We start from the raw sequence: 65,666 nt of genomic DNA on the forward strand, positions 1-65,666 counted from the left end.
TATCTATCCTGTAATTTTATGTTGGTTATTTATCCATGCAAAAAGCTTCTCTCCTGTCCTATGGCTGCTAAGTTTCATTAAAAGCCTTTAGTGGGAGATTCTTTGTAAAGCCTTTTGGATTTCCCAAGCTTATTCTATCTGTCAGATCACTCTTATTCACCTGTTTATTGGTTCCTCCAAAGAACTCCAAGACATTTGTAGGATAGAACTTCCCTTCCAGGTACCATGTTGACTCTTCCCAAGTAAGTCACATTTATGCATATGCCCAATATTTTTTATTAATTTGTCCATACAAACATCTGTATTACACTTCCATAGTTCCCTGGATCCTGGCTAAAGTCTTTTGAAAAACTGGTGTTATGTTTGTTCCTCTCTGTGTTGGAAAGACTGGTAAAGCTGGAAGCTTTACCACACAAGTGACCCATGGAGCAGTTGTTAAGAGATTGTCTTGTTTTTACAGCCCATATAAATGGTCAGAGCTCAGCCAAACTGCTTAGTTCAGGCACCAGAGGTCTTAATTGCAATGGTTACTATTGCTACCTGCATTGTAACTTTATTTACAAGCACCTTACAACATCCAAAACTGTAAAACTCAGTGCTCTGCCCAGGCACTGCCAGCTTACACCCTGAAATATTGAAATTTTGTGAAAGCAGACAATGAAGAGTTTGTTCAAGAAAACTGCAGGTCAACCAACAAATAAATAAGACAAAGGCCCTGGGGACAAGCACTTCAGCTTGGGACATTTACAACATCACCATTTCAGTTAACAAGCCCAAGTGATCCTGGTGAGCAGGGCAGGAAACCTTCCTGCAGCCATCTCAGTGTGCATGCAGAGGGCAGCCACCGAGCCCATAACACCCTACTGTTCTACATTGGTTTCTAGCCCAGATGCTCAAAACAGTGTTCTTGAAAATGATGTGGTTTCTCTTCAAAAATGAGTTTTTTTTTTCTAGGGGGGGGTTTATACCTCCTGCTGTCATTCATTCCCCTTTTTATGACTCTGCTTCCAACACCCTCATGTTCTTTCCACTTCTGCCAAATGTTTTCCAGGACCCCAACTCCCTGCCCCACCTTGTCCATCCCCAAACCTAAACTACCTCAGCCATTTACTTTAGTTCTTTCTGATTAGTTCATCTCCTCAGGGTAGATACTCTTTTCCCTTGGGTTCTCAACATTTTAATAGCTGACTCTTAACATTTCTTTAATTCGTTTTCTTTTATGTGCATTAGTGATGAAAGGTCAGGCCATTATCACTATTTTACACATGACAGTGAATCACAGCAAATCTGAGTTATTTACTGAGTTTCACAGAGAAAATCTGTAAGGGAGTAAAAACCTGAACCCATGTCTCCCAGGTCCAAAGGAAATGCTCTTACTTTGGACCAGTCCTCCTCTCTCAGGTGGTGACTCCATTGTGGAAGTGGTGATGGCATGTGACAGAAAGAAATGAATTATTCTGAATTCACATACCTCACCCTGGTCAGTGTTCAGACCTCTGTAAGGGTCATATCCCAGATCTTTTCAAGCATACACAAAGGCAGGAAAAACAGAGCAGTTGCAGCCCCATCCTGAGATAAACCACTATCGGCACTCTATAGCTCAGCTAAATGAAGGCATTCAAAAGAAATATATTTGCCAGCAGAGCAGGGCAGTGATTTCATGTAAAATGAGTCTCAGCAGTGGGTAAGCCCAGCAGCTCTGGCAGCACCAGCCTGTTTGTGTTAATGATGACAGCTGCACAGGAGAACTGGGAAAGTTTTAAACTTTGCATGTTTCCAACTCATCTAGTTGCCCTTTTCAGGAGTGCTGTCCAACTGGAATGGCCTGAGGCTTTGTCTTACCCCTCCCTGAAAATGGAAAGGCAGCTGGTATATTCCACACTGTGTACCAATGGCCTGTAAAAATTAATGTTATCCAGCTGCCCATGAACCGGACGACTTTATAGAGCTGGAGTCACACTCTGGCACTGGTGCATTTGCCTAGTGCCTATGAAATGAAAGGAAGATGGGTCTCAGCCTCAGGACTCCACTCCTGCTCATGGGTCCCATGCCTAGGGACCACTTGTCGTGCAAGCATTCCCAGACAGATCAGGGAACAAAGTGTCAGACTTCCCTAGATTATTCACATGAGCCAAACAAGCAGGATTTGGCCTGAATACAGGAATCAGTCAGTTGTTATCCACTGCTAAAATATAGTGGATAATTGAAGATGAAAGGCAGCCGTAAATGAACAGCAGACCAGAATATTACACTATTCAACAACACCAGCAATGAGCAGCACATGGAAAAGTACATTCCTATTCATGTGAAATGAAAGGATAAACTTTGATAAACAGGACATCATTGTCAAATTATGAGTCAGATAAAGTGTTCTCTTCCACACAGACAAGAGTGAATGTTGTCACCCACAGAAGAGGCTATGCCAGGAACTGACTCCTCTTGCCTGGAAACAGAGGTAGAGCTGAAAGCTGGGAAGAAGGGAAAGGGGAAGAAGCTGTGAAGAGTACTGTTTGCTGCTCCTGCTGCTAGATGAGAAGGAGAGGACAGCAAGATAGCTGCTGCTGCTGCTAGGAAAGGCACCCTCCTTCACACACCCCAGCTCCTCCACAGAAGCAATGGAGAAAGAGCTGGCCCTCCAGAGATCTAGCACGCAATAATCAGGTGGCAGGGCCAAGGAGTCTGCCAACTCCAAGGCAACTGCTCTGTCTTGAAATACAACCAGCCCTGGTCTAACTCAGTGTTCAGACAAGATGAGGAATATATCCTGGCCTTGGTTTTTCATCTCACCAACAGAGAGCCAGAGCCAGCATTAAATGCTGGGGGATCCCCACCTCTTCATTTGACTACTCACACACTGGATGTCTTACCCTGTTCTTGAACACCAGGGACCTCATGCAATCATTGCAGCCACTTGCCCTTACAGCACATCCAGAAGCAGAGAAATACCTCCTGACACCCTGTGATGACATCCCTGTGCTGCTCCATGGCACAGAGCACCTGCTCAAAACCACCATCATGCCACATGTGCGTGTCCCAGTTGGACAGCTCTAGAGACCAGCCCTGCCAGGTCTTGCACAACCCTGGCTACAGACCAGCTGGTCTGAACAGGAAAAGAGAAGTGTCAGTCTAATTTACTATGAATGACACAGCCAATAGTGTGAGGCAGTTTTGGCTCAAAGCCTTGGGTGTGCTCATTCCTGCACCACCCCCAAAGAGCTGAAAGAATAAAGTATGACTCCTTCCCTGCTCACCACTTGTTGCAGAGTGGGGGGAAACACGGCAGACCTGTGGCCAGATCAGCTTGCTTCTCCCTCAGTCCAGCTCAACTCCAGGAACACTGCAGGAGAAATGAAATAGCCTGAGGTTCTTTGTGATCTTCACCACTTGCCTGCTCATCTCTGTGCCCCATCTCTCCTGTCCCTTTGTCTCTGGGTGAGATGGGAAACCAGAGGCTCCCATGCTGGGTGGGAACATTGCACATCCTAGTGCAGCTGCACTGTGGCTGGTCCAGTTGAGCACATACTACAGAGATGATTCAGGTGCAACAGACTCAGCACAATCTGTGTCTTTTCCTTTTTTAAACATTATCATCCAGTTTCCAAGAACAGACCAATAGCTTTCATAAGCCCTCCAAATATTCACCTTTTAAAATACCCTCCTTCTTTCTGGAGAAATTACTTTTATGTCTATTTTTAAAGTACACGGGAGTTGTGGTTCTCCATGCGGTTTTACAGTTTACGGTCCCACACATTCCGCAAACTGTGAAATACGGATGTTACCCTAGCGGAAAAATTTCACTATAAAAAAAATTCATGGAGTTTCCTGTTTTCACATGGGGCTTCAGTATTTTCTCTTTTAAAAAATATCATCCCTATGGAAGAATAAGTGTCCATCAAAATGCAACGGAAAACAATAACCTCTGTTAAGAAAGCCATAGAGTTATTCAGAAGTCCCTGTTACTCTTTTCATTTACTGTTCTGTACCTTTCCATAGAAGGTTATTTTTCACTACAAACTGTCTGGTTTCAACCTCATTACATCTCATTTTCCACTGAGATAGAATGGAGTAACACCAGTACAGAACAGAGTACACTGTCCAGGAGTGCTTTGGGACACTGGCACACACAGGCCACGGGGGGCAAAGAGATCACCCTGAAGGCACTGGGATCCTGGAGTATACACTAGTGTGACAGTGACTTCACAGAGTGGGGTTGATAAGAGGGACCACATCAGTCCCTGAGAAAGGAATCAGCAGGACACTCAGTGTACATGGGGCATGGGACCCACAGTCCATGCTGCATAGGGTCATACTAGCAGAGGGACTGAAACATCTTACCCCTTCCTCAGGAAATCTCCCCTAGTTAGTACTAGCTGGAAGAGCCTCTGAGAGGCAAAGGGAAAAAAGAGCCACAGGGGAGTCACCTGGAACCTGAGGTCTCGTAGGCTGTCTGCAGGGCTGATGCAACTTAGATACCACTCCTCACTCAAGGCTTAAAGTGCTTAACAGCAAACCGTCTTTCTACTTAACTGCTACCTTCTATCCTTCACACGTGTATAAAAGAGTGATATTTTGACTCATGGCAGCACCAGGATGGTTCTCCATAGCCACTCTGTAAGAGAGCATTTTGTGCAAGATGAGGACTGCTCCAACAGCCCAAAGAGATATAGGAACAGTCTGCCCACTGTCTGTGGTGAGAGTTTGCTGCCTCTTCCCTTTTCCTCCTTGAAAGCAAGATCCTAGATTACAGTAATGACAATAACTACAGTAATACCCACACTGTGTCTTCAGAGGCCTGCCCTTTTTTCTAGCTGTACAAATGGGTCTGTTGATAGATATTACTGCTTCACGCAGGCTTTACTTCCCTTGTATCAGTAAATCACCATGTCTGCAGCAAAGCTACAAGTATTTGTCTCACGGTACTTCACATACAGTCATGATCCAAGCACTCACAGCAGCCTTTTTCACTCTATTTTAATTTCAGCAACACAGGGATACATGTACAAAGTTATGGCCTTGCTTATCACATACTTACCCGTAATGCTTGTCACATAATGCTTGTCACATAACACTATTAGCATTTTCAGTGTAACTCTTAGGGGAAGGCCACCAGCTGGGCAAGAAATCTTTTCCAGAACTTTCTGCACCTGGAAGGAAGAATATCTTCAAATTTCTACAAAATTCTGTGAAAGGGATTCTTTTGTCACAGAAAGAATTGTTGTTCTTTTCCTGTCATTTCTATCATCCCAGAGAAATTTGCCAAGTCAGAAAATCCAGTACTGCCGATGGAGATCATCCTAGTTCATTTCATAGAATCACAGAACCACAGAATGGTTTGGGTTGGAAGGGACCTGAGAGATCATCCACTTCCAATCCCCCTTGCTCCAAGACCCATCCAGCCTGGCCTTGAGCACTGCCAGAGATGGGGCAGCCACAGTTTCTCTGGGCACCCTGTGCCAGGGCCTCAGCACCGCTGCAGGGAAGAACTTCTTCCTAATATCTAATCTAAACCCCCCCTCTGTCAGCTTGAAGCCATTCCCCCTTGTCCTGTCACTACATGCGCTTAATAAAAAGTCCAAAAATGTCAAGACTTTCAACCTGGAATAAGTTAAAATCTGCAAATAACATGAGGTTGCCTGCAGTACCTCAAGAGACCTAGGAGCCACACTGGAATATCTTCCTTCCCTACACAGAAGCCTTGGAAATTTAGCTATGGGGAGACAGAAGTTCAGAGACTTATTACAGCCACACAGGCAGGCAGCACAGAGATGTCAACTGAGCCATTTATATTTTTATTTACTTCTCTCTTTCTCTTTTTTTCAATTTTGGAAGTATTCTCTGCATTCTCTCTGAATTTCTCTGCTTTCCCATACTGGCTTAGAGGCTGACTGCACGTAGGGACAGGCATTTTTCTGCAGGTTCATCTGTATACACACAGGCTACCATGGGCAGGCTGAGAGGGCTGTGGTGCATGAGCTGGTAATAGATTTCTCCACACACAAGGCCTCCAACAAGCTCTTCTCCTTGGGCTGTGAAACAACACAGCTCCACATCCCAGAACTCAAACTCCATTCACTTCCTACTCCCCCTCTATATTCCTCTTTTTTTTTTTCCCTTTTTCTTAACTGAATGGCCATAAACTTCACCAACAGATTCCATACGGGTTATGTTACACCACCACCTGACTCCAAATCAATTACAGTCCAAAGGGATAGGGTTGCAGAGAGTCTGCAAAGCCCAGCCCTGGGGTTTCCATGAGACACAGAGAAACTACAGTGCTAAGAACAGAGCCTGGAGATCCAGCTGAAAGAACTGAGTGATTTCACGATGAAAGCATGGGACTAGAGGGCAGGAGACCCAGGCCTGTGTCTTAGCCCTGCTGCAGAGAGCCTGTGTGAGACTGATCTCTATTTCATGACTCAATATATAACCCCTTGCACATCAGAGTCCCCATCGTTGGGGCTTCTCAGTGCTATCATACCCCCGATGCTTCATGATAAAGATGCAGAATGCTTTCTGGAAGAGTAAGGCACTGCGAGGGTCTGAGATTCTGTTTCAATACAATACCAGAGATTTTCACTGTAGCTCTAAGAAATATGAGCATGCTGATCAGTAAGAACTACCAGAATAAACCATACTCTTCACTGACATCTGTCATTAGGAGGGAAATCACAGTAAGATGAGGCTGGAAGGAACTTAATTCACTAGATTCTGTTTCCTGCTATTACAAGCATATAGTCCTTTTCTTAAGTTGGACCCATTTGTTTGTCAGGTGGGCCTTACTAGGCTGAACTTAAGGCATAACATAACGAAGCAAACAACACTTTCTCTACAAGCAACAGCTGTGAAAGATACAGCCAGAGGCATAAGCAATGAGGTAGGTTGTGGCTATCATAGATATCATGAATGACGCCCCTCCACCATCAACAGAGGATGGAAAGCTGTGCTCCACACCAGGGAAAAGGCACACACAGAGCACATCGGGCATGTGGCTTTGTCATTTATATATGGTAAAGGCTGAACACAAAGATTGTTTGCCTCCTCTCCTTCATATCTTCTCAAGACTGGAAACGGGATAGAAAAGATTGTGCTTCTCACAACCCTGGTAAATACAATGCACAGCACAGCACCATGCAGTTCAATGTTGAGATATCAAAGTTATCTCTGACAGAGAAGCAGAAACTATCTAGCCAAGGCAGAGCCCTTCTACATTCAAGCCACCTCACTGAAAGGGCACTGTGTTCTGCAGCAAAGAGAAAATATTTTGAAGGCTGCTGCCAAACAGGGAGAAATAAATAGCTGCTTTGCAGTGTCTGAAGACATGCGCATGTCCTACACGCGTTGTTTGGGCAAGGATACTTCTAATACAGAAACAGCGCCTTTTAAAAAGTGGTCAAGAGAAGTCACACTGTGCAGCAGCTGTGAACAACCTGAATCACTGCTGAAGACTGCTGCCTGTCAGCTCAGGTCTGCAGCCTTTGGGGCTCACTTGTTTTCTGTCATTGTCAGCAGAAGCTGGAACATTTCTAATGAAATGAAGTTCAGCTCCTTACCACTGAAGTCCTCTTCAGCTGCTACAGCTTAAGGTTGAGACTCACAGCTCTTCATCCTTCATTTACCTCCCTGAATTGAGAAACACAACAATTACCAGGCACTGTCATAAGAAAGAAATGGATACAGAGCCTGGTGAAACATGCTGCGTACCTGCATGTCCCGGTGGGGCACAGCCTGAAGCCCTGGCTCAGTTTCTAACTGAACACAGCTTGGAAGATTATTAAAGAATGGATAAAGAAAGAAAGAAGTGAAGATATCTGGATAAACTAGTGGAAGATGCTGTTGCTAAGCACCTGTTTGATAAGTTAAATAAAGAAACACAACACATCACCCAAAAACCTGAAGCAAAATTTCTCTCTGGCATAACTGTACTAAATCAATCAAATTACATGAGGAGTGAACTTAGTTTAACACACCTCTGCACAGCAGCCACCCAGGATCTGCCCTTCCCAGTTTTAGCACTGTTTCTCCAAAAGAATTGCAATGTAGACCAGGGAGTTCACCAGAAAGTCAGCCTTTGTAGATTTGAAGTTATGGGGAGGGAGGGGATGGGGGTTACTGTTCCTCTCCTGCCTAACCTGCCTTGAACTTCTCTGCTGCAGGAAAACAGAGATCAGCACATATGTTAGCGCCTTTCAGTGCATTCATACTAACATAAGCACAGAAGAAAAAATTCTTCACTCGCCAGCTTTTGATACAACCTGGAAAACAAACAGCTTGGAAGAATTCCTCTTTCCTCAGCAGTGAAAATCGTGGTAAAGCACCATCTTGATAGTTCCCAAAGAGATTCACTTACAAAGATCAGTATAGGGGAGGCTTGTTTGGTCTCCCGAGATGTATCTCATCCTCTGACAATTCACTGAGACCTTTGCTGTATCTAGCTATATGTGTATAATTATCTGCTCTGATACCTGAGCTTCTATGCAACAGTCTTACTCCAAGTAATCCAAACTATCCCCAAGGCATGGCACACACAGAATGGTCAGGGGAGAGAGGGGAGGAGGGGCAGCGGACTTCCCTGGTTTGCTGCTGGAAATCAGCATTTTAGGGCCTTGTAGTCATTTCCTTGCTAGTGTGAGGAAACTTTTTGTACATTTATATAAAATAGGAGGCCAGAAGTGCACACCCCCATCTTACTTCCTAATATATTATGTTCTCCCCTGCCGAGTCCTGGGACTTAGTCTGGATTTGGTAACTGAAGTAATATAAATGTTAGCTAAGAAGTATTCCAGCAATATGGTTCCAATTTAAGCTTGTTTTGAAGTCTAAAGGACTAATATGTCTCAGAGATTCTTCACTGGATATTTAGCTCTAACGTAATTTGTACAGGAGTGCACACTGCTCTCTAGAAGCCCTTCTGCAACGCTCCAGAAAACAGGTTCCTTCCCAAGCAGGACGCAGAACAATCAGGAGTCCTGGCTCTTGCTGACAACTCACTTGCTTCTCCTGAATTTTGGGGCTTTGCTTGGGAAATGGTGTCATATTTGCCAGGTCTTGCAGATAAATGAAGGTGCAGCGGCACTGCATATTGCCACTGGTTTCACTCCCCTCTTCCTCTTGCTTTTCAGGGATGAAGCAAGCCACCTCTGAAGGAAGCCATGCTCTGCAAGCTGTTTGCACTTTACTTCAATAACATGCTTCTTGCAATGCTGGCTTTATTTGTGTAGACATGCATTCTCAAGGTTTGCCTGCCCCCTTTTCCTCCCTCACACCCCTATGGAGCCCCTGCCTGAATCCAAGTAATGAGCTAACCCATGGAACTCATTGCCCTTTATCTTGCTGGGGAACGTGCACCTTTTGAACTGCCATCTGCAGATTGTGTTGATGCACTGACTTGTTAACTGTGCCATACTGTGAAGGAAATGGCATGATTTAGATCAAGTGCTCTGGACGGCTGTTCATAAGAAACACTTGAGCCAAGCTGTTACTGCTCAGGATGTGCCCTGGGGAGAGGGGTTTCGTTTCGGGTCATGCTCTTGCCTTGTATGAGGGCAGGCGCAAAGTACTGAAATCACAGTCCTTCCCTGAAGCTGAGGGGAGGGGGGAGGAGAAACATTATGAAACCATAGAAGCGAAGCTGCCAAATTAACTTCTCACCCTTTCAATCACACTCCAGAGGATAAAAGCCTAACATTTCTGCCTCAGAAATAGGCTCAGCTTACACCAAACAAGTTATTTCTCTAATTTATCAGACTTGCCAGCTATCATTCTAATTATTGGAAACCTCAGACTTTTTATGAAGTCAGAAGTACAGCATTATTTGCATGGTTGTAATGTATCACTAGATAAATAGGTTTTGGGGAAAGAAAGGGTTTTTAGAAAGGAATCTGCAGGTTTCTTTACACAGTTAGGGATTTAAGAACACTATCACTGAAAATAAAAAGGTTCTGGATTTAATTTTCTTAAAAAAAAAAAAAAAAAGCAAATTCCAACATAACGTAACATAGTTCAAGTCAACATGAGAGGAGGAGACCATGACGGAAAGCTCATCAAAAGACTCTCATTGACTTTCACTGGCTTTGGATCAGCCCTTAATTCTTTATCTTCACTTGCATAGCAGCATAATCACAGAAACAGCCTAACACCCTGCAGTCAGGCCAGGCAGAGGACTCAGCCATCCAGACAGGCTGTTCACTAGGCCTTTCAAAACGCAAACACTGATTTGTCCATTATATGTAAATGGATGATTAGAGTCATTCTCTAAGACAAATTTACTTTTCTGCACACTCTAAATCTGTTTAGTCACTTTAAAGGTGTCAATTATTGGAGCATGCTAAGACTATGAATTTCTTAGTAATAGCTTTAATAACATTTTAAAATGAAAAGCAGATACCTTGAAGTTGGCTTACTTTGAAAAGACATATGAGTAGATCTGGTTTTAATTTATGTCCTATTCTACATCTGGAATCCCTTATAATTAAAACTAAAAGCTGGACTACTACTTCCACCTGTCAAATGATGAAAAGATGAATGCACTAATAGCTTACTAAATAGCCCAACATGATAGAGTTTACTTTCCCGTTCTATACAGTAAAAAAAGGATTTTGGACAGGAGGCTAAAGGTCTTTGGTCATTACTAATAGCACACTTTCAGTATTAACCTACATACCCCACTACCACCACCACCAGTGCCTTTTAGCACCAAGATCTCTAAACTGCACTTTGCATTTTGATTAGATGCATGTATTCATCTCTGCTGCTGCAGTGTTTCAAGCTTTTCCAATCTACAGGTGGATTCTCTCTCCTATAACTATTTTCAATCACTCCCCATTTTCCTTCCTCCCACTTTATTCTCTAATTAACTACTTTAATCCATCAAGTTTTCTATCCACATTTCTGAAGCATTCTTATTCCAAATGACAGCATTCCTGTGAGCAGTCCAGGGCATGTGACAACTTGGACTCTATTTTCTCATCTTCTTATGCTGTTTCTTTTTGATCTCACCCTCTCCTGTTCCTGTTGATCCACCTGTCTCATTTTACTACACTGTCTCACTCAAGAGAATTTTAACGCATGTATTTGTACAGAGTCAAACAGAAGTAGACCCTCAGAAGATAAGCAGGGCCTTGATGTACAGAGACAGTATCAATAAAATGACAGCTGTTAGATTAACAAGTTAAAACACAATAAAAATATTCTTCTACAGAAATACTGAACACTTTTCCCCTAATGTGTTGATACATCACCCATGAGTCTTTATAGATGTCCAGTCAGATTATGAACCTCCTATGGGAATTCATGAGATTACAGCTCTCGAGTGTGAGCCTACAGCCTCTTTTTGGCTCTTAAGAGCCATCCTTTCCAGCACAAGCTTGCCCATTTATCATTAAAGTTGTATAAAAACCTAATCAAACAAAAAAAACACAGAGGGGTGAATCCGTTTGCAATGCTATACATTAATTTTAAAAATAAATGAAGAGCAAAGGAGTGAGTTTCCAAAGGAAAACTTTGGTTCTGTCCTCACACAGTCCTTGCAGTGGACAGCCAGCTGTGTGGGCAGCCTCTGAAGATTGCCTCATCGCCTGCTCTTGTTTCCTCTGTTCATAGAAATATGAAAACAGGATTTTGCTCTGCTTGAAAAATAGTTTGGAACAGTCCAAACTATGAAGGTGTTTACTCTAGATAAAGCAGTCTTATTAACACTGTTAGCATTAATGCTATCCTCACTGTTTCCAGTGGACAAAGAGTCCCAGTAGTTCTTACAGTTCTGGAGACTGTTAAATAAAGTATTTTCACATTACTGTGTTCCTCAAAGGAAAATAAAAGTCTTGTCTCCTGAGTCTCTAGACAGCTGCTCAAAAGCCTCCATGGCATACTGATGCCAAGAGACAGGAATATTCCAGCAAAATGTTCTACTAAGACAGACAGCTATGGAAAAAGCTGTCCCAAATATTACAAATGCGCAGCACTCAACTTCTTACGTCAAAGCAAAGAGTAATGTTTCGACTGCCCCAGCAAGTAGGAAATGATGCAGGTATTAAACACTATTACGAGAACAGAGACACATTAGTTACTGCTTATGCTGTAGGACTGTGAATGGAGCTTTTTGTTGTGGAGGATTTTCAGGGGGAAAGTTAATACACTTTGTCCAGACCATGAGATGGTACAAATCAGTGTAGTTCCATCTAAATCAATGGATCAGTGTTGATTTACAGCAGCTGAGGATCAGCCCCCTCTTTTTTGGCCTGCTGAGGATTGTATAACATATACTGCCTAGAAACACTGATGACAAATTTGAAACTGTGTAGGGATATGCTGAACCAAAAGCCTGATTCAAACCCAAACTGGCTACTCTCCTTTTAAATCACTAAGAGCTGCTGTCTTAAATGTTACTGTCAAACGAGCATTTTTAAACATGTATCAAAATCTAGCACTGCACCCTCCGGTCTGTGCCACGGATGCTACATTCCACACAAACTCAAACCCGCCTAGTGCCAATTCATAAACGATGTGTTGGTTTAATCTATTTTTCACAGGGGGTGTTTCAGAACAGGAAAATTAGAAACAGGTAGAAGGGACTATTATTACTGTCTCATAGTGTGCTCTTGTACATGAGGATCGGATTAAGATAACATCTGGTCTATATTTCTTGAACTATTTCCCTTTTATCACAAGAAAATCGGCAACCCATCTCACAACTGCTCCTAATTTAGATCTAAATGTCACTGATGAAACATTGTACAACATGCTGTTATCTATTAAAATGATTTCCCTGAAGGAACAGTGGATACTTTTATATTTTCCAGTGAAGCCAACCATATTCCCCCTTAGCACTAACTAGTTGCCTTATAATCATATACTCAAACGGTAAAGGTAAAATCACTTTGGAAAAAACAAATGAGTCCCCACCAAATCTTCAGCTGGTGGAAATTAATGCCTGCTCACTGATTTCAGTGAAGCAAGCTCCATTTACACCACCCTCCTTATGATAATGGCTTTGATTCACACACGGTCCAAACCTGCAAGGTGCTAAGGCTGTTCTGCACTCACTGGTTTTAAGAGGAACTGATTAAAGCCAGGGCCAGGCTCAAATGCATAACTTAGCAACATTTTTAAGTATGCGCTTCAGGCCTTGACTTTCATGCACGCAGCAGAGGAACAGTGAACAGTCCAGAGATTTTTGCTGGGAAGCAGAAAGGCAGAGCACAGCACACTGTCATCCCTCTCATTTGGTTCAAACAGAAAAACTGTCAGTGGAATGCAGTAATCTTTTTTTCAGCACTTTGCAGAGTTCAAGTCCCCAGAAAGTAGCCTATTGAGTTCAGCAAATAAAAACTTCTGTTTTCTTCACGAGTCTATAATTCATTTTCATGGACAGTAAATCAGAAAATGGAGGGGAAAAGCACTTTACAATCTCAAACTATTTTGCATACCTTTGCTGCACATCAGTTTTACCCATTTCGATCATATTGTTACCACTTAAAAAGGGGGAATTAGATAAGCATACGTCCCCTGCATTAACTGGTTTAATTTAAAAGTAATCTCTGCCATCTGGAATTACTATTTACTGTTGTTTGGAGGAAGAGGGAAAAAAAGAGAATCTGAAACTGTAGAAAAGATCATCACAATTTCTTTCAAAGAATACCCAGTCTGAAGGAGGGCGAAGCATACAAGGAATGTAATTGATTACCCACCAGTCAACTTGTATATTTTGGAGGGAATTCCAAGAATAAAAAGTCTCTAGCAGTTATCAGCGGTCAGACTGGAGCCATTCATTTTTCACCTGCTTATGTTTGTTGTCTGGCACCCAGTCAAGGGTGCTATTAGCAGAATTAAGCTCCACAAGAAAAGATTACCCTGTAGGAGGTAAGATAAAGACTGGAAAGTGTGGCTTGTTATCAGTATCACAATAAGGACCAGGTCAGAAAGGATTCAGTGTGGGTTTTCATTTCAAACAGGTAATCTCTACTGAAATAATAGAGTAATTGTTGCTTTGAAACCTTTATGTGCTGCAGAATACTACAGATCATTTGATGCAGATTCTGGATTTAATGAAGAACTCCAACAAGCCTGAAACAGACACACAGAGAAAGCAAGAAAAGAACAGTGCACCAGTGGAAAATGTCTTTATCCTCTAATTCCAGGTCAATATAGTGAAACATAAAATATTATTCAGGGCAGTTTTATACCTTGATTTATGTGTCCCCTCCTTCTCAGTCTGCTTTCTATCTGTCTATAAAGTTTTAGTCTATAAACATGCAGTAATGTAATACAAAATATTGCAAGAGTAATAACATACACAATTACAGTACATCTCACAAATCCTGAACACAAGCAATGAATCAAAGCTTTCCAGGACTATTCCTTGAAATACATTTTTTTCTTAGGTTTTATTCAAAGGCTTGAAACCAGTCACTGGGACAAGCTGCAAGAGCAAAATGCACGTTGCAGATGATATACAGCATTTTATGTTTTTCTGGCAAATTGCCTTAATGTTTGCCTTGAAAAGTAATTGTTGAGTGGGTTTTTTGGCTTTTTTTCTTTATAAAGATAGTGCACCTTTCTTTTGGTTTGGAAATTAACCTGCACTTTGGTTTCTTACTGTCTGCAGAAAGTGCTAACCAGCAAAATACTTGAACTTCTTGGTCTCAAAATACAAAGGATGAACTGGCAAACACTGGCAAGGTACAAAGAAAATATAGCAAAGAATTCTTTCATCTATAGCTTCTTACCTTATGGCAATCTTCAGTTTTCAAGCCTTGGAAGCATTTAAAGAAAGCTCTAATCTGGTGTGGACTTCATCAGCCTTACACATAGTCCTTTTCCAGCCATGCCACAAGGAAGGAAGCCGGGTAAAAGCAGGCCAAGGCTATAATATCTTCTGCTGGAGAAATTCTGAGTTCTGGCTGTAGAGGAGAAAACAGTAGATTATGCAGAGTTATTTCACATGAAGGCAGTTCCCTGATCCTACTTCAATTACCACAGGGTAATTTACAGCCCTCAAAACAACCTGAAGAGGACAGAGGCTATGATTTCAACCCAGAATTCCAGTGGCAAATCCACAAACATGGCTATAATGCCCATTGTTATGTGATGTATTTATGTGTGCTTGCTCCCTCCCTCCCTCCGTTCCTGATAGCACTTAGTATCATACTGTCCTATGCCTGGTTTCAGGTATGCTATAATTTACACTTCAGAGTTTTCAAGAGCTGTCTGAGGATCTCTGAGCTTGCACAGTTTTTATTTTAGAAATCTTGCAAAAGCAGGGGATTTGCAGAAAATAATCTATATACCAAGATTTCAATATAACGATGGAATTGTGGGTAACTACAAAAGGGCCAACACAGCATCAATTCCAGATAAGACTATTATAAGGTTGTGATGAGATGCAATCAGTTATAAAGCCAAAGTCTCACTACCCAGATAGTATCAATCCTCTTGATGAAATACAATACGGCTCTTAAATGCTTAAAATGGTTTCATTATTACATGTTTGTTTGGTTAAAAGTAGTGGAGCTGACAGAATAAACCAAAAAACTCTACAGGGTACACTCCACAAAATGTCAATTTTAAAATAGTACTTTATCAAAACTGATTCAGCACCCAGTCTGTGGCTTGAAAATGGCCAAGAAACCACTGCATGTGGAAAATCGAGTCCAAAGGTGCAAAGATCACAGTATGGGAGCTCCAAGAGACATAGCACAAGGAGTAGTGCAGGGATCTCACTGTGGACAGTGCCATGCAATTATATTCCACAGTTCAGAGGAACAGACAGTACTGCTGCTGATAAAGTTTGCAGATGATAGAAAGCTGGGTGAAGGAATGAATAACAACAAGGATATGCCAGTTTTTCAGTTTGTCCTGGGCTATTTAATAGGTGGAGCTTATTTGTCTATTTACACATCTTGTAATACAACCAGATGCAAGGTCATGGCTCTTGGCAAGGTCAATGAAAGGCTGGCTCAGCATTAAGAGCTATTTGGTTCCTGGTTGGGGTATATTAGCTACAATTTTGCCCCCTGAACAAGGCCAGTCACTTCAGGAATTCCAAACCTGTCCTAGTGGAAAGGTCTACACTGTCCAAATATTGTCTGCACTACCTACAGTAACACTAACTGGTTCTAAATCCAGGCAGGAGAAAGGAGCCAGCCTGGAAGGCAAATCTGTGTCCCAGCCTTTTAAAGTTGATTACTGAAACAATTACTTACTCGAGTCTTGTATTTTGCTAACCTATTTCGATTACTACTTTTGCTCCTGTGATACCTTAGAGGAAAAGAAATCACTACACAGACCAAAAGAAAAAAAGAAAAAAAAAAGAAAGAATAAAGATGGAAAGTTCCTTATTCATAATAAAACTCTGACTCGGATTCTAAAATGAGCTCCACAGGTGCAGCCTCCCGGCTCTCCTGACTCCACTGGAGTCACTGGGGAGTACATGGGCTTGCCTACAGAAGGATCATGGCAGATTTGAGCACACGAGCTGAGGGGGTTGATCCTGCTAACACTTCATACCAGGCATGAAGCCAGGTGCACAGAGATATTCAAACTAAATCCTAATTAAGTGTCTGAATTCCCAGGGAAATTCATGGGTAATTAGATGCCCAAATATCAGCATGGATATTGATCCAGATGCTTATCACTGTGAGTATACCACTGATTTTCAGAGATGATGGCATTTGCCATTTTATTCTCATTTACCTCTTTTTCTTGAAGGGGAGAGAAGTAAGCCCTGAGGATGACTGCACTATCATTCATTGTTCATACACTAGCATTTTCTCAAAGAAAAGAACGACTTTTATACCTAAATTTGAACCTGAGCAACACAGGGAGAAAATCAGCACATCACTAGAAAGCACAAGGCTTGAAAGTTGTGGCAAATATGTACTGTAAAACCTTATAAAAGAGCTAGAAGATCTTAAGACATTTATATAGTCTGAAACACAAAGACCTATATGCTTTGTACCACATTACCACTGAAATAAGCTGATAAAAATATTTGGTGACTAAACCAAAATAAAAACATTCTGATTTCACACTAAAGGTATGCTCTGCTTCTAACAGGAAATAAGAATCCTGCACCTATTAGATCATATCTTTGCTACCCACTCAGAGTAAATGATTGATATAACAGTCATGTTGAATCAAGATGCTCGTTCATTCTTTTCTTTCTCTAAAGAGTGACTTTCAGCCAACAGATTTTTTTTTTCCCTCAGAATATCTGTGATTCCTGAGATTCTTTGAGGCTCTTCCCTTAATAATTGGAGGAGCTGCCTGAGCAAAAAGCTGCTGCACAACGCTTTCTCTCTGCTGTAAGAGCTCCCTGGGTCAGAGGCACACACACAGTCTGTCTGTGCTGCTGTAATCAAACCAGCCCAGCTTGAGAAAGCATAAACACTGTGGTGGGCAGAAGAGACAAAAGTAGGGGGCCAGGAGGGAAAACAGTCATGTCACTGTTATTTCTTTAGCAGATGAGAGGCTGATCCAGGTCCCGCTGAAGTCAGTGACACAGTTCCTATCAAGTTCAACAGAAATGATCTTTAAGAGAATGCTTTCTTGCCAGATATCTGAGTAATATGGCTGGGTCCTACAGATTTCCATGGCAAAGAAAATCTTCCTTCCCCACCTCCACAGTTCTTCAGAGAATCAGACCTTCTTTAAAAGAGCAGCATCTTCCGGAGCGGGGGTATTCTATTAGCATAAGTATTCCTCCCATCCGCAGGCACCTTCCTCCTCTTTGCATATTAGGACTACAGAGGGGATTTTTTGGGGGTTTGGGGGTTTTTTTTACAGATGTGGGCAGAGCTTTAAAGACAGCAGCTACTTTATTTTGTATTTACATGAAATTTCACTCTTCCTACTCATACCTGGAGAAAAGTAAACTTGCAGAATAATGACTAGAAAGGTATCTATCTCTGCAGTGTAACAGGTAAAAACAGCTATCCCCACAAACTTCTGCAAACCAAGAGTAAATACTCACAAGCCACAGGGTTTTTTGACCTTGGATTAACACATCCTCTAACTTTGGTCATCCTGGCTCTCTCCTACACTGTGCCCAAACTTGGGGAAGCCATTCCAAGCTTTATGCTTGACTGTATTAGTGCATGTGTGTCAGCCGAATCCTGGTGAGAGAAGAGTTAGAGCCATTGCTGCAGTACAGCTCAGAGCACACGGACATTTTGAGTTTCGAGCTCACCTTGATAGCACAGCTGTTTACAGACATTTTATATCAAGAAACCTGTTGAAAGTCAGAGGTAAAACTTTACGTACTGTTTTATTAAATTATGTGGGATACAACAAAATGGAGTTCCAAGTCTTTCAAAATACAGAACTGTTCCCTGTTGTTTGTGTTCTTTTGCGTCTTAAGGGCAGAAATGGGACTTTGCTGAATAAGGTGAATGACATATTTGAGGAAAGAAGTACCCACATCATTACTATCAGGAAATGTGGTACATTAAGAAGGTAGGAAGAAATTTCTTAGTAGTGTAGAAGAGAGGATTTATTAGTTTGGATTATCCCAATGGGTGTTTGTTTCTCTCAAGACTCCAGCAAATTCTTTTCCTCCTTCAACTCCCAAAGCAGCATACCTTTGGAAAAATACCTACATTTCCCCCAGCTACTTTCTACTGACTCTAGTATGTCCTTACCCTAAGACCAATGATCTTGCTCTTCCCCTAAAAGGAAAGAATTCTACAGGGATTTCTTCAGAATAAATCCTGAGTTAGTACTTAGCATGGATGAAAATTAATGAAATAAATGGAAAAGCAGAAATAAAGGCAATGCTGTTTCCTATTGCATGCATACAGGCCACATATTCCGCATTTATTATCAATAACATTTACTTTCACAGATTCCTGAAATCAGTCTATGTACTGCCTTCCTATTGCACCTTACTGCACCAGGTGTTAAGTAAATGTCACTCACCTGAGTGTATGCTTAAATTTACGACTTCTGCTGAATTTGTGTGGATAAAGAGAGGAATATGTGACTTGTGGGAAAGCTGTGAGAATTCACTGTAGTTTTGAAAAACTGTTTTTTTTAAGATAACATTATTTTTAAGTTATAAAAAATGTATTTGACCCACAGATGATTTTAGTGTACATACTCATGCTCTTAACTAAAATACCTCTCTCCAAGGATGCTACTCGATTTCTACCACTTTCAGTGTGAAAAGCCTACATCTACAGGATCTGGGCATATTCTATAACCAAACTAATCTGAGAAAACAAATCTTAAAAAACAATATATGCAATACAGCTGTTTAGTAGCTCCTCAGGGCTTACTGGTGCTTACTGCCAGCTCTCAGCTTCTTTGCTTTAAGCAGTTTCTTTAAGCCAGTTTCTTTAGATTACCTTTTGGAGTACGTACTCTCGCCTCCATGCTGTCACCCTAGATGGCTCTAACAAGCCTCCTGCTGCCACTTTCTTGTTCTCAGGAAGATCTGTTAAAATTTTTATCTCCTTTTGATCTCTGGACCTTTCTCTTAACACTTTTCACAGCCTCCTGAAAATGGGATTCTTGAAGTCAATAATTTGCTTATTGTCTCTCTAGTGTAAACTTAAAATGTTTTTCATCTTGGAAGCTATTTCCGTATGTGTTCTTTTCACATTTCCTCTTGGATTCAAGTGACCTGGGATTTAATAATCATTTTAACACCTGAAATGAACACTAGCACCTGCCTACTGCTCAGTAACTAAGTTGTTTGTCAGTATTCTGGGATTTGTGTCTGATAGCTCCTCTCCTTTATACTGCTTGATCAGCACCTCAAAATACTGAGGTGCTGCAGTTGACAGAGGATTTTACATGTGAGGCCACATTTAAGGATGTGATAATAGAGAAAACCTCTTTACTCACAGGGAGTCCTTCCTGGCCTTTAGGGTCCATGACTTCGGACCCCTTTGAAGGATTGAAGCCTAAACAGCCATCCAGCACAGTAAGAAAATACTTGTCAGCCTATTATATTCCCCATAGCACTACCACCCCTCCAACTGATTAAAATAGCACAGTATTCTGTACCACAAAAGACTGTAATTTGTAAGGAATGCTAAGCACTTGGAAAGCACAAGGGGACACTGAGAGTGGGGAGGTCCTATCCCATAGACACTCTGTCCCTTTCAAATCATGGGAATACAGGCCCCTCGAAGTGAAATGCAGGCTTAGGAGATGAATGCTGTTCTTAGCTTGAACAAAACAAAACCCAATGTTTCCAAAACTACACAGCTCTCCCTTATCCTAGGATCTTTCTTCTAAAACAATGAAACCTTTTCTAGGTTGCATGCAAAGGAGGAACACGGAAGATAAGTTTATTCTTGCTCCACAAATGAAATCTGATTATATGCCAGTGTATACCAGCATTTACACATATGGAAAAGAGAATCAGAGAATCATTTAGGTTGGAAAATACTTTTCAGATCATCAAGTCCAACTGTAAACCCAGCACTGCCAAGTCCACCACTAAAACATGCAAGCACCACCTCTACATGCCTCCTAAATACCTGCAGGGATGGTGATTCCACACTTTCCTGCGCAGACTGTTCCAGGGACATCAGACCACAAGTAGCATCTAACGCCACCTCCAACCCACCATGGCATTGTAGGAGGACTAAAACGAAATGGACCAAATCTCCAGTTGATAAGAACAATCAACGTAAGTACTTCCAGACATTAAAGCATTGTCCTCACCAACTACCTGCAGGAGAACCAGCACCTTAGTTCACAGTTTTCTTTATACAACCAACAACCAGGAGTCAAAACCTGGATATAGATCTTACATAGGTGATACAATCACAGAACTCTATCTATTCCTACTTCCACCATTCACTGTTCTTTCTGGCCTACAAGAAAATCTTCTGCTGAGATATTTTTTCTTGGCAAAAAGTCTGAAGAACAAATGTCTCTGGCTCAAAAATTAAAATATGATTAGAAAAGAAAAAAATACCAGAAGAATTAACGACGTCTGTTATAACTCACTGTACCTCTCCCTTATAAGGAAAGAAAAATGCTACAGTTACTACAGACATGGGGGAAATCACATTAGTCATAGTACTTTTGAGAAATACCATCAGATTTCATGAGCTATGGAGGTCAGGTGGGACCAGGACAAAGTTTCAGGCAGCAAGCTCTGAAGAGCACCTGAACTGCTGCAAATGCTGCTGCTGAGCCACTAGCTGCATCCTACTTTCTAAGTAGATGACCCAAAATGGCATTAATGTCAGTTGCTAACAGACACTATCCTTGACATGACATGTAAAATCAAGAGACTTAACACTTTTGTTCATTAAAACTGGAAGGTACCTTTTGCAGGGAAAAGATTACTAATTGCCACATTTCAGCCAAATTCCAACACATTCAGGTTGTGCTATCCAGGAGCATGGAGGTAGGTGGGACTCACACAGCTCTGGGAGCTTCACTTTCAGTTGTGTTGAGGCTCATGGAAACACATCACTCTCAAAAGAACTCCAAAGAAGCCACACGTCCACAGTTTTTCCAGGAATGACATGAGGTGAGATTTGCAGGCTGCAGAGTATTGTGCTGTGATCCCTGGCCTTTTGGAATACGGGAAGTTGGACAACCTTCTGAGGCAAACTCTGCTGGAAGGAAAGAATGAATTTTTCACATCACAGTATTCTTTATGTGTTCCCTGGCACTCCCCTGACCCCTGGTGCAATTCATTCAGCCTGAAGGAAAGTTTTTGCTCCACCCAACCAAAGAAAAAGGGTAATTTTCTTTCAGATTGGTGAATTGGTTCCGTTTTTACCATGCACAAGAAATGCTGCAATAGACAAAATCAATCCACATAGCTGGGAAGAAGGGCAAGGAGGAGGAGTGAGACTACCCCTTTCACCTGAAGTGAGCTGTTGGGTGGATTCATTCTCATGTAACTTCCCTGCTGGTCTCTTTAAAAAGACAGAAGATGCCTCCGTGCATACAGGACCCAAAGTACCATCTAGAGGAACCTCTCTTCCCTTAGAGGAGAGAGTAAGCCTAACTTAAGACTGTACTTAAATCTTTTCCCTAATAAGGTCAGAATTAAAGCATCTCCACTAGATGAGGTAAATATGGGCCATGATATCTATGCCTTAATTCATTCTTGCCAAAAGGTCAGTGTAGATGGACCCAGAGGGAGGACTGCATTTAACATCTCATTCGAAACAAAAATCCTCCTTTTTTCTTGAATGCATGCTTTTTGCTCCTCTGACCAGGCACACCTGTTTTCTCTACTAACTCAAATCCTTGCAGCCATGTGTGCCCAGGGGATGGGATGGGAGGGGTAGGAGGAGAGAGAGAGTGTAATAAATAGCAGAAGCAAATAATTTACCCAGTAAAGAGCATTCCATGCTTTCTGTATGCAAATTCTGCATAAAAATTCTACATATATGGTACAGAACTACTCTGAACTGAACTCTAAAAATGTTTAATGCAAACACAGCTGTTATCAAGTGTTGTTCTTTCCAAGACTCCATTCAGTTTGATAGTTATCACTATGCCAACAGCATTCCCAGTACGAATCTCTCTTTCTGAGACTTTAACAACTGCTTTACACAAGAGAATTTCATTTCACTCTGAAACTTGGTCCTCTGGATCTTTACCAAATGTGCTCCTTCCTTCTAACAGCACCAGCTGAGCCCAAATCAACTCTAACAGATATGGACATTTAGCTAATTTAGGAGTTTAAGAATATTTTTTATTTAAGGACACATTTTACAACATCCCTCTTCAGCAAAATATTGCAGTGCCTTTAAAACAGACTCAAATCCCAGTGTTGTCCTAAGAGATGCAATATATGCGTTTAAACCACAGTATTTGGTAAAATTCAATAAAGTGTTTTGAATTGTAATAACACCTTATTCAAGTATCAGTTTTTGAAGGTTGAGGTAGATCAGAGTATTCTAACAAAATATTAGTGTGCTATTTCAGTTGACTGGTTAGATTGCTATCTGTATTAGCTTTTAGGAAAGGGGATTTTTCATCCAGCTATAGAGAAGGGTTTTTTGAAGAATCAGAAGTCTTCTAGGTTTATAATTCTGCAAAACTAAAGGGGATAGTACTTCACTTGTATTTCCTTCAAGGGGCTGATCACAGGACCTAGCTGTGCGTTGTGTCCTTGAGAAAACACCTAAAATAACGCAGCGGCTGGCATTTTCAAATGTCATAGGAACAGTAAGGTCAGCTCCCCAGCTGAGGTCTATTTAACTCAAATCAGGACTTGACCAGTTGATATAGGATATGGTTTAATATTATATACATGCATGTGATTTTAAAAATCTGAGCTGGAAAATTCTTATTTATTTCACTGAATGCCTACAAGAGAGATGGGAGTTTATCACTTCTTTGCATCCCTGCTTGTTCCTCCACCCTCATGGAATCAACTTCCATGCAGGAAGCAGGGATGGCAGCCTTGTCACGGCTGCCGCTCTTCATCCTTTTCAGATGGGTGGATCTTTCAGGATCATCCTTCTCCACAAAACAGCCAGCTCCACAGAGCTAATGAGGTGGAGCAGGTCATCTGCACACAAAAAGGAATGGGAACAGACCTCCTTCCACCCGTAAGCAGACAAGCATGTGCTGCAATGTGTGTTAGTGAAACATGGAATTAGAAGCATATCTAATATCAAGTCACAAGATAAGGTAATTCACAGCATTATTGTTGTAAACCCAAATCTTACCGTTCAAACTCCATTTTTAGACTGAAGTAAACCCTACCCTACACAACTTCAAGCCAATCAGGATAGCCTCTTACTACAGCTCATCTCTCTCCCTCATTAGCCTACCAAGCAGCAGCTTCAGAGGCAATTGGGGGGTTACTTATGCACTGTAGTTATCAACTGATAGTCTGTCCCTGGGAAAAGCAGAGAAGTCTCTAACATAGGCCAGTTACTTTCCTCTCTTAAACCTTCTTTTGCTAAAGTACATGGTAGGGAAAACCCAATAAAAAGCCTGACAGTTTTTTGCATCTCTGTGACTGGCAGTAATTTACACAGGTTTGACTCCATCTGGCACAAATATAGCTTTGAGAAAAGGAGTAAACAAAGGCATATGGGACTGTCCACTAGAAATTAAGTTATCAAGCCTGACTCCTAATGGTGAACAGTGGTGTTAAGGAGTCCTGGTCTGACTTGGCAGTGGGCTGAGTTCCGTGATGCCTCTGCCCTCAGTATCACACATGGAGACTGTATAAAGCCCACGCTCAGGGTCTTTTGGAGTTCCTGTGATTGCTTTTAGGATTCTTGTCTGCATCAGGTACAAGGATGTGCTGTGGGTTCTGGCTTTGATTTCCTAAGCTCATCTGTAACCCTTTACAAGAGGGTGGCACTGACGGCATACAAACTGTGCATTTGAAAAGCAAGTGGCTAGCAGTCGACTTTCTGAGAATAGTGCCAGAGTTGAACTTGAGGCTTTGCTTTGTAGTACAGTTTCCCATCAGCAACACAGATGGACAGAGGGTCATCAGTTATATGACACTACACTGGATGTGCCAAATTTTGGTTCCTCCCTCAAAAGAGACATGTTTTTGCCTTTATGAAGTACAAGGTAATTGTTCAGGTATAGAAGAAAGTTTGTGGCTGAGAGAAACATCTTTCCTCAATAGACTATTCGAAATTACTCCACAGGGACTTCCACACACTCTCCCAGAGAAATCACACAAAAAGCACAGACAAGGAAACAAAAGATGACTGAAGCCATGTCACAGCAAGGAGGAAGCCCAAAACCTTTACCTCCGGGTGTATTTAATGGTACCTGGCATTGTCGACATATGATGAAACTGCCTTGCAAGAATAAGCTGGAATGGCCATTGGCTCAATGCAGACAGACTTCAGAAGTCAAAACACAACCCTCAGTTTCCCGAAGTCGATTGATAGTCTTAGAACTCCCTGAAGGAAACTAATGAAGACAATCTGCAAGAGACAGAAGACAGACAGTAGGGAAACTAGTAGTTTTCCAGGAACTAAGGTAATGTATAATTACAATGAGTATGGAAGATTCCAAGTTCAGGAGGAACTTTTGGATAAAATCCACATTGACAACCATGATGTTACACCAGGAACCATCCCAAAGCTCTTGACAGACTACAGAAAATAGTTTTTAAATTATCTTCTCAGAAAACTTTCCAAGCAAGGAGAAGAACAATATGTAAAAGTTTAGTTCATTAAGTAAGTGGTGAAGGGAGAAATCTGGTTTTGTATAGCAGTGGAAGAACTTTAACAGAGGGTTAACAACCTCCTGGAAGATAGGTTGAGAATCTCCTATCAAACTGGTTGAAAATGGGATAATTATGATACAAATGCCTCGATGCATATGTAATTGGACAAGGGTTCAACCAGGAAACAGCACTGTGATTCTAGGAATTATGTAGCCTAACAACATGTCACTGCTCCTTTGCTGCAGGTTACAAAACCACAGCTCAGCCAGCAAGAGATCAGACTTTTCCTGGTGCAAGTATCAGCCTAATTAGCAGTTTAGCAGTTCAGAGTAGCAATTCAGATTAGTAGTTCAGACAAGCAATTTTAGGACATGGTCCAATGGTGCTTCTAAGCAATTTAAAAGTAAACTGTCACTAAAAAGGGTGGTTACCCTTATGTCTTCTCTTGTGCCATGTCTAGTGCTTATCTACCTGTATAAGATGGTTTAGGGTGCAGTTACACAAGACGGCTATTTAGCTGCTGAAAAATGGTAGATAGCAGGATTGTATAGAAGGAAGTAGGGAGAAGCAGACGTATCTCTTTCAACAGCAGGGCAAGATGTTAATTCAGCTCAACCGTATGATACAACTTTTTCCTCAGATTTCCTAAAAGGAGAGGTAAAAAATCAGGATTTAAGTTGACTGAATTACTCCCCAGAGATTTCTGCCTAAATTATAAAAGGAACTTAATGTGATTGCATCTTAACCCTAAGAAAAAGTAAGTAATTACCAACAGGTTTTCTTTCTTCAAGCTGCCTCACTACACAGCCTCATGTCTACTAAAGCTTGGCGGAAGAAGGGAATAGGAAAAGCAGAGATGAGTGTGATGCTGAGGCAGTTCTGGTTTAGAGAGAATCAAAACTTGTGGACATGCACGCTGATTTAATCTGGCTGATTTTTTAAGAGCTGGGGAAGAAGGAATCTTTACATTCTAATGGTGAATAATAGATGAGGTAATAATATCTGAAACTGGCACTGCCAGACCTAGAAGACAGTGTTTAAGGGTAATTTAATGTGATGTGGTTTGAGAGAGATTAAGCTTAAAAACCTGCTTTCAAGCCTTTGTCTGTAATGGATAGAAAGAAAAACTGTATTATCACGGATGGATCCATTGGCCATTTTAATACATATTGAAACATGCAGGTTTTGTCAGCAAGATGGGAGATTGACTTGGAAAGCAGTAAGGATTCAAGGGGACAGACATGAAGCCCTGAGACCCTGTGGCAAAAAATAGTTTGTTTGATCATCAGATGTCTATGAAGTGGATGCAGAGATGCAACACTGCCTTTGTATGCAGATGAGACGTCTGTTAGAGCAGCTGGTGAGGTCTGATACCCATGCTTTAAAGGAGGTTGGAACATTCCACAACTATTCAAAGAAGGGCTACAAAAAATATTGAGATATTGAAAACGAAAGCTTATAGTGTGAGGCTTAAGGAGTTCAGTCTATTGAGCTTAATACATGGAGAAAAGACCTGACAGACAGAAACTTCTTGATCTAACAAAAGTACAGCAAAATCCTGTGGCTGGATGGATGTGGATGGAGTGGAGACAGATTAATTCTCCTCTAAAATAAAAAGTAATTTCCTTGTAATAAGTACTATTAAATATTGGAACATCTTAGTACAGGGTATGGCTGACTTTGTTCTTCTTAGCCCTTAATCAAGACCAAATACAGCTCTAATTTAATGCTTTAATCCATCTTCCAGGAAACACCGTATGGCGTACAGAAACAGGGGGTTGGAAATAAATGATTGGTGGGGTGGTCCCTTCTGCCCTGAGAGCCTGTGTACAGGTAGCAGGTACTTCTTTAAGAAAATAAACAAAGACCTGCTTTAAAAGCCAGAGTGTAAATTGATCTGACTGATGTGGTCTGATGCAACAGACTTAGCTTTATTGGATTAACTAGCAAACTTTATCAGCTTCCCAAGAGTCTCATGAAAACATTCTAGTGCTCACCTTTTCAAGACTGTTGCTTAAAAAGAATTTGAATATGAGCAACTTTAAAAAAGGTAGATGAAGAGGGCAGAGTTTTAACCTTTGTGTACAGTGGTTAAAATACATGGTTTAGGGGTGCGCATTCACATCTACAAAGGCAGCATGATTCCATTTCTAAAATCCAGCTGCTCTTATGTAAAACAGCAGTCCTTTGAGTAAATAAGCATCAAGGAGCAGTACAACTTGACTTAATCCTTGACTATGCTACAATAACCAATCTTTTATATCACTGACTTGCAACCTGTTAACAATTTTTAAGGAGTCAGCACCAAAACAACAAAGGCTATTTGCCATGGTCTTAGACTCACTGTGCAAGAGTCTACACTGTACAAGTTTCTCCTTTGGAAGACTTCTCAGAGACTGCAAGCTGAAATGTATGGACACCTCTAGCTTAAATTTTCAAGACACCAGCAAATGCATTTGGAAGCCTCAATTTTTATCAGCATTTTTGTGATTATGTTTTATTTGGTTTGGGTTTTTTTCTTCAGGAGACAGATCAGTTCCTTTTTTAATCCCAGCGAATTGTCTTTCTGTTTGTTTTTTCTTTTCCTTTTCTTTGCTTTTTCTAAGACCTGTGAACAAATCAGAAAAGCTGTCACATTGTATTTGACAAACCAGTTCTCTAAGAATGAAGGTATATGACCCCAAAAAGCAAGGCGCAAACTCTCTTAACAACTGGCTCTTCTTAGAGTTGGTACATCTGCATTGTCAGCTATTCTCTGAATAGGCAGGTTTGAAGGTTTCTGAATGCACAACACACCATGTGGGCTCCCAGCCTACAGTACAGCTCCTGAAAGTAAATTTTGATGGGTCAAAGCCATTTTATTGAATTAGCCCTTTATTGTTTACATTAAGTACAAGTGAGCTCAGAAATACCGACTTATCCTTCTGAAAGGCTGGATTATACCGCGTGGCTCAGATGCAAAAAAAGATTAGGGTTTTTATACTAATTACTTCCAGCATGAGGAGTGCCTGGACCAAAGAGCATTGACTTCGGAGACACTCTGCTGGGCATTTCAGTGCAGAAATGTTTGTCATCTTCTCTCGCCACAAGTAAAATGACTGATGCTTCCTTAAATTTGGAGTGCCACACTATCATTAAACCCTGCGGATGAGCTCTGCCATGCCTGTGACAGGGGGTAGCAACAGCGCTTTCCACTTGTTTCTGGTTGTTTTATCCCCTCTCCCACTGTCACTGTTGCTGTGAAGTGCAGTGTAGCATCACTTCCTCCTACTTTACATCACTCTTTCAGGAAGTAAGAGATCAGAAAAAGATTATCCCATTATCACTAAGTGAGCTTTCATTCATTCATACTTAATCAGCTAAGTAATCCATCAAGAAGCAAATTTTCCCAGACTACAAAACCCAAGGTATTTTCAGCAGTCTGAAAAATTAGAGTTGAATATAGATATGAATATGTTGGAAATCTGATATGCCAGGTATGATTCTATGATTATTGTAACTCTCAAGCACTATAGGCAGATGAGAAGGACAGACTTTCATGTGATGTGTATTCTTCCCTAAATGGACCCTTATATTTCTCATAATCAAGCAGTCACCTGCCTATGCAGAACAGACATTCAGCTTCTGGGCAGCTTTCATGGCCAGTGGTGGAAATCACTCACAGGCAAATCACAAGTATCAGGGAGTTTAATAATTTGTATGAGCAAAACAGATGTCGCAGAAGTGCACACAGCTTTCACTGAGTAACTCTGCACACGGTGACATCAGATCTTCCCACTACACAAATTACTGCTTGGGGCCTGGGGTCTGTTGGTATTTGTTTGAGTGATGATACCCTGTGTAGCTTGTGAAACAGAACAAACAGAAGGCTTAAATGAGCCTAAAGATTTGTGAACTGCTGATTCTACACAAAGGACACCCTCCACTGCTTTTACATCCAGCGGTATCCCAATACAACATGGGGATCTTAAATGATTGTTCGAATGATATTAAGCAAAACGTTTGTGCTCAAACTCTGATGTTACAGAAAAGAAATGCACAGACCTTTACACTCACACCAGCTGTGATGTGGCAGGTAAGGCTCACAAAAGGGTCTTGTTTTAAAACTTGCATTCAATAAACTGCTAGAAGAACAAAATGAAAACAAGCTATTGTGTTAATCTCCAGATTAGCCCTCATAGTCTGTCAATTTAATACTGATTAGTAAACAATGTCCATAATTAAGCTGTTGTTGGAGACACAAATGCCCCACGAGCCCGAGCTAATGCGTAGTATTCAATCCTTTTACAAAGGATGGCAGATACAATTCCAGGAATGTTAATGCTGTCAAGTATCCATGATGTACATAACAAAAGAGAAGGCAGAGTTGAGGTAATTAAGTCACACTAGACCTTCTCTCCAGCCTGTACGTGTTTATGGACTAAATGTTATTAGGTGCAGTAAATAAAATGCCACTGAGGCGTGGGAGTTTGGACCAAAATGGTATGAGGTTTATGGGGCCGTCAAACTGTGGATTCCCCTGGCATCAAAGCACACACATACCCCTTGCTAAGACTAGTGACATTAATGTGCATGACAGGGGTCCATGGGGCCGTGGTCCCCTAATTGTTTAGGAGACCTTTTAGTCTGGTTGCAGACTGCATGTCTTGGTATTTGTGGAGCTAATTGCACTAAAATCCGCCAGCACAGTGTTTGCGGTGATGGGTTAACTCATTTATCCTCAGGATAATACTCAGCTCTTTGTCAGCCTGGGCTCCCGCATAACTCCTAGACTGTCACCCCCGATGCAGGAGGAGGAAGGAGGCTTCCAGCAGTGCTGCGATGGAAACTCACTGGCTGCACGTGTCCAAAACCATAAACATTTAAATACAAAACAGTGCCATTTTCCTTAGTGTTTTCTTGACTGGTAACCACTTCTACTTTTCTCATGAGAGTCACAGAGCCAAGACGAGTTTAGAACCTGACAAACTCCCGCAGTTGGGACCAGCAGAAGTGCTTGGCCTGGGCTCCTCTCATCAGTTTACTTTTCTATACTGAATCTTGTGGATCTTCAGTTTTGAATTAGCCCTGTGCAGCAGAGCCCAGACAGACTAATGCTCTGGGTTCCCCATGGCATTCTTTTTTTCCCCCCTCAAGAAAAGAAAGAATGTGGGCATAATTATAAGTAAACTTTTATCTCCGTATTTTTTACATGGGGACAAAGTGGCACTAGCCACAGTCTGACAAGTGACATAATGCAGGAAAATACTTTTTCCTAATATGGACTCCAAGATTTACAAACTTCAGAGTGAGAGGAACTGAATATTCTCTTAACATTTTTCTAGAGTTCTTTATGGTATTTTCTCACACTTCTTGCCCCATGTTTACAAACATAAAAATAACTAACAAAATCGTAATTATAGCAATTCAGATAGGTGGCGCACTTTCTGTCCAAGAATCCCACACAGAGTGGTACCACGCACATTTCCTATGGGATCAAATGTATTGATAGCCCCATTGTACAGTTTGGACACTTGCAAATTAAATTGTTCTGCCAAAGGTCAGAAACAGCATAAGTTAGTGGTAGCACTAAGGGAAATACTCAACAGTATCTTCCCCTTTCTCTGTCCTAGACTACCCATGTAAAAGCAGAACAGCACTAGGTGGCTTCCTGTTTGGACATGTGGATTTGATTAAAGCAGGCCACAAGCTCCCAGAATTTTTGGCCAGGTGGTGATTCTGACTCCTGAGTGCTACAGACACACAGCACCTCTGCCATTCCTTCCTGCCACACTACAAGCCCCACTGCATGCATGGAACAGCCTTGCCTCACCCTCAGCTACAGGCTTGCTAGAGAAAGGGGAGGGGAGGAGATGGGAGTGGGTAGAGGTTAGGGGTAGCACCAGACCACAGAACACCAATTTATTTGGCTTAAACTGCTATGGAATTACAGCCTCAGTGGAAAATGCTCCTTCTAGAAACTGAGGCAACAAGCCAGCATCCCCATCCCTTGAATAGACTCATTAACGTCACTGAGACGGTCTTTTACCCCAAGTATTAAATGCCCCTCCAAAAAGCCTTTCTTTTCCTTATATAAGGAGCAAGATTTGCTCTCTTTTCACAAAATCTACCAGAAAGAAAACTAAACAAAAACAAAACAACAACAACAACAAAAAAACCACACAAAAAAAAACCCAAAAACTACACATTTCTTCCGTTTCTTTGGGGTGATCTTGCAGGTCAAGAAGAGACAGCACAAAGCATGCTGGAGGCAGAAGATGTCACTGTCACAGCAAGCCTGTTGGAAAGGCAAACAGGATTGCTGTAAGTGTTCCCAGCATACCTTCAGAGTGTCCACCCATCCCTCAGAGCCCTGGGAACTGTGGCCTTGCCAATGAGCTTGACGGTCTCTGCAGTTTTCCAGAGTTTAAGCCTTAACAGAAACCTGCTTCTCTGTCTCATTTGCCCATTTCAGGCTGTCAAAATGACGGCAGGTGAGACAACAAAGCACAAATATGCAGCTCAAATCTCACTGTATCAGACAACAGTATATCAAAGGGGGCAAAGGCAGAAGCTGACATAGAAGGAAATCTGGAGTTGGGACTGAAGTACAGAAGTGAGAACTGGAAGGTACAAAAGGTTATCCCATTTGACACAGGAGAGACACAAAAGAGACTACCAGAGCTTTTACTGAGCCACGTAGGAGATTAATAGAGGAGTAAGTTCCTTTCCACCTACTATCCTGCTTAGACGGAGAAAAGCTGCTTAGGTGAAGACTCCAGTTCTGCTGAAGAAAGCATATGTGCCACATAAATCACACTTTGAGCATGAGCAGAAAAACAAGAGTATGGATAACCTGTAGTTCCACTTCATGATTCAGAATAAAACATGAACTTCTCATTGCCTGGCAAGAGAGGAAAATATGTTCATATCTACATTCATAGAAGAAATGGAAGCACATCTCCTTTCCCCTTGTTCTTTTAATTGCCTCACCATGAAACATACAACTGATTTGATTACAATTTGCAGAGAACTTGGGGTATTTTGATGAGAGATACAACAGAAGCACTCACACAGTATATTTCAAAGAAATATTACCCCCTTTATGTATATGAATATGGATAGGCATATGAAAATTGCTGTCTCTTTTTCCTGCTGGCCACAACTTATAGCTAATGATTCATATGTAAAAGCAAAAATGTCATAATGCACTTAGCCAGATGTGAAATGCTGAAAAAGGAGGTGTCGGTGGACAGCTGCCCTTAGCTCCTTACTGTTGTAGTAATCTCTTTCCTTGAGACCTGGAGTAGAAGAGTTTGAAACTTCTCTATACCAGAGACAGCCCCTTTTGGTAACAGAATCAATACATTTCAAAAATAAATTGTTAGCTCTAGTAGTCTCTAAATTAGCTGCATGCTGTCTGAAAACCAGCTCTTTAACATCCACAGAGAACAGAGGAGCTTTCGTACCATCAAGCGCACCAAGAGGCAAATAATTACCTGCAGCACACTTCACCAATACGTACCACTGAGCTCCTCAGGAAAAGTCTCAGCACAAAAGCAAATTCTGCTAACAGCAGCTTTTTGTTGACTCTTCAACCACAGAGAGCTGAAGGGAGGTTCAGGCAGAATGGAAATGTGCAAAGTTACTTACTCTACAAACATCCTGTCCCGGATCCGGCAATACCTGTGGAAAATGGGACAGCCTTCAGCCATGTCAGTTTCCTTGGAAAATTGTTCATGGAAGCACCGTATCACACGCAAAATTAGGGAAGGCCTGTTATTTACATCAGTTAAACTAGCCCTGCTCCTTTAGCCTGAAACAGGACTAACAGGAGCACCCTTGTTGGCAGCAACCTCTCGCCCCACCTCAGTCTGCTGTTGTAGTGCAGTATCTGTCCCCATCAAGAGGAAGGCAGCCTGCTGACCAGAGTGCACCCGCCTCTAGGGAAGTCAAGCCTAGTGAGGCTCTGCTATACAATTCCAACGCGATCTTGGGTGCCCAGCTTGGATTCAGATCTTCCGTGGGACTATTTTTATGGAGCCTTAAGTTACTATTAGGAATTACACACTTAAAAAGCTTTGTCATCCTCGTCAAAATTTCTCTGTGTTCCAGTTGTTGAAGTGAAAAATAAGACAGCAATCCTTCCCTATTTCCCAGGAATGTAACATCTATTACATGTCTGAGGTGCTAGGGTAAGTATCTACAGAAAAAGTCACACAAAGCTTGTACTAAAACGTCTCTTGAAAAACACGGGATCTAGCCCAGTTTTCCGATTACACAGTGTAAGTTTGTCTCCTCCACAAACATTACCCACTTGCCAATTTCAGTGATATGCAACTGGACTGAGGGAAGAAGGCTTCAGAGAAACTGAATACTTGTAATTGTTTAAAAGCAGGTACCTCCCCTCCATTATAGGAGAGAAAGCTTAGCAGTGTATCCTGCCACTGAAGAAAACCCCACATGACACGGTCAGCTCTCACCAGGCATCAGGAGCCCACAGAGCAAAGAGCCTTTACCTCTGCCCCAAACACAGAAAAATTTCAATCATAAGATCCAACCATGAGACACATAAATACAGAAACCAAGACTGTTCCGCTCTTTGCTGAACTTCTTGCTTAAAAATCCTTTTCACTTGTTCAATCTTTATCACTTTGCCTGTTGCTTGCCTCTCATTTTTGAGCACCTACCATTTCATCTACATTTCATACAGGGTTACCAGACTGCAGAGGCAAATCTCCCCTTTTTCTTGATCCACCAGCTCAGCAGCAACAATAAGGCTGAACTATGTGATGTCTACAGTCTCACATTTGCTGTGCTTTTGTCCCTGACTCCTTACTGAGCACTGTCCGTATCTGAAATCCCATCCTGGCTGATAGAGGTTCCTACCCTGTGGTCTTTAATCTGTGAAGAACCTCTACAGTCCTTCCCAGTGGGCTTGAGAGACAACGTGGCTATGCAATCCTGCTGAGGCTTTTTTCTCCAACTAGATTGGAACAATCCTACGGGATTGTTATTTTTGAAAAATTAAAGTGCATTTGGCACCTTCTAGCATTGCTTTATTTGATCAGCCAAGGACACAGGTGCTATAGTCACTATTTCAACAATCTATTGCAAAACAGAAGGGAAATGGTTTCTGTGGTTGCCCAATGGAGAGGATATGGTCTAAGTTGACTATGAACGGAAGTGTTTTTACACACATGCTTCCAAAAACTGAAACAGCATAACAGCCAACAATGAAGATTGAGGATAAGCAGCTGAGCATTTAAGTACACAAGAAAGAGCATAGAAATTGCCCACTGTGTCTGACCTTAAAACCTACCGAGTTTAGTCTTCAGTCCCTGGGAAGGGAAGAGGGAGAGAGTAATAGGTATCGAAGGAGGAATATAAAATACAGGCCAAATACAGTACACCAGCTTCCAACAATCAAAGGGACATGGAGCTTTTAAGCCAGGGTTGCACCAATCACATGCAAAATCCACCACAGAACCCTATGAATCTCTCTAATCTTTTCTAAAAGTCCATTTTCACTTTTTGCCTTCTTAAGTTGTTGGAACGTCTGTTGTGATAAAATACCCTGGAAGAATTCACAATTATGTTATTTGCTCATATTACTTAGAAAAAGGTAAATTGCTTTATTTCACATCACCCAGAAGTTTCCAATCAGCATGTTATCTACATACTGATTAGCTGAATTGGATCATTGGTTTTCACAGAGTTAAGCCAAACCCAAATAAATAATTTAGTTCTCCTTCTGCAAATTAAGATCCAGCCTTACTCCATTTCCCATTTTATAAGCTTCTAAGAACTGTTGTGGTTTGCTGTAGGTCTGATCCCTTGATAAATCTGTTATCCCATTTCTCCTGCAGTTGCAGAGGCAGAATTTCCAGTCTGCTAAGGAGAAGAGTCTGCTAGATTATTTGCTCATCTTTCAAATCTCACTGTTCCTCATTCCCCAAGAACAGGTGCATGGGAGAAATGCACTGAAGCAGAATAAAGAAGGAAACACATTACCCGTAACTATAGGCAGCTTAGGTAGAATTAAGAAATTGTGGGATATTTTTCTGTAAACAAGGGCCAAGTCAAAGTTTCTTTAGTGCAATGAGAATTTTTCTAACAACTTCAGGGACTTCGCATCACTTCATAAGTGAAATGAACTGAAGCTTTTGTTTCAGTTCTCATTTACCAAGCAATAATCCTAACAGAGCCAACAGTTACACCATGGAAGGGTAGAAGATGGGGGCTACAGAGCAGAGGATTCACAGCAAGTGTCACTTATTACCTCTGCTCACAGTTCCAAATATCAGAAACTAAGAATGCCATGGAAGATTATACTGGATTTGCTCCTGAGGCATTCCCTAAGGCAGAAGGAAAGCGGGTTATAATTTGCCCAGGAAAACCGAGCATTACTCCATCAGGACAGGAAAAAAAAAATAAATAAAAAGCAGTGATATTTTAAAAGAAGATTATGAAATCAGATGCCATCTTGTGGCCAAAACCCATTAAATTGCTATGGTAGATACAGTACACAAAGCACACAATAAATACACAGACAAGAGAAGAAATAAGGGCTTAAAAGACTGGCGACATGCAATGGAAGTTTTTCATCTCCAAGTCTTTAGTTGTCTTCACTATTCACTGTGTTTCTGCCCACAGGAATAGAACCAACTCCTCCACATTTCTGACAGTTAAGACTCTATTAAAAGATAAGTGTTATTATTGAAATTTTCCCCCACACTAGTTTTTATGTGCAAAAAAACTCCATACATCCCCTACAAGTTCTGACTGAACTGAAGCAAAAGGAACTGCAGGAGACCAAAAACAACGAGGTCACTGAATGTTGTTACTGCCTGACATAAAGTAGGTGCCTTTCCTGTAAGATAAATGCTCCTACTAGGACATACGTGTGGACTCTAAGACCTAAATGCTTGGAAAATGTCTGCATAGAGGAAATGAGGATATTGATTATAACAAAAGATCTGAAGGAGAACGAGAAGGTGTATGTAAAGAGACCACCTAAATGTACACTGCACAGGTTATGGAAGGAATAGAACACACTCTGCCAACCATAGATGGAACTGGGATTTTTTCATGGTCCCTCTGACATGTGTCACACTATCAAAGGCATGAAGCCATTAGCACTGCCCTCACCCTTCTGTTGAACAACGTTTTTTTCAAACCCATTGTCCACGTTTTCTCCTTCCTTTCATAGCTGCCAACCTGCCAAAATCTCTGGCTGAAGATCATTCACTCCCACAGCAGCAAGAGCTTTACAATCTGCTATCTCACACATTACACAAGGAATGAGAGGTTTATACCACTGCTAGGGTACACCACAAAAATTTGGTGTTAGCTCTTTCAGAACATGAAAATGATCACATATTTATGCATAGAAAAGCTACTCTTGGCCTTTTAGATTATTTCAGGTCACCTTTCATGTTCCATATGGCTGGCTGTAACTAAGTGACCTGTGTGGTCTAGGCAGAATATAAAACCACCACATGCTCAGGTAAAGCCTTTACTGGCATATGTTTTGAGTGACTCATTCCTCTTTCATGGTTTGCTTACCAGAAATCATGTGGCCCTCCTAACTGCACTGTGAGAGGACCCCAGTGCCTGACTGTGCTCATTGCAAATACAGAAATAAGTTTCTAACCTAAACACAGGCATCTAGTGACACTGAAAATACCTACCAGTATCAGAGACATCTGCAGAGCACTGGCAGAGAGAACAGAGACCCTACAGGAGACCCATGCCTTCTCCATAGTGGCAGCTGGAGACCAGGTGGGATACCTTACAACATGTAAAATGGTGTTAGATGCCTATGTTTAGGCAAATGAACTGTTGCCACCCCAACAAAACATACAGGACTGTACATTTGGACATATAAAGAAAGTACTTGATCTAGTAACAGCAGCAGTTGTGAGTAAGGGGTTAACCAGCAGCCATTATTATATTGAGGAAATTACCCCAACAGAAGTATAATCCACATGGTAGAAGACAAGTGTTATTCACAAGTTATTAATAAAAGAGACCAAAAAGAAGGCAATGGTATACTGTTCTGTTAATCTCATAAGCCCAGATGTTCATGAAATGAAAAACAGCCCAAGTACATGACCTTTCATACTGATGTAAAGGAATGTTTAAGATATGATGGGATGTTATATATCACAGGATGTTAAAAACATCATGGAAAAATTTAGTAAGGATAGGAAAAATCTAAAGAATTGAATACTTACAAAAATATGTATCTGATAAGATGCAAAAACATATCAAATCAGATTATACTCTTCCATAATCATAATTTTACATAGTTTTATAGACACCAGTGCATATACAATGCTGAAGTACAATAACGGCAGCAATCACTATGGCATAGGATTGTTACAGTTTCTTGAACACTTTCTCTTACAGTGAAAGACAGCGTTCATTCTTGGGAAGACACACGATGTTCTTATGCACAATAAAATGTTACTCAAAAAGCACCCTACTTGCAAATATAAAATAAAAGAGTAATAAAATCAATGGCTTCTATTGCAGCCTGCTCTTGGGGTCAGTTCTTGAAGTATTTGATTCATTTGGAAGACAACTAATCTGTGGAAGTGAGAAAATAAAATATTATCCGAATGCTGGTCACCCCTTTCTGTTCTAGCACTGGTGAATGAGCAGATACGAACCACCACAGGTTTTGTGGGGAGACTGGGAGGAAAAGTCTGTGTGCAGACAGCAAAGAATTCAGACATAATTTCTTGGTCTTCTCCCTTGTTTCTTTTCTTTTCAGATGCTTCAGTGTAAAACATGTGGTTTACACTCTTCTTTGTGTAAACTTCTCTGGAGCATGTTTCAGACAGAGGGCAGTCCCTCTGTAAACAAGATGGACAAAACTGAGACTCAGAATGTGTGGGAACATGTGTCTATTGTAGCTTTATATTAATAACACCACCTGGTCGATGTGGGTTCTGCAACTGCAGATCAGCACAGGCCTATGGGAAGCAATGGGATAAAGGAAACTAACCAAAATGTAAAATGTTGTCCCCCACTCTCCCTTCCCTGCATCCCCACCCTTGCTGATATTGAAGCAATCTGGCCTAGAAGAGGGGAGCGTGGGGCAAGTTTGGGAGGTCAGTTTACACATGGGTCAGCTTATACGTGAGTGTATACAGTATCGGGATCTGTTTTCTATTTGCTTGTCAAATACCAACACCATAAAGAAAGGAATAGTACTAAATCCACCATTTTAACCTTACACACACCCACAATTACAGCTGAAATAACTCAGCAATTTTTGAGTTATATGAGTGCAAAGAAAGCATCTGTAACCAATCACCTTTTTTTGGTTTTTTGTTGTTTTTTTCTTTGGCAATTCTGTATCTTAAAAATTGTGAATGCAGTTCTATCTTATTTTTTTGTTCAAAAAAAAAACCAACAAAAAAACAACAAACCAACTCGTTAAAAAAAAACAACACATGTGCTCCCAGGCTGAAAACACACATGCCAAATTCAGCCTGGAGAGAATTTTTACGGCTGAGTTATAAAACCCTGAAAATAGGGGTTTATAATGGAAATGCTGACAGACCATTAACTACAATAATAACATAAATGGAGCAATAGAATTTCCAAGTTATCTCCTTTTTGTTTGTGTCAGCATTCCTGCACCAAGAGCCTGTGCGAGGCGCACACAGCATTAGCAGCACATCCTCTAGGGTTCTCCCTACAGCATTCACAGAATAGAGAGGAAGACACAGCAGAGGTAGCAGCAAGGCATAAGGTACGCAATGTACATCTCTGGATGCACCCACATCCTGCAATCAAATTGAATCGTGGGCTTTTTAGAAGTACGTTTAGTGAGGAATTGTGCCACCAAGCCAAGGCAAGTAGCAGGATCCTGGTTCACCTGCTTTGCTGGGTGCCCTGTCCACAGAGGGGGAAGCCATTGCTTGCTGGTCCCACACAAAAGCTTTCACTGCTTAACATGAGGTCTACTTTCAGCTTCTTGTGCGACTCACAAAAGAAAGGTGTTGGAAAATGGGGTGCAGAAGGACTACTACAGACTATAACTACACATTGTATGCTCTTGCCTTAAAAGCTCAAGCTATGTCTTCTCCGGAAAGATGAATATACTGAAAATATGTAAACTGTCATGCTGCTCAAGGTAATTTGTTCCCTATTACAGACAGGGATGAGTTGTTTAAAATTAAAATAGGTGACAGCTAATGCTACAGGATCTGTACATTCTTTACCCTTACAAGAAAAAAGCTCTTACTAATGAAGACGTTTTTAGCCCACTGCTAGTACATTGCTAGTTAATAACAAAGCACATATTCCTAATGAAAACAGAGTTTCAAATAATTCTGCATGGGGTAGACACTGGGAATGAAAGAGGACGGCAGATCCTTGTACAGTTCAGATTTGGTAAGATTCAGGGTTTTGAAAGACACTCCAATACAATCAGCTTCTGACTTGTTCCCTGGCTCATTTGTCCTTTACATCCTAAAACACCTGACATAACATAGCCAGTATCATTCCCATTTTACAGATGGTTAAAGAAAGGCACAGCAGTGAAATAAATTCCTAAATATTACATATCAGATTTCTTCCAAAACCAAGGAAAAGAACCAAATTTTCTCCTTGTTTTAGTAATGTCTGCTGTACAAACCCCAGATTTCATTTTTTCTCATTTTAAGGGTAAAAAGGTTAAATATGACCCATGAGTTGACATAACTCATCTGCTTCACAAAAGCCCTGGATCACTCCAAAAGTGGATAGCAAATTCCAGCATCATAAAAATGATTTTATTTTTTTCCACAAAAACCCTGAGTTTTAGACAAAAAGAGCAAGTTTAAACAAAAGAACAGCACAAAGCACCAAAACAGTCTTTTTCTACTGGCATTGTCAGCAAATCCTGACAGTCCCTCCCTGCTACCAGCCTCTTCCAACACTCAACAGCTCCCTCAAAGGGGAGCCATTCTCTTCCAAAACATTATTCTCTTTACTTATCTGCATTGAAAGAAAACTACTAGTGGCCGAAATGACTCAAGCTGCTTTCCTAAGTACTTCTGCCACTATTGCTCTGCTTTTGTCCAACACATGTGTCCAAGCCTCATCTATGCTAGAGCTATTTGGCACGCTGACCATCTTTTGTCCCCCTAGCACGCCTAGCACACTACAAAAATGCTCCCAACGGTGCACAGGCACTCACGCCACTGTTTGGATTCAGAGTGCTTGTAGATGACACATAGCTTTGTCTGTTGTTTACAACCCAGGATAATGCAACAGACATTCAGTTGTCCCGGTGTCTCGCCAAGATTAGCACGTGGAAGAGCAGGAGCTGGCTGAAGCTAAGACTCAGCAGGACAGAGGTTAGGCTTGTGGGCAGAGGGAAATGCTCTAAGGAGCACTGCGGTTCCCTCAGAAAGAGGACATATGCTCACAGATTATTAAGAGAATCCACGTTCTGGAAGCCTTTTTTTTGTCTCCTTATTGATACTGTGCTGTCATGCAGCAACAGCTGTGAGAGATGCTTTCTACCATCTCTGACAAGTCAAGCATCTGCATTACATCCATGGGATGACCCAGCATCAAGGATAAATGCCTTCCTCACTTCCCATCTGGCTATGGCACTACAGTCCATTTGGACTTCAAGCACTGGTACCAAGAAAAACTCCAGCTTGTACCAAAGGCTGCAGCACACTTTCCTACCCACAGTAGAACATTTTTTCCTGTACCCACGGCCACCATGAGCACTTCCACCTTCCTGCCCAAGCCCATCCTAAACCTTTCTTTCCACAGGAACAATGCACAACCTACCCAATAAACAGCAAACCAAAGGGAACCCTCCTCCCATTAACATTTGTCTTGTCATTTACACAATCAATGCACTACCATGCTTTGAAACTGCAAAGAAGTGGGGGCTTTTTGCAGATGATCACCAGAGGTGAAGCAGTTAAGAAATGGACAACAGAGCACTAACCTGGCAAGCTGGTTGCCCTGGGGAGTCAAAAGAGGGTGGCTATTCCCAGAAGGAAAATTTACCTCAGCAGTCCCCACCCTTCGTGGCACTACACAAAAAGGTTGGCACCTTGGAGCTTGATATTATGGTATTAATCATGTTCTTGTCCTGGATACTCATCATCAAAATTCAAGTAGCAAAACCAAGAGAAACAGGAAATGCTGGATTAAGGTAACACTTCCCCAACACAAACCACCACACAGTCCTAATTCTGTCCCTGCAGTAATGCCAACCCTTGTAAATTAGATGACTTCTCAAGCTGTTTGAAGTCCTGAGCAGTCAGCTCCAAAGGGAGGAATAAGTACAGGACTTCAAGCCACATCTGCAATACCTCCCTGCCAATTTCTGGCTTGTACTTCATACTCCCCAGATGCAGGTTCAGGAGCCATGACAAAATCTGGGGGCAAAGTTGAAGAGATGCATGGAATTGTTTCTCCCGGTTTGAGGTTTCCCTAGGAATGCTCCAGACACCTTTGGTCAGGATTGAATAGAGCAGGCAGTGCTGGGTGGTGATCAGAGCTCAGTACCTACCCTCGTCCTGCTACACGCTCCCTGGTTTCACTGTGTCCTGTTGAGAAGCACAAACATTCACTCTATGCAGGCCTGGCTTTTAAAGTTACAGAACTCTTTCCAAGCAATTTATAAGACGCTGTTATAAAGTTGTTTGAATTTCTGAAAAATAGAGGGGCTAGAGGTTTTTATTTATTTAGTGCTTAAATTGGGTTGGTTATTTAGTTCATTACAGGAGATCAAAAATAATCCTGGTATTCACAATGAGCAGTAAAGGCCATTCAGATCTGTCGGAATAACTTTAAAAGCAGGTGGCTACCTTATTAAGTGCTAAATATTCAGTTGAAACATGAGTCAGTTTCCATCTAGGGCATTCAATAAATGGCTTCCACATATGCATAACAGCCCATTAGCACAATAAAAAAAAATTAGTTATCCAGTTGACATTAGAACAAACGTGTAGTAAATGCAAGAATTTCAAAGGATCAGGTTTGGTTTGTGAGCCATTGTTCCAGCTGGATAACTCTGGTTCCCCTCAACCAGACAAACACTGCAAAATAGAAATGATTCTTTACAATTCTTTTACCCATAGTACAGTATTTGTGGGAGGGGAGGTGGAGGGACAGAGAGCTTTGGACTCATCAGGTACATGACAGAGAACCTTCTACTTTCCACTTCCTAAGGAGTTCAGAGATACCATGGGCAGAAAAGCAACTTTCCAAGACAAGGTACTTGCTTGAGTCTGCAACATCAATCTAATTCACCCCTGAAACCCAGTTTAATGAACTAAAATTGCTCTCAGCATTTTGATGGCACACTAGCAGGTCCCTGTATTAACAGCCCAGTGCAAAATTAATTTGGTGAACTTTAACCGATGTTTTGGGGAGTGAAATATTCACTGGCAGGTGGGCTCTAAAGGGCTGAGTATCCAAGCTTAATAAACATGCAGTCTATCAGCTTGTGTGTGTTTTAATAACCATTTTTGTAGGCATTCAAAAAACCCAAAATAATTTCATTTTTATAAGAACCTGTGGCAAGTCAAACAGGGAATAGGCAGCGTAACGCTCAAATAAATGTCCATACACTTTTAGCCATATATGCAAAAAATAAAATGGTAACAATAAAAGCAGTTTAGTAGTCCCCATGCGTACATTTCAGCAGAAGGTAAATGTTTCAGTCACATGTTCTCTTTCTCTGGAGATTTCTGTTTGGTATTTTACACTAAATTCTGGCACTATTTTTCTCCTGTTAATTGGGAACTGCAATCACTTCTGCAGTGTTTTGCTCTGCTTTCTGTATCTGTGATTTGCACGCCACTGTCAAATCTTTAATGGTGGAGGAAAGACATCTATAAAATTAAGGCACAAAATGCTGTTTTGAAAGCCTGCTGGCTGTCCCAGCAAGTGAAATCACTTAGATGGCAGCAGATCTGTCCCAGCTCTCCTCAAACCTGACCTTCCAGAAAGTGAGTCCTGGCTTCTACAGGTAGCAAACAAGTAGTTACTAGAAATAACAAAACCCAGTTCTGCAACCTGCATGCGAAGAAGCCTCCAGTGATGGCAGCAGCTTTGTGTGTATTCACACCAGGCTAGAATTTCCCATCCATATTTAACAAAAGATGCATTTTGTAGTCAAAGAGAAAAATATTAGAAATAGATGCACCCCTCCTACACGAAGGGTCAACATGAGGTTTTGGGTTCATCAGGTACTGCTCCCAGCTTTGCACATAATATAAAACTTGATGTACAACTTAAAACTTTACTGTCAAGATTGTTATGGTCAGCGTTAAAACCAACATTAGTTACAATGACTGCAGGACTGTGGTATCTCTCATATAAATACACATATACACACACGTGTGTGTGTGTGTGCATGTAAGAATGTGTACCACACTTTTCCTTGTCTCAGCAATGAAAATCCGATTTTAAATACCACCTTTGTATACTTGCAATATTTATCCCTGGGGAGGAGTCTGAGTCACCAATGCTTTGCCAAACCATGTTTGACTGCTATGACCCCTTCAGTAAGTAGCTCCTCAAAAGTTTCCATGAACAAATCTGATTTTCATTCTGTATCTATGAGAAAAGTACAGGACATTCCAGCACTCCCTCCCCCACCATTTAAGTTCACGCAAAGATCACAAGATGTCCTTAAACAGGACAGCTCCCTACATACCCTCAACGCATCTGCCCAGCTTTAGTCTCAGCACTACCTTTTCGTTTACCAGGCACCACGCCCTGCCAGTAACTCCGACAGCATGCAGGGACATCTAGTGACCAAAAAAGATACTGCAAATAAATATAGCATCACAAAGCTATTTACACTGTTTCGTTAATTTCAGAAGATTAAAATTAAATGCTTGAAAACTAAGAAAAATGAGGTCTCATTTGTTATTGTCGCTGTTGAGATATTGTCTACCCAGTAAAACAGCCAAGGCCTTGTCCACTTATCCACTATCTTCACTTGGTTTAACCCTCACCAGGGAAAAACAGAAGGCAAGTCATCTGGAGTTTAATTTTACTCTAGAAAAAGATTTTATTTTCCTTGAAGTAAGGCCTCAACCGAAAAAACTTGCCTACCAAAAAAAGTTCTCTTCCTTGCACTGAACAATCAGAGTTCTGGGCTATTTAAGAGAACCTTCATGAGTTTTGTTTCATTACTCATTTCTTAGTTTCCAAATAAGACAAAAAGCAACATTCTACATCACTATCGTCTTTCTCCTCCACATCTATAAATACTCTCATGGAAATGGGACTGGTAAGTAAACCCATATTTCTGACCTGCTGCATGTCTAACATTTCTTCTTTAATAACTCCATGAGCAAGGCAGGCTCTTCCTATTAACTACATTACATCATCATTATCAAAGACGAAAGGAAATTAATTTTGTTTTCCAAAGACTTGGCAATAATTTGGTTCTTTACTTCATCAGACATCTGCTGTTTTTCTACGTATGTCATTTGTGAAGCAGAGTTTTCCTTATGACTTTATTCTCCTAACAGTTTATCATGCAGCACTGTTTACCGGTAAAATAAAGTGGAGCAGGATTTCTCATTTGCCCTGTAAAAGTGTAAAGCTGACTTGAAGCCACTATTATAATCTTTATTTCATTTTCAAATACTTTTTCTTATTTAAAATAAAGCTCAGCAAACACTGTCATGCTAAAATAACCTCTCATGGTCTTTGCCTGAAATTTATTACTAGGGCTGCGGTACTTTGTTTTAACAGATGGGACTTTATCAGCAAATTATGTGGGCAGGCCACCAACTTCCCTCAGGAATGGAGGAGTGTTAGTATTTACTTGGGCTCTTATCTCTGTACTTAAAGCCATATTCTAACCACAAAATTCTATTTTCATTTATTGATATAAAAGACAAAACACAGAGAATCATCTGTTCTAAAGCATGCTGCATCCCCAGCATTTGTCTTCCTCATGTACAGGTAGCTGCTGGCAGATATTTCATGGCAGCAAAACATTTTTTTCTTTTCCTTCTTAAAGTTGAACGGACTTCATAATGTTTCCTTATTCACCATGCAATTCCATTAACGTTGTGCAAAAGGGGACAATTTAAATCACTTTCAAAAAGACTTATTTTGCTAAATAATTTGTTGTGATTCTGTTTGGAGGTTTTCTGTACTTAGCTACACTGTAATATACCCTTTAAATAATAGTCTAAAAGAGAATTTTGCTCATGACAAGCACTTTTAAACTATCACTCTCTACAGCTACCTGAAAGGAGGTTGTAGCCGAGGGGGCAGGGGGGCGAGGAGAGAGGCTTAGTGGGAGAGTGGTGGTGGTCTCTTCTCCTAAGTAACAAGCAATTGAATGAGAGGAAACAGCCTCAAATTGTGCCAGAGGAAGTTTAGGATGGGTATTAGGAAAAATGTCTTCGCCAAAAGGCTTGTTGAGTTGGAAGATGCTGCCCAGCGCAGTGGTGGAGTCACCATTCCTGGAGGTATTTAAAAGACACGTAGATGTGACACTGAGGAACATTGTTTACTGGTGAACTTGGCAGTGCTGGGTTAACAGTTGGACTCGGTGATCTTACTGGGTGACATGGTCTAGTGGGTGTTGTCCCTTCCCGTGGCAGGGGGGTTGGAACTAGATTATCTTAATTAAGGTAGTAATTCCAACCCTAACTATTCTATGATACTATGATCTTAGAGGTGTTTTCCAAACTATTCTGATTGTGTGGTACAGCCACCAACACATCAGGAACCAGAAGGTTTAGTGAATGTACCCAGAAGGAGTGGTCCCCATTTCATCCCTTAAGCTAATCCCTTTGTGCTATTAAAACAGCATAGAAGGGATCAAAAAAATGATCTGTCAGTTCTGAGAAGAGAGCATAGGGTGCAGGACCACCACAGCTCTAAGTACACCACCCACCAGACAGCTAGAAGGGAGAGAATCCAAGCATGGTGCAAAGCCACTCATCCCACTGCCAGCCTGGCCAGCACCTGTTCAGCGGTGTAAGCTGTGGAATGCTGTGCACTCCCACCAATGGCTTGCCATCCATCATAAGCACCAGGTGAGGGAGAAAAAGTAAATAAATAGCAACTCTAGGGAAAGAAAGAAATAGTGATAAGCACAGAGTGTCACACTAGCTGCCAGCTGCTATATCCCATTACAGAACCTGATATTTCTTCTTACTTCTAATCAAGATCTAAACATATCAGAATCGATTTCTGAATTGCATACATAATCCTACAATAAACTGTTTTTGAAGGAATTTTGAAAATGTGCACTGTTTGTCTAACAAGCCTCCATTCATTAGCAGTGCACTCTGAAAGAGATAGTATTGTGAAAAATATGGCATGCTGCTCATTGCAAGTTTCCTAATGCAACACTGCTCAACAAGAGTCTGGATTAATAGAAAGGATGCCAAGTATCTTATTTCAAATGGGAGAGAAAATTTTAGCAGACCATGTGAAAACTTGGCAAAACCCCACTGAAACCCTGTAAGTGTTTTGTTCCCAATTATTGAAAATATCATTAAAACTAAATTACAGTTTCCTGTTCAATGTAATTCTTTCAATATAAGTTTATTTGTAAATGTCTGTTACAGAACCTATGCTGCAGGACCCAGTCCTGTAACAACTCCCATGTAAGTGACTGCTGCTTATTACTTAACGTGGTGTTCGACGTGCCATACATTTCTGGCACTTTATTGTGCTTATGGTTTCTACAAAGATGCTTCTACTTCCTTTTTATTTTTTTTAACTGTAAACAAAATATCCTTTAAATGTACCTATTAATAGAAGCAAAAGAATGAGTCTGAAAACATAATGGAGTATTGGTCTACATTCAACTACTGGAAGTTTTTCATGAAACCCACCTATGACTATTAGAGCAGTGCATTTAAGACTTATCATTCGGCCAGGTGAGGCTCTTTGTTATTAGAAAGATTCCAAGTTAACTGTTTCTGTGCTGGATTCTGAATTTTATAGTTGACAATCTACACCATTCTGAGCTACAGTTAAACAAACTGTTTCACTACAGTTAGATGCAATTTGTCTTAGTTCCTCCTCCTGACGACTTGATTGTCCTATTCTTCAACCACATACAAAGCCCTGCAAAGCAATGAGAGACCTCCACTGTACTCAGTGGGTATTGGATCAGATCTTGACGGCCAAAGTCTGCTTCTTTTATCTCCACAATGAATAGCTCCTATTCCATGGGGAACTCCCCACAAAACCTGGTGTTACTTACTGCAAGAAAACGTATCAGAAACTGGACCTCAGAGAATAACTTAATAATACACTCCCAGCAAAGAAAGTTTGAAAATACACTCACCACAAAAGGAAGAGGATTTGTAAAGCAACATTGTGAAAATCTGCTAATGGTTCTGGCCCAACAATCCATATCTGAATTACAAATATTCCAGTTTGCAGATAGAGATATAAACCAAATGGACCACCGTAAGGATAAGGGTTATTTGCTATACAATAGCTAATATCATGCTTAGAGGCAACAAATAACTGCCAGAGGTGTAATTCGTGTGAGAGCAGTTAAGTAAATTCCAAGGTATTTTAGCTGAATATTGCATTCAAATTCTGACATACAGGGATAGGAACTCATATGAAATGTGGAGCTGGATTTAAATTTTAAACTTCTTGCCATTAAAGCTGAGGGTATGTTTGGGTCACACAGCTCAATGCGGGTTTAGATCTCTACAGAATATCAGGTTTTTAAAGATACTTTTCATTTTCAGATGTGACAGTTAAAAAATTCTGGGTACAATAAACCATTTGACTTGGGGAAAAAAGCTGAGCTATAAAGTGAAACCAAAGTAGCTCAACTTGGGAGTGTCCCAGCTGCAGAAAACTCTTAATTTTAAAGCACTTTGATTGATCCCCAATCTCTTCGAATTACACTGCAGTAAGGACTGTGGGCCCTTCTGAAATCAGGCTATGCTTCAATTACTTCATCTGCGTATAAATTTCATTGTTATTTGAAACACATGCAAAACACAGATACCAGTTTAGCCTAAAATTGATTAAATATCTACCTCATTAAAGTACAAACCTTACAGTATGAGAGGCCCTACTATGAGGGTTCACTTTGCATCAAGAATGCTAAACCTTGCCAGTGAAATACCATTCTGGATCAATCCAGTTGAGCTGCACAACATCTGTATTTTAGCAGCTGGACATTTCTACTACCAACACCCTCACACCGAGTTTCTGCTGACAGAGTGAATACAGACTGATTCCTGCAGAGAAAGGCTGCTCATCTGATTCACTCAAGCTATCCAAATGTGAAAGGCAAACAGAAGCCAGCCTCAGCTAAAAATCTGGGTGAAAGCTTCATCCCATGAGCCAACATTTTTTAGAACTAAATTTGGATCCGAGTATTTCAGAAGATTTTATGTATTCAAAAGTGACTTAAGGAAACATGAAACCTGACAGGCCATTAGTCCATTCTGGGGGACTATTACCTTCCAGACAATTATTTTCAACATATAATTCTGAGGTTTGGAAACCCCTTGTGCCACTTCCCATGAGGATTCATAGTCTGTTGGCCAAATGTGTCTCCGCATTGTGATATCTGCAACATACACAGTAATACTGTGTTTGCTGTCCTTGACACAATGCACCAGCAAGCATTTATAGGAAGGAGGAAAATTTCACACCTTTGCTCTGAGAAACTATTAAAAAGGAAAAAAATCCCAATAATTATTTTTAAATGACAGAAAAACTTAAATAAACACAAAACTGTCAAGAAAATGCAGGTACATTTGGTCCCGACTCGGCAAGGAAGCACACTGGGTGAGTAGTATCCAGACATTCTGAATGGATAGACCATTTTTTTTTTGTCCTTCCGCTAACAAGGATTTCAAGTGCCCAAATAGCAGGAGCAGCACTTCCTGGTTCTCTCTGTTTTCCACGCATGCACATGCATGCAGGAAAGCCTCTAAGCACCCTAGCTTATCCTTGGAAAAAATAAAGTCATGGATGTGCTGCTTGATCTGTTTGAACAGCCAGTTCCCAGACACCACTTTCTTTTCAGAGGGAGAATCAGGAGGATGCAGACTGCGAACCAGATGAACTGCTGTGAAGGTGGCAGCTTACACTTTGCTGATATTCCTCACAGGACCTCACTTCTGGCACCATATACCTGATGGATGCAAGTCCAGAAACCTAACAAGGAAAACAGGGGTCATGGTCATGGGTTTCCACCACCAAAACAACTTTGGAAGCCAACAGTCCACAATTTATATGCTCCTGAGTTGATACCTGAAAAAAAGGCGCAGGTTGCAAACTTGTTTACTCCTTTGAGTGAGCAATATGTGGCCTGTGGATCACAGGCTGATTAGCCTTGCCATCAAAAACCTCTCTTAAGTGTCTTTGAGACATATTTTGCAATTACAATTCTGTGTGAAGCAGTACAGCTCCATATTATCATACAATTACAGAATGGTTGGAGTTGGAAAGGACCTTAAGATAAAATACAGTACAAGTTGTAAGCTAAAGCAGCTGTTTCAGAGAATACCACACCCTGGGCTATTTACCAGGGATCATCTAGTTCCAGTCCCCCTGCCATTGGCAGGGACACCTCACACTAGACCATATTGCTCAAGGCTCTGTCCAACCTGGCCTTGAACACTGCCACAGATGAAGCATTTACCACTTCTTTGGGCAACCCATTCCAGTGCCTCACCACCCTCACAGTAAAGGACTTCCTTATATCTAACCTAAACTTCCCCTGTTTAAGTTTGAACCCATTATCCCTTGTCCTACAACTACAGTCCCTGATGAAGAGTCCCTCTCCGCACCCTTGTTAGGCCCCCTTCAGATACTGGAAGGCTGCTATGAGGTCTCCATGCAGCCTTCTCTTCTCCAGGCTGAACAGCCCCAACTTTCTGAGCCTATCTTCATACAGGAGGTGCTCCAGCCCTCTGATCATCCTCATGGCACTCCTCTGGACTTGCTCCAATATTGGTGCTGCTCAAAGCAATGTCTACAAGGTGTAAACCACCCCTTCAGTTAAGCAAGGTATTTGAATGGGAACTTGATCAACAAGATGAGTTACAGAGTTGTATCAGGTTTAAATCAATCCCTCTTCAACAGAGCACTTAGGTTTGTGATTACCTTTAAAAATGTATGTTCCTCATTAAGTTGCTGGGGTGAAGCGTGCCCTTAATGATATAAGAATGGCAAGAATATGCTCTGCTATTTTACAAACAGCAAGTTTCTCTGAACCAGCACCCTCATTAGTGTTTCCACTCAACTGACAAAGGGACCGATCACTTTTAGTCTAGTGGAAATGGGATGTGGTCTTTCCTAATATTCCAAGCATTAAATGCAAATTCAGTCTCCAGAAGAAAGTGACTCAAATCGACAGGGACATCCTAGCTATGTTACTGTACATCTTCCTTCCTGAGCTCTGCAGGCAAATGTCTTCCGAGTGTGCAAGTGGCTGTCCACATAGCTGCAGGGGAAGATTCAAAACGTGCATTCTTGCAAAATCATTTGTAAACTTGGCATGAGGTTTGTTTGCTAAAATGCTGCTGTGAACAATTTGTCACTGACTCTAGTCTGACAAACAAGCCCCTTTAGGCTCATTCAGATAAAGATGAGGAATGCTTCATTGGAGCTAAGGGTGAAATACAGGCTTCAAGGGCATAACTTCTACTTATAATATCCAAAATCTGTGTTAAAATACGACTGACAATGCAATGCCAGGAAAGTTAGGAAGTTAGGAAATATAGGAAATGCCAAAATTAAGGTTGCCTGCACAACCTAATTCAGCCCTCTTCTGAGTGCACTTCATGATACAGGTTTCCATTACGTGATCACTAACAATTTTTTCCACCAAACCACTCCCCATTTGTTGTGAGGTAAGGGACAACCTGAGCAAAGAATTTGGGTTGCCAAGGGGATAGCTGTCTGTAGAAACACTCACTCAGTCAGAAAGCAAGTGGTTATTCAGTACTTCTTTCTGTTCTTCCATTCAACATGTAGCCTCAGGCTTTATCCTACATATGGCCTTCAAACTCTGCATTTAATACAGGATTACCAATTTCCTCATAAGCATTCCTAAGGTCCTACTGGCATAGCATCCAAGAGCTTCACATAGGGTAAAAAGCTTGTCTTCACAACAGATACGTGAGAACAGAATTAGTAGCCTCCACTCAGTTCATTCTCTATTTCCTGCTACCCCCATGTTCTACTTCCCTCCCATTTTCTCCACTGAAATTCCCATCAGGTGCTTCTTCCTTTTATTTTTCCTGCCTATATACTTCAGAGACAGCACTAGCAGCAAAGAAAAAGAATTATGAGACAATGGAATTTGTTCAGTTCAGATGAAAACTTCAGAGGATTTAGCTGCCAAACTCAAACAAGTCTCTACTAAACATCTGTGAACTAAAATCTTTTGAGAGCCATACATCTTGGCCAGCTTTGGGAAAATTTTTATAGGGATGCCAAGAGATCATCCTCTGATATCCGAACAACTTCCACAGCAGATTTCAGTTGTTTGTCCAAAGTATAACTGAAAAAATATTTTTCATTTTAGCAACAACAAAATGTATCTTTTTCTAATATCATAAACAGTGCAGCTGGGTTTAGCTATTCCTTCCAAATAGCTGCAGAATGACAATGATAAAATCAACAGGTAACTGTTATAATGTAAAGCTCCAGATAACATCATAGATAGTGTTACTTGTTTTGCATGTAATTAATGTAATGCTAGAATCACAGACAAGTACAACACAGATATCTTCTAGGTGGTTTTAACAATACCAGAATTAAAAGATGAGAAGAACAATTGTTTGCCTAGTGATAGAGTAGCTACTAACAGAGAGAAATACTGTTACCACTTACAGCAAAGCTCAGTCTAGCGCATACTGGCAACACCTGTGTGTCACAGTATGACCCTCGGGACAAATCCTACAGCTCCCAAACCACACAATGGGAAATGTCACCAGCTAGACATGCTACCTTTCTTTAAACAGCAACATTACATTCATAGAGTACAAGAGCAGTGGGTGCTTTCTGCAGTTAAAATTGAGTTCCATTGGTATGAAATTAATACATTTGAAAGAACAAGCAAGACCTTCAGTATTCCTCATCTGGAGCATAATCCTCAAAAGCACACCATGTTACATGTCCTCCTCAAATTAGTGTCTCTGGGTAGATCCTTGGCTGAGATCAGTTGGAATAACTTCACAGAATGCACAGAACCATAGAATAGTTAGGGTTGGAAAGGACCTTAAGATCATCAAGTTCCAACCCCCCTGCCATGGCCACTAAACCATATAACCCAAGGCCTCGTCCAACCTGGCCTTGAACACTGCCAGGGATGGAGCATTCACAACCTCCCTGGGCAACCCATTCCAGTGCCTCACCACCCTAACAGGAAAGAATTTCCTCCTTATATCCAATCTAAACTTCCCCTGTTTAAGTTTTAACCCATTATCCCTTGTCCTATCACTACAGTTCCTAATGAAGAGTCCCTCCCCAGCATCCCTATAGGCCCCCTTCAGATACTGGAAGGCTGCTATGAGGTCTCTACGCAGCCTTCTTTTCTCCAGGCTGAACAGCCCCAACTTTCTCAGCCTATCTTCATATGGGAGGTGCTCCAGTCCCCTGATTATCCTCATGGCCCTCCTCTGGACTTGTTCCAACAGATCCATGTCCTTTTTATGTTGAGGACACCAGAACTGCACAAAATACTCCAGGTGAGGTCTCACGAGAGCTGAGTAAAGGGGCAGGATCACCTCCTTCGACCTTCTGGTCACACTCCTTTTGATGCAGCCCAGCACCCCCAAGTCCTTCTCTGCAGGGCTGCTCTGATGTCAGTTTGTACTTAGGAAGGTTAAGCTTGACCTAAGTGTTCCTCAAAATAAATAGGGAGGGATGCATCAGGCTATCCTTTATGGATGTCCCAATTTTTTCAGTTCATTTCCCTGCACTTTGGCCTACCAGAATCTGAATGATGGCCTCCCATGCATCCCATTAAGCTCATCTTTTATTAGAAAATAAAGGTGGTGACTCAGTCTAACTACAGGGTGGTGATTCCAAGACCCTGGCAGTCTTTATTGCCTTGCACATTTAATTTTTTTTAGCCTATATAAATTCCCTTTCCCATTTTAGTCCCCAGGATTAATCAAAACATTACTGGAGACAAGCTTACTCCTGATGATTTTGCAGAACTTATTACACTCTTGAGAAATGGGTATCAAGCAATACAAGGACACAAATATGAGAAGGTTTGGATTGGTGGGACAATGTTTGGTTTAACATACAATTACAGATTGTAATTAACAAAAGCTCGGCTCCATTGTCCCCTGAGAGGCTAAGTCCCTAATGATGACTACTTGACCTGGAAAAGAGAAAGGAATATCAGTGTAAAACACTATCACCCATAACACAAGAGTGCTGTTACCAAATGAGCTGCAAGCACTGTCCATAGCAGTCAGGATACTTGGTCATTTCCTTTGAGTACCTTCCAGGTGTAAAATTCCTGTATAGCACCAATGAGATCTGACAACCAGTTCCCAGCAGCTGGAATTCAACTCCATTTAGCCAGAAAGCTTCACAAAGGAAATTTCATGACAGTGCACTTTTCTGTACTCTTTCAGCTATTTGAGTACCTAGTTCTTCCCTCTCACCCCAAATTTCTGGGTCCCAATGACAGTATGAAAGCCAAGAAATACTGAATAAACCAGGGAAATATTAGAAGCTTATTAAAAAATATTAGAAGCTTATTAAAGCTACTGGCAAAACTGTAAGTGCTTTTCTCTTTCATGAAAATGTCAAGGAAAGGTAATAATTTCTGAAAAATTTTCAGTAGAAAATAATTCCTTTCAATCAATAACACCCCAATGATATAAAAAGGAGAAATTTTCAGCCAAAAATGCGCCTTTTGGGATTTAGTCAAAGATTTCCATGAAAGTAGATATCTTCTACATAGAAAAAGTTCACATGTTTTATCAAAACTGAATCAACAGCAAATTTATGACCAAAAGATGCTCTTTGATTCACCTTCTTAGTTTAACAGCCCAGTTTCCTTATTGTTGTTTTTTGGGGTAAGTCCTCATGGGCCACAGAGGAGAGCATCTTTGTAACTCTTTTCACAGCAACAGAGACGAATCCCAGAGGGCAACTAGTGGGCCAGGAGGATATACAAAGGTTGTTAGAATTCCTTAAGGGTCTGTGGCTTAATTAGTGGGGATTTCTGGCCACTGGCCTCCAAATGCTACTCTTAAGTATGACTCCTCCACCCAGGCTGCGTGGATGAGAAGGCTTAATTTTTTAGTATAGATGCATATAAAGGAGAATAGGAAGACTATTTTAAATGCAAAAGAAGACAAAGCAGCTAGATTAAGTATGCTTGTCACCAGCTTCACAATTCCTTTTAAAATTATTATATGTATTTCTTATGTTTTTTAAAATGAGAATTTGTGTGGAGGACTACAGCTGAGAGACACACTAATAGTGAAGGCAGATGCTGCCACCTGAATATAAATTACTAAGTGTTACAAACTGCCTCTAATTCATCCCTTCCCCCTTTTAAATTGACTATGTAATCCAATTAATTTGATTTTAGTTTATAAATCAGCCCAAGCAAGCACAAGATTCCTCCCTTTCTTCTGCATTCACTACTTTAGCCAGGAATAAGATCCTACACCCATGGCCACACATGGGGCAGGGATTTACATCACAAGGCCCTAAGACTGAACTGTAGCAAAGTCTGTCAGTGTCAGGAACACCATCTGGCTTCTTGGCTTGCTCCACACACAGTTGTGCTGACAGATCTGGAGCTGCCTTTTACAATGTCATATGGTCATGCTGCTAATGTGATGTCCCCCCTGACTTGTCCTCCTCCATGTCATTTTACTCCTTTGACTCATATTTAGCTCGAACAAAGCTGCATGCATTCATTCCTATGGATTGATGGGCCTATACTCCCTCCCACACAGTGAGCTTAGCCAAACATCCATAGTGAGGCAGCCTTTAGGCACCCCATACAGGATTTCCTTAAGGTTTTGGTACTCATCCAAAACTCACCCCAACAATAGCAAGGGCTTTTCCCCCACACACTTCCCTATCAGAGGACCTCAACCCCAGCCTAATGTCACTGCCACTTCATTAAAGCAGACAACGGAATATCCAAGTGGTGTCCTGCCCCAGAACTCCAGTTTGTCACCACCTTAATGTGAGTGAGTGCCATATTGTACTATTTCCACAGACCTCTAGTGTGTGAATCTGTGGTATGGGCTGTAAACATAATTCACAAGGCAAGCTGGAGGTGCACTGATAAAGCGTTTTTCCTACTTGTTTAAACATTCAACATACCAAATACATAAAACATCTCGTATATGAACTTCTTCCTGTGTGGACAGACCCACTCTAGAGAATAAGCCCATTTTCTTTATGTCACATGAATGAAAATCAACACTGGATGACAGTTTACTGTGGACCCATTTGTAGTGATTTATTGAAGAAGAGGACACTACTTTCTAAACTTATTTGGTGTAACCCACCTGAGATTCTGACCATCTGGTTAAATATGACTTTTCTAAAAGATTTCATAATGTTGCTACACTTGGTCTGTAGTTACTAATGATAAATGCCTCAGCAAAGAGGAAAACAATCCAATTGCAAAGAGGCATAAAGAATTCCTGATTAAAACTCTGCAGCAGACCCTCTACTCCTGCAAATTGGCATGGTGCAACTGACACGGGGCAAGAATCTGGTGAGCTATTTAGAAATGATTGACCGTAATTCCACAGCATCTGAAATTATTTTTCTAGAACTCCTCAAACAATCAGATTCAGCAGATTGAAATGAGTATCTTACAGGCATCATGCTGCAAGATAAAAATTATGCTGGCCATTTTCCAACAAGGAACTTGAGCATGTGCTTATCTTTAAGCTTACAAGCAGTCACGCTGAAGTCTCATGCTTCATGCCTGAAATTAAGCATTAACTCAAGTATTTTTCTGACTCAGGGCCAATACAATTTTAAAAGCGCCAACTCCAAAAGCAGTGATTGTTTTGGGAACGGTTACTCAGGTGCACCGAGTATGAGCTCACCTGACAGTTGCAAGAAGGGATGAAAGCAGTGTTACCTTTCTGCTTTCCAGTAATCTCAGGGCCTGACAGTGCCTCATTTAACCCATGGTATGAATTGGACGCAGATTCAGGACTATGCAAGTTCATGCCAGTTAAAATCCCAGCTGGTCTGCCACTTCCTGTTGTGAACAACCCCAGCTGAGTGCTCCCACCTCACACATCCCTAAATGGTAGGGAATCTTCAACTGTGGAGATTTTTGCAGAGCAGGACAGAGTTGGTTTTTATGAATACAGAGCAAACACTAGTCAGTCACTAGGTATTTTGGATCCATAGAGAAGCCTTCATGTCCGTGGTGCTAATCACCCACCAGAAAACAGCAAAAATCAGGGAAATCAGGGAAAAGGAGCTTCAAGTATTATTTCTCTTATTTTCTTTTCTTACTTCATGTCCTAATAAAGGGAATGTTTTCAAGTTACTGAAGGCCTATTTAAGTTAGTAAGAGAATGTAAAATGAACCTTACACAATGCCTTGCAAATATAGCATACGTATAGCTTTATCACTGTCATCCAAAATATAAAGTTCTAAAAATCTGTCACAAAGCTTTAAGTTAATTGTTTTGTCAATAAGTTAGTATTTTGCAGCCTTAACCTGCATCTTCAGCTACAAAGTAAATCAGAGACAGGAAGTAGAGATGGAAATTGAGAAGAAGAATAAGAGCTGCAAAATTCAACTGTTCTCTTTCACATGTGAGATTCAGTATAAAATACTTCCCTATAAATAGTTGTCAATAAACACAACTGCTGCAAATGTATTTGGTAAATGTTGAGGTCAAAGGCCTCAACTGTTTATTGCCTTGTAAACTCAAAGACAAGTAAATTTATTGCCTGAATGAGTTTCAGAGTATTGGCCATCATAAAACCTCTGCATCCAAGGTACAAAATCACCCATCAGCCAGCACCGAGCGATTCCACACAACTCAGGGGCCATAGCCTGCATCGTAATTCAAAGTACCAGAAAGTATATTGCTGCTGAATCTACACTACCACGGGTTAGTGCTCAACTGTCCGTCCCTACTATAAGAACTATCACTTGGTGAAATTACACACCTTTGCGCTTTTAAAAGCAATTTGCTTACCGCACTACTGCAGCAAATTGTAGCAGTGCGCTTGCCTGGCACCCTTGCTCAGCATTACATTTTCAGAAGTCCTTAATTAAGACTGGAGCAGCAGTGTACAAAGCACTGTGCAAACACAGTAAGCAGCAGCATCTACCCCAAAAGTTTGCCATTTAAGTGAAAGCTTACAGACAGATGATGGGAGAAATATTTTCCTCTGCACTTTACAGCTGAAAGAATGGATCTTGGAATTTATGTGATTTAGGTCTTGCAGACAGAAGAATATTATTTTAATGTACCTCTTTTCCCTAATTTTAAAATGTTGGTTCTATAGCTTCCTATAAACTCATTAGGACCATGTTTAGTGTTTAGTGCCAAATTCTATCCTCGGATCCATTATCTACAGCTATACTTCCAAGACTAATGTGTTGAGAATCTTGATTTCTTCCAGCTCCAAAACTTAAAAAGGCCAATTCAGGAAACAAAGTATATAATGCATTTTCTTGAATAAGGTTCTATTTAGGAAACATTATGTTTCTGTCCTCCAGAGTTCGAGCTCAGGAAGTGAACGTTCAGTGTCCTAGCTCACGTACTGTGTAACTATTAAATAATGTAAATTAACAGAGAACAGGTATGAATCTGTACAAATTGGATCAAGAGAAAATTCTGGGCTCAAGCTAATATGTCATATAGCATAAAACATTACCCAACCAGACTTTGTAATCCAGACTGTTTGCCTCCGGACTAGCATTGATGTTTTTCTCTCTGTACCGTGGGGCATGCAGCCAGTGCTAGCAACTTTGAGGATAATTCAAATCTCTTCAGTTGTATAGTCAAAAGGGAGCTGTCCTGCTGCCCAAAACTGTGCTTGCCAGTTTAAATTCAACTGCATCCTGCCTTTGCTCCCAGTCCATTCTTCAGCAGCTGATAGTATCTGCAGATAAAATTTTGCAGTGTTATTTGAGAACGAAACTCTGTCAGAGAATGAAGCACCCAACTGCATCTGCCAGTCAGCAGCCTAACTACCTGCACACTTTAACTGAGAATATATATCCATGTAAATAGGCACCTATCGATACACACACAGATACAGTACCCCACACAAACAAGAAACCCATCAAAAAATAAAACACTAATAGCAGTCACACTTAAAAAAATCTGCTTCCACAGATCTGGAGGCTCAAGTAAACCAGAGATCTAAATATAAAACATTTGTGAACATGCATAGGTACATCTCATCTCCTAAGAGAGTTTAGCACCAGTAAAATAAGGCATGTAGATTTGTGTTTTCACTCTAGACAGATCTAACTGTTTTCCAATATTGTTCCCATCAAAGAAAACTGTCTCAGGTTTCCTCCAGCCATTCTTTTGAAATGTTATACGATAAAAAAACCTGCTACATCTGAGAAATCTACCCCAGTAAATTCCATTTGCTGCACAAAGGCATGAACACCTTGTCAAAATCGACAAACCAACATTTAAAACAAAAGGTATTGTGCAAGATACTGTCAGGCTGACCCTCTTTTTTTGATTTGTAGCTTTTATAAATTCATGATTAATCCAAAACACACATAGCAAGGATAGTACTGTGATGTGGTTGTGTATGAATGGGCAAATAATAAAATTTAACACTTTTTTCCATGTTCCCAGAACAGCTTTATCTCGTGATGCTGATATACAGGAGACCAAATGCAGAACATTTATGACTGAAGCCTTCATTGGAGTAAAATATCTCCATCTGAGGAGATTCAGTGGGAACTCTGTGCCTTTGTTGTCAAAAATAAACGAAAATGGAAGGGACATCTCAAGGTTAACGAATGGCTTCTCATTGCCAATCACTAAAGGAGGCAAAATACAAAGACACACAGGTACAACTTAGAGTCCTCCAGACTCAGTGCAGAAAACCTACACAGAACAAAATGCTTTTTCTACTACCTGCAGCTGAGCAAGTAACTACTTTCAATTCTAGTAGAGAGGCCCATCAGCTTCTGCTTGCATGGTAGTATACAGTACGAGTACCAGCCTTAGAGAATGCATCACATCTATAGTGTGTGATTTAAACAGTTCCACAGGTTTGCTGTTCTTGCTTATAAAACACATGGGTCCTTTCCACACCAGGACCATTTAAGACCTCTATTGCTGACAATTTATCAGGGAAAGACTAAGAGAGCAGCACTTCCCACCTTGGCTAGTATCACCCAGCACAGAGCATATTTTTTGGGTTAGGTGGCAAAGGCATAGCCACTGGGCAGCAGGTTGCCCAGTTCACAACCAACCTACTCTACAAAAGAACTTATTCTCATGTCCGTGCTTGGTGTTTGATGCCAGATGGAGAACTGGTGCCTCAACACCAACCTCTTAATTCCAAATCATAAAGTAAAAATAGCAGATGTCGGGAACAAGATGAGAACAAACACCTGTGGTAGGTTCACTAAGGTTAACAGGACTATTCAGTAGAATGGCTAAGATAAAGAAAAAAAGTCCAAATCACCATGGGGGAAAAAACAAGCCAAGCAGTAATAATGCACAAATATTAAATTTAAAACACTTCAGGTACTTCTGTCCTGTAAGTCTGGTAAGTCTGCCTAGTAACAGTTAATGGAATAACAGATAAGTGATATTACATTGCCCACCCAACACAGTCATGCAAGAAACAATGCAGCCATAACCATGGGATATGCATGGAGTACTGTTGCTTAATCATTCTCGTACATGTTTAAAGGATGGAAATAATGTGACTAGAGGAGCCACAGAAGAGACACTTTAAAGGCTGCATTACCATGTGTGTCAATAACAAGGACTCAACAACATCTGGTTTAATTCATTTTTGAGCTGTTTACTAACTGGAGACAGGGTGTTATTTCTTCCTTGCAATGGGAAATGCCCTTAATTGATGCTGGTGCACCTCCCTCTTGCCAAACGGGCACTCATGAGATGCTATGAAAACCAGTTAAGCAGTTGTGGTAAAGACAAGGACTGGGGTTTGCCTACGGTGTCTCCTTAGACTGCAGGCCCTTAGAACAAAGGCTGTCTCTCACTGTGCATGCCAGTGTAGCATTTAGTCCTACAGAGCTTGAATTTGGAAAGGCTTCTTAGTGTTTCTGTAATACAAATGCATGAGAAAATTGCAATTTCCAAAGTCTATACCAACCTCTGAACAAAGAAAATGTAGCACTTTAGCATCAGAATTTCCCAAATAGCTGCCAGCACAAGGCACAGGCTTCCAGGAACCCTACCCACCGGTCATTTTTAGAAACGCAGTTTTCAAAACCAATCACCTGTTAGCTCTACTGCTTGGGCAAAAGCTTTTGATCAGTGGACTCAGTTTGTCTTCCAAAAACTAAACATTAACAAAATTGCCCATGACCGATTTTTCAGAAGAAACTGGGGTCTTCCACATCCATGTTTGCCTTTGTGATCACAAAAAGGGAAAGCAGAAACAACTGGAGGCTGTTACAGAAAAATCAACCTTTCTTCAAATCATCTGTATCAGCAAACAAGTTTAAGGCACAGCTGCAGATAGGCTGCCTAGAGAGGTTCTTTGTCATTCACACAAAACATCAAACCCTATTAACAGCCATAGGGAACATGCCAGAAAAAGGTCATTTGAAAATCATTATGCATTCATTTTTACGAGAAACACCTTGTGGCCCCCACTGTGAATGTGGCTGCACTGCAGCCATTTCCTTTTAATGTCAGAAATGTTTTCTGGAAGCTTGGTATAAGAACTATACTAATATTTTTGTTAAGAAAAAATTCAGATTCCACACCAGGTCCTTGAAAACAGCGATGTCATGCAAGTCTTCAGATTTTTATCATTTGCAACCCAATTTCAACTTTGCCTTACATCACAATAAAATTCCTTCAAAGCTGATTTCAGTCTGGTCCCAAGAGAGCATTTGTCCATATCGTGAAAACCAGTATTTAATTTAACAGGATTACATACACATGCTGGTGCAGTCAGATGCCCGACTGGAATAGCAGAGTTAAGGCAGGTCAGGATGAAGGTGCATTGGTGGGGCTTGGCAGGGAACCTACTTTTAGTGCTTTTGGCTCTAGCTGAGAACATCAGTTTCTCATTGGTAAGTTCTGAAAACAAAATTCTTTCCAAAGAAAAAAGAGAAGAAATAAAAGAAATCCCTTCACAAATTCTACTTTGGGCAACTGTGTATCGATGTCATAACTTAAAATCAACAAACCATACAAAGGAGGGGAATCAAAGTTAAACACATCTGTGGACATTACATTCTTTGATTCTGTTTCTTACACCACTTTCGAAAACACACTTCTGATGCAGACTCAGCTGGCAGAAGCATTTTATTCAAGTTCTCCCAGCCAGTGCTCCTCCACAGGTATTAACTCCCCCTGGGGAATGCAGGCACAGAGGTAATAAACATATTCGTTTCATTACAACATCTTAAAAAATGTAAAAATTCTAAAAAACCAACTGTAAGCTGACCTCCAGCCAAAGTACACATTAATTATACAGCTTAAGTCAGGCGGATGCTCAAGGAAAAGAGATATAATGTTACACCCAGCTGGATACTTTGTAGTTAGCACAAATGTAATATAAAGCCTACCAGAGTTTGTCAAGTGTCTGTCTGGATTTTCAGTTTTCATTAGTACTATAATTAAAACCACATTTTCAGCTATATTACCTATAACAAGAAAGGAATGAGAAATGAGGTTGTCAAGGTCAGTCTCTTCCTGCTCTTTATACTGAGTATCTGCAGGCCACAAGTTGTTGAATTTGGTGTAAACCAGAGTAATAGGATGGAATGTCACATTACAACCAAACCTTTGTGGTTGAAAAGACAAACTTATGAGGTCACTTCCTTTTAATCACCATTGGAGCATATTTATCAATAGTCACATAAGTCAGGAAGACAGGCAGGCAGATGACAGACAGACTGACAGATATATGGAAATACAAACACCCTAAACACAGATACCACAGAGCTGACACAAGAAACACTCCTTTTCGGAAAGCTACACTACTAATATCTGTCGCAGCCCTTCCCATTTATAAATGACACCACTGTAATGCTTCTTATGCCCTTTAGTGCCCTTTCTCCAGCTCACCACAGAGGACATGGCAAAGACTGGGCAAAGAGGAACAATGGGCAACATGTGCAAGAACAAGCTAAGATTTAGACCCAGGTTCTTATTTTTAATATTTTCAGTGACTTCACAATTCTGCTTAAGGCCTGTAAGACAAAGTGACCAGGCAGCACGCAGTTGACTTCCCAGCAGAGAGACATTGTTCCAATCATTATATGGATGCCTTAATTAGAGATTGGTGGTGAAAAGTAGCATAGCTTCATTGAACTCGGCAGAGGTCACCATCTTACTAAGGATCTGACCCATAAATATCAATACTAAACCCATGATTTTTTCATAGTCAAGTGCAAATATGTACTTGAGGCAACAAAAGCATCAGTAGCAATAAGTGGAGAGAAGTATGCAGTCTAGAAATAAAATATTGTTTTAGCTTTCAGGAGAACCCAGGAGAAAAAAAATCAAAAAGCAAAGCAGCTGATCAGTCATCTTAAATATAAATGACAGTTTATTTGTGACACTAAAAAGGGAATTTAGCTTCATTAAGAAATAGCCAACAAAAACAACAACAAAAAACCCACAAACTGCTGTGAAGGAGATGAGTGAACTATTACAACACTGAAAGACTTAAAAACGATACCCCAAGAGATAACATTCTGAGAATAAAGTGAAAGAGCTCATATAAAATACAAAAGGTGTGTTGTAAAGAAGGATCAGAAGGGCAGACTTTGAGCTTCATCTAGTCATAAATCAAAAGCTTGTTCTCCATCATTCTTGTCTATGAGGTCAGCTTTGATTCCCAAGCTACAATTCCCAAAGGATGGAGGTATTTCTATTGGCAAGTACGTGTCTTTCTTCCCCCAGGCTGGCTTTGCCAGCCCTGCTGTCACCATTGACTGTCATTATCTCAATCTCTTTACTGCCCAGGATTGTTCCATGCTGGAGCCATAGGGAACTATCACAGGGCTGTGAGAGGAAAACCTTGTGTCAAGACTAAGGGCATTTGCAACAGATTAATTGACAAAGAAGTTTATCAAGGCAGGCCATCAGTAATAGTTCAATCATTCTCCTTCATAGCAGCCAAATGCTTTAGCACACAAGTCACAAGGTGACATTTTAGGAATACAAACTATTATAGAAAATAAAAATATGTTAAGGAAAGAGTTTAAAACCTCTACCACCAAAACCCCGAACATTCAGAAGGGCAACTCTCTACCCAGTTATGTACTTCATATTTTTTTGTCTAGGTAACTTGAGAATTAATCTTTTTAGCTTTTACTCATACAACTATCCATACTCACAAGAACAGTCTGTGTCAATAGAATTACTCACCTGAATATTAGAGGCTGACTTAGCGCCTCAACTTGCCATCTCTGTGTAAACAGATAAAGGGCAGATGCTTTCCATACAGAAGCATTGACAAAATACATGTAGGATGTTGTTTCCCCCATATTCATATAACATACTAAATAAAATAACAAATATCAGTTTAACCTACATCTCACAAATCAAACTATTTCTATATATTTTCTTCTAATTAAAAAAAAAGCTAATTTCAGAATTCTTCTTGGGTGTTAATCAAATACAGCACACTTATAGTGTTCTTGCACAGTGGATTCTATTATTTACTCCATTAGTACTACAGTGGTCTTACTTCAGTAATTCTCACTTAATACAGAGAAACATAGCTGTCTGGTGTAAAATCTGATAGTTAGTGCAGGTATCTGTAACAGAGATAACTTTTACAGAGAATAATACAGACATCTGATCCTATATGTTTCTAGAGATAAAAACCTTCATTCTTTCGGCAACAACTTGTAAAGTGAGGCATTGATACGGTGTAAAGACTAAATTTTTAAAACAAGATCGCCCTCTACTGCTTAGGAGAGTGTAAAACAAGGGAAGATACGAATTACAGAATGGTTTGGGATGGAAGAAACCTGAAAGACCATCTAGTTCCAGCCACCCGCCACAGGCAAGGACACCTTCCACTAAAGCAGGTTGCTCAAAGCCCCGTCCAACCTGGCCTTGAACACTGCCAGGGATGGGGCAGCCACAGCTTCTCTGGACAACCTTTTCCAGTGCCTCATCACCCTCACAATGAAGACCTTCTTCCTAATATCTAATCTAAATCTCCCTTCTTTGAGTTTAAAGCCATTTCTCCTTGTCTTACCCCTACAGACCCCTGTCAAAAGCCCCTCTCCAGCTTTCTTGTCTTCTCCTTTAGGCACTAGAAGGTTGCTTTCATCCTTACCTGTAGGAAGTTTTCACATAACCAAGATAAGAAGCTAACGGACCAATTGCAAACTCAGTGGTGTCACAGCCTGGAAGTTGTTCCTTCTGTCACAAACATACTGCTGAGTGAGCTCAATGTCTGCAGAATAATAACTCCACAGCAAAATGCTGTCAAGGACAGGTTCTCATATGTACGTCACTCCCTTCTCTCTGCATTTACCCCCAACTTCAGCTCATCATCACTGCTATCCTGTCTATTTACAGTCTTCAACAATACCTATGGAGATGGCTTGGTGAAATTCATTTGCTTGTGTTCTACAGGAGATTGAATGAGATAAGTTTTTAACCCTACAGGTTTCCCAACTGACCTGCTTTGGAGCAGAAGGCACAACTGTTGCAGTCTCATCTACCATGCTGTTGCCATTAACTGTGATTATTATTTCTCAGCCTGAAGACAGCCCGAGAGAATTGGGATTATTAGAGCAGCCTTCCAGTACCTAAAGGGAAGACAAGAAATCTGGAGTGGGACTTTTGACAGGCCTGAAGGGATGGGACAAGGGAGAATGATTTTAAAATCAAAGAAGGGAGATTTAGATTAGATATAAGGAAGTTCTTCACTGGGAGGGTGCTGAGGCCCTGGCACAGGTTGCCCAGAGAAGCTGTGGCTGCCCTATCCCTGGCAGCGTTCAAGGCCAGGTTGGACGGGGCTTGGAGCAACCTGGTCTGGTGGAAGGTGCCCCTGTCTGTGGCAGAGGGGTTGGAACTCGATGATATTTAAGGTCCCTTTCAACCCAAATAATTGCATGATTCTATGATTTCTATTATGGTAAGATTCATAGTCAAGTTATAAATAAACTGTGCTAAAAACTGAGTTTAAAGTATTTTTATTTTTTACTCCACCCAACAGAATTTCAGTCTGCAATTCCCTACAATAGGGGAAAAAAACCCTTGCTTTTAAATAAGCATTTCTGTTAAAATAGGTTCTGCAAGGTCATGAACAGACCACTGTAGAAAGAACAAGTCATGAAAACAAAATAAAAATTAGAGATTTTCTTTACCACATTAAGTATAACTTTTGTGTATTTAACACAAACAGGAAAAAACAAATA

The 65,666-nt window shown here is 40.9% G+C and overlaps 1 long non-coding RNA gene across 2 annotated transcripts; it reads right to left on the reverse strand.

Annotated features, from left to right (window-relative positions):
* Nucleotides 1–13,540: 13,540 nt before the first annotated feature.
* On the reverse strand, nt 13,541–21,465 carry LOC133213367 (uncharacterized). 2 transcript variants are annotated; one of them, XR_009725792.1, is made up of 3 exons: nt 21,283–21,465; nt 14,724–14,897; nt 13,541–14,061 (listed from the first exon to the last, which is right to left on the reverse strand). It is a non-coding gene; the product is annotated as an uncharacterized LOC133213367 (long non-coding RNA). The 2 variants fall into 2 exon arrangements; XR_009725793.1 differs by lacking the exon at nt 21,283–21,465 and adding an exon at nt 21,035–21,165.
* Between the last annotated feature and the right edge of the window lie 44,201 nt (nt 21,466–65,666).

This window comes from Neopsephotus bourkii, unplaced genomic scaffold, assembly GCF_033783945.1.
Source record: "Neopsephotus bourkii isolate Nb327-2 ecotype Australia unplaced genomic scaffold, CSIRO-AGI_Nbou_v1 NB_95, whole genome shotgun sequence".
In the NCBI taxonomy this organism is placed as follows: Eukaryota; Metazoa; Chordata; class Aves; order Psittaciformes; family Psittacidae; genus Neopsephotus; species Neopsephotus bourkii.